At 44.2% G+C, this 72089-nt stretch overlaps 1 protein-coding gene and 1 long non-coding RNA gene across 2 annotated transcripts; one reads left to right on the plus strand and one right to left on the minus strand.

Moving 5' to 3' along the window:
- Positions 1 to 23302: 23302 nt before the first annotated feature.
- On the minus strand, positions 23303 to 25826 carry LOC146490415 (hydroxysteroid 11-beta-dehydrogenase 1-like protein). Its single transcript, XM_085153227.1, has 5 exons — positions 25279 to 25826; positions 24872 to 25075; positions 24696 to 24789; positions 24119 to 24284; positions 23303 to 24036 (listed from the first exon to the last, which is right to left on the minus strand). Exons 1-5 carry the CDS (start codon positions 25348 to 25350, stop codon positions 23853 to 23855), a joined length of 720 nt encoding a protein of 239 aa, XP_085009353.1. The 5' UTR covers positions 25351 to 25826; the 3' UTR covers positions 23303 to 23852.
- Positions 25827 to 27080: 1254 nt separating this feature from the next.
- LOC146490416 (uncharacterized) lies at positions 27081 to 28211 on the plus strand. The gene is made up of 2 exons (XR_014872760.1): positions 27081 to 27340; positions 27731 to 28211. It is a non-coding gene; the product is annotated as an uncharacterized LOC146490416 (long non-coding RNA).
- The last annotated feature ends 43878 nt before the right edge of the window (positions 28212 to 72089 follow it).

A 72089-nucleotide genomic window follows, 5' to 3' on the forward strand; every position in this document is an offset into this window, starting at 1 on the left:
ACTAACAATGGGGGTGGCACCAGCAGGAGTAATGAAAAACATATCAAGCAAAGCAAAAAAGTGATGCTGAGGTGACATCATGGCTTATTAAGGTGGGGGTGGGTCTAATAAGGGCCTGGTTTGGCCTTTCGGGTAGAAAGAGCAGGAAACTGAGGCACAAGCAATTTGAGAAGCTGAGGCCTCAGTCTGCAGCTGTGCACTCAGTTTTCCTCTCTCAGCTACACAGCTGCAGGACCGACAATGCTGCAAGTATTTACCCACGACCTCTCCTCTACTTCACAATCCAGTGCATATTTATTTGATGCACATGCTACAAAAGAGTAGAGATTTGAATATCCAATATTTCTTTGTGGCTGCATGCACGAGTATGTCAACTATTGCTTAGAGCCTACTTTTTGAGTTATGCTCGGCATCGTATTCCACAGAACTTGAGTCAGTGGAGTATCTTACCTCTTGTTCGTGTTGTGTTTTTCCGTGGAGACATTCTGCAGCAGCAGTGTTAACATGGAAAACATGCAGTCATCCTCGCAGATGCTGAGCAGAGTAGAGAGATTAGTAAAAGCTACAGCGGCACGCTGAGACGAGGCTTTCTGTGACGCATGCAACTGATATATTTGATGTAAAGAAAAAACTAAACGAACTCTGCTGATTGTTATGCACCACTATTGAACAGGAGGCATATGTGCTAAACAGTTCCAAACATGGATAATTTATCACGTCAGTACTTTTATTAGCTTTGTTTAAGTTCACACATTGTGAGCAGCTTTCCTTTTTGAAAATGCACGCTTGCAGCATCGCAGCGCTGCGTTCATCTCTGCAGATGCCTCAATTACAACCCACTGATACCCTTAAAGTCAGAGATGTGCTCAGGAATGCTCCGCCAGGACAACTGCCAAGCATCACCACACAACACCATCAGCTCCAAGTGCCCCACAGAAAAAGGAGTGGGCTGGGGGTGAAGATCATCAGTATGTGTGCAGGCCAAACCAGAAGAGAGGAGGAGGCGGAGAAGAGTGGGGATAATATGTGGCACCACTCTGAGAGCCGAGCCCTCCGCCGCAGCACTTTTGTTGCCAGATCACAACCAGATGTGCCAAGTGTGTCCAAACAGGAATGACTGCGTGAAGGCAATTTTCAGCAATTTGTCAGATTTTAGAGTAGCCCCCACCATCCCCCACTATCCCCCATGTCTCCTGAAAGACAAATGTTAGAGAGCACAACAATCACAGGCTCCCATGAATGCTTGCTGCACACTTTGCCTCCAGCACAGTCATGACGAGACATATACGATCTGAACACACAGGGGCAAGACCAGGCCTGTAGTATTAACAAATAATCACCCGCCTAACTTCCATGCATCAGCATTACTTAATCAAATTGGACAGCATATTGATTTACTCTTGTTTGTACAGTCAAATACAGTGACAACATCCCACATCCAGTAAATCCACGAATCTATCTCACTTTGGATCATTTAAAAAAAGGTGTTTAAATTTCTCTGTAAACTTCAGATTGCTGTCAGCTAATTTTCTTGCTGCTTACTCTCCTTCTTCATGCGTTTTCTACCCCGTTACGGCCTCTCTCACAGGAAATTGAGGGCAGTGTCTTTTCTTTACGGCAGCCGTGAAATGCGTCGGCTCAAGGGACAGGAAAACGGGGGTGGGGGTTCGGCTTGAGTGTTGTGAGACCAGGTACAAATATGAGCTTCACTCCACTCCCTTCTTCTACACAGCCTGGACAAACAACACAGTCTGGCCCTGAACTGTGAAGAGGATCACCTGAACCCAGCTGGTAGACCTCTGGGGTCCCGCCCTGTTGTTTTGCCCCTTTTAACATCATCAGATAAATCTGTTTTTTTGTTTGTTTGTTTTCTTGTTTTTTGTGTACCATTCTATGCAAATAGGCAGTCAGCTGACAGAGGTAAAGAGGTATGGCCTGATCACGCTATATTTTTTGCCTACTTTGCAAGTCGCAGTGATCTAGATGCACAAGCAGACAAGCAAACTTATTCTGTAGAGTGCAGCGACACATGAAACTCTTGGATGCAATTATGCAAACACATGGAGGTGGTTGGAAACTGGAATGCATGTGAGTTCTTAGTTGTTTTGGAGTTAAGATAGATTTTTAAATAAATCCCACCTTCCTGGTCCTCTCCCTCTACTTGAGTCACTCGTTTGGAAGTCAGAAAGTCTGTATCCTGGGATCGATGAAAGGGACAATTGTGGGAGAGTTTGCATAACGTTTCTGTCAGTCATGTGTCTTGTTACTCCCTAAGAGGGCTCATATTCACCACTAATGCCTGTTTTAATTTGTTGCCTCATTGCTCTGGAATCCAGGATAAATTGCCACTGTTGTTCCTCTTGTTTACAAAATGAGCAGGCCTTCTTGGAACCTTGGTGAGCATTTACCATATTTATTCAAGTTTGCAGGATTACATAACAGAATAATTCTGCTTATGGTTAAGGAAAACGGAATGCCAAATCAAATCACTACATTCAGCATTTAAACCACTGGAAATTTGTCTTTGTGCAAGAAATAAAAGCATAACATAAACAGTAAACAAATTTCAGCATATGAGGGCTTGACATTTAAAGAAAACTGAGGTGGCCATAGAGAAAGACATGTTGGCAGCGAACATTGTCATAAATCAAGAGTCAGTAAAAGTGTAAAGTTGTGGTTTTTCCCTTCTAAGGGTGTGTGTCTAGCATTACAGCTGAAAGATGGACAGCAACACTGGAGTTTTCTCTTAGGAATCTATGTGGGTGTGGGAATGGCTTTACATGAACATACGGTACCGTTCCTTTTTTTGGAGTGTGAGGTGCTTTTTTTTTTTTAACTTCCTGTCTTTTTCTTTCATTTGTGATTACGGCTGTGCAGGGCTAACGGTCCATCCGACTTATGTGTGGTGTTTGCATACGTTTGCGTGTTTATCGCATTGTGTCATGAGGGTGTAATTCTTTTTCTTTGGTTCTGAGCGACAGGCGGTCTTTGTGCTGGCATGTGGGATGTGTGCAGGCCAGATGCGAGGAGAATATTTAAAATAATAGCCTGGTGCAAGAGTGTCTGTATACAGTATGCATCATTTGGCTTAGCGATGGATTATTCTAGTGCAGGGAGTATCTGTGTGACTGCTTAGGCATGTTTATGAATGTGTGTATATATGTACAAACATGTCTCCATATCTTATAATCTATTTCTGTGGCCTTGCAGGTTGCTGCCATGCATTTATTTTTCTTTTGTGTCTTTCTTTGCTAATTACATTGGTATGCAGTACACTCATATATACGTACAGTTAGGCATATGTCAGATAGGGCATACTCAGGGAATGGGCATTAGTTTAGGCTATGTGTGTTTGGGTATACAAAGCCAAAGCAGCTGCTGGACACCACCTGTGGCCAAGCCCTCCTTTAGGCCTGTTGTGGCTCCAAGTATTCCCTCTGGGCTCACAGGCACAAAGATAGTGAGGCTAAAACAGAGCCCGCCCCCATCTGGATAGATCCATGTGTTATGTTTGGCCCAACAAACCAATCTTTTTGTTCTGTAATGCAAAAGAAACATTTTACTAAGCGATCAGAGGAGTGTTTATTCTCCTCCTTCTACACACTTTCCCTCCGTTTTTGGGCCATTTTTGCAGATTTGTTTCATTCACTTGAGGCTGGCTGACAGATGCCCATCAGCTCCACAGTTTGCTCTCACCCAACACAGCTCCAGGCCCCACAGTGAGACAAGAAACTGGCAATTACTGCTCTATGAAACATGGCTCTGTAAATGGACACCCCATATTCTTGCTGTAAAGATCTTTATGATGTTTATAAAGCCATTTTTTTCACGTACATTTGTTACCATAATTACGGGGATCTGAATAATGAACTCAGTTACCACAATCCTTCTAGCAACAGTTGGAAAATGTTATTGTCACAGTTTGTTCCACATGATTTCAAATTACTCCGCTCTCACTCAGTTTTATTTAGTTTTCAAACTACACAGTGTAAACAGAAACTTTTCACAACATTAATAGGTCTAATAATGACACGTGGCAGGTTTCTGTCCCTGACTGAGAAAAATCCACCGCTCAGGTTTCATTCTTTATCTCCCTAATTCAATTTCCTGCAGGATGGCAGATAGTTACAGCCCATAACCTTTAGGTTTGATTACTAATAACCTGTAATTAGTTTCAGAAGAGAAGAGAAGAGAAGAGAAAGAAGAAGAGAAAGAGAAGAGAGAAGAGAAGAGAAGAGAAGAGAAGAGAAGAAGAGAAGAGAAGAGAAGAAGAGAATGTGATGAATAAATTAAACAAATCACAAAGATTTGCCTCTCATGAAGAATTGTATTTGTCTGCCTCATCTTTTCTTTTATGCTGCAATAGTGTGTACTGTCTCTGTTTGGTAAAGGGATAAGACTAGGAGGAGACTGGTACACAATTAAAGCCTAAAGCCTAAAATCCAGCTTGTGTTATTTAGTCATCCAGTGATATTATCATAGGCAATCTCAGATAAGAAGGAAAATATGGTCATATGGAAATATGGTCATTTTACACTGAGGTTTATGGCTAATTAAGATCTAATGGAAACTACTAAATAAAATACGAAATAATCATGATTTGTAATATAACTTACTTGATTATAAACGTATTCTTGAACATGTACCGTTTTTATTTTCTCAGTACACACTTGTTCCATTATTGACATGCTTCTAGACATTACATATTGCCATTTCATTTTAACATTTGCCATTTTTCCACTGCTGAAACTGCAGACAGGTTTGAGAGTGTATGTGTTAGTAATTTGGAAAAAGTTGCAGGGGTTACCAGTGTCATATCCCACAATGCACCACTAAATTCCTTTAACATGTGGTGAGTCAGGAAAGGGGTGGTTGACCTATGCCTTCACATGAGCCCCTTGGGAACAACGTTGTGAGGTTGCACAAGAAATCTAGGATCACTGCACAAACTGCTGTGCTAGCTGTGACTGGAATTATAATCACCTTATTTGCCTTCTTCCTCTCCAAACTGAATACTCAATGTTCCTTCTTCTTCTGTTCTTTCGCCATATTGTATTTATGCCTCTTTTTTTCGGCACTATATCTGTTTAAGTCTTCTTGGAATTCAGCACAACACCAGCTCTGTACATGTAATCTATTAAGGTAGATAGAGGAGGGAGAGAGTACAGGAAACCAGGGGTGCAGAGTGTTGCTCTACTTTCTTCTTTCGCCACTTTCCTGGATGTGCACATCATTTCTGTGTCTTCCCAAAGTCTGACTGGACAATTTAACTATGATTTTTTTTTTTTTTTTATTAGGATCGCCACACTGTACAAAAAATATCTGGCAAGATAATTGTTAAAATTTCAACTTTTAAAATTTTGCACATCAATACCAAAATATATGTATAAAATGTGGTGAAAGTCCAAATTCTTAATTTAAGTTGAAGCACAGATTTGAAAAAATACTGTGTTTAAACTTGAAGTACAGATTCAATTTCTTTACTCTAGTAAAAGTGAAAGGTACTTGAAGTATAAGTACCTCTTCTAACAGGTGTTTTTGTGCATCGCTGCCTTATTAATACAGTAATAAAGCCATATTAATACAGGTGAATACAGTCTTTGTGTCAGATAAAATTTTCATCCTAAAAAATGAACTTGAACACTATTATGTACAACACAAGCAGAATGAAACAAAAAAGGTTATAGTGTACTTCAAACCTAAACAAATTTCACAAGTGTGGGAACCCCAATCACTTAGACATCCGGTTTGTGTACATGATGTGATTGTCTGAGCTGTGCTGCTCTTTGTAAATTCAGCAAGATGTACGCAGCTATTATACAAACTAAAGCTGATTTCCAGCCTCTAGTATAAATGTAGAATTCAGTGAGCATAAATAATATCACTAGCTTAAACAGATATCACTGTCTGCTACCTTTGATGCAACAAATCATTGACCATGAACAGCACAGCTGCTCTGCACCAGTCCAGTATCGTGCATCACTGCAAACATCACTGCAATGCTGCAAAATAACCAATGCTGAACTGCAACATATTTGTAGTTTGTTACATCTTGCCTCTGATTACATATAATCAGATATAAATAATCATATTTCCAGGATGTACAACAGAAATTGAACAGTGATGAAAAAATAACTTACTATATTTATTCAACTCTGAGTAAAAGCTGCTTGTTCCTTGAATATTTCATTCTTTGTGACCTTAACTATTATAGAGGTTCCTTGCATGACATCGTTTGCAAATGTTTGAAAATTGGCTGTCATGTTAAACAGGATACAGTCACTAGTCTCCAGGGGAAAATGTGTGTTGCCTGACTGGTTGGTGGCAGTTTGTAAGAGGTGGCGGTGTGTCACAGTGTGAAACTGGTTGCAAAGAGAGTGCTTTATCAAAAAACAGTCAGGTAATACACACTTTTAATCTATGTCCATTAGTTGTCAGTTTGCCCTCGTCACTGGGGCCTCATTCAGGATGTTATAATAGTTGCACATCCAGAATGGCTGACAATTAAATTTCCATTGGTTAATAGTCACATATCAGCAACACCTCAATACTTCATGAGAGAAAACGACTGGATCGAGTACCAGTTTGTATTTACAGAAAACTAAATTTATTCATTCAGTTCACTACTTTGGTCTGATGAAATTCATCAATCTCAGCTTTTTAATGGTCAGTACTATTTATTACACATGTGCTAAAATGCAAAATGCTAAATTTGGTGATAACTACGTTAATGTTGAGTGTATGCTAGCATGCCAACATTGGATTGTGGACCAAAGTACTGCTGTGCCTAATTACACTCTCAAATATCTGATTGTATTGTAGTAAACTGGCAGGTTTACTTGTATGTATGTACTTTTCTATTTCACATTCTAATATTATTTATTTCGCATTATCTGGAAATTCCTAATAGTAAAGTTAATTGCTTTGTTGGCACCAACCTGCTAATCTAAAGAGAAGATAACAATAGCACACGGAAATATAAACAGAAAATAAAAATGCAGTCACCTTTATAAAGTAGTAAATCTCACATATTTGTACTCTTGCAAAACAATAACAAAACATACATTTACATTTTCTTAATTAACAAAATATTCATCAGAAGCATTAATTAAACCCTTTGGATTCCCAAACTGGAACTTTTCTTTCTGTTTTTTTAATCATAGAGAACTCATAACAGTTTCAAAGGTCTTGGAGATGTCACTGAGCCCTGAGGGTATAAGGAGGCTAGAAAGGGGTTCTGGGTCAGGGTCATGAGAAGCCTGTGTCTCTGCGGGTTTACCGTGGCAGTGAAAGGGGTTGTGTTTTCGAAATGAGCAGTGCTTAAGCTCTTGCTTGGTGGGGAAATCGTTGGAGGGGATGCTACAAGTAGGGGAACGGAGACAGGAGAATGGAAAATAGACAGCTGTGTAGGGGTGAATAGAAGGTCCTTTTGTGACCTGCCAACAGAAATCTGTGACCAATTATCTATGTCTGACTCTAAAGGGGGAATTCTTGAATACTTTGGGTGGGTGTTTGGCGATGGAATAAGAGACAGTTGTTGGAGAGATGATGCATTTGTTTGTTTCAGCTCTCGTCTTTTGTCTGCGGCCTCAAATGTTTCAGAGAAACTGCATTGAACCAATAGCTGTTTACTATCTGCTTTAGCTTCCCAATTAACGGAAAATAGCGCACAAGAGTGAGGGGAATGCGTAACATTTCATTTACTGTATGCAGTTAAAGGTAGGCCCAGGATAAAATGTTATTTTGCATCTCGTGCGTGCCTATTTTAGGCACAGGAAAATAACAATTTGTCCCGCAATTGCTGAAATATGCCTGTCTGTGCCTCACCCCCACTCCACAGGGAGGGCTTCCTATTTGTGCGGTTAGATTTCCAGCTATGTGAAAAGTGTGTCCTACAGAGAGAAGGTGAAAGTGGTTGAGGGAAGGGAAGTTGGACCCATGGATGGCTTGTAAGCCATGTGTTAGACATTAAAGGGCTAATTACAGTTTTAAAAGCCCTCTGTTTACCGCTGAGAAAAGCCCTGTTAGGTATATTTTACTGTCTCCCCTGAAATTATTCATCCTTGACAAGCTCAATTGACATTATCATAATTAGAAATGTGATTGCTGCTTAATCACTCCAGTCTGCAGTGGAAGTCAGTAATGCTCAGCTGCTCCTCTCTGATCATTTCTGAGAAAACAGGATAAAATAGGGTAGCTGTTGTCTTCTAATGGCATGTGTGACAGGAAGTCTAACCCTAAGGCAATACAGGTATTAGAATTGATCACATTCAACACTTCCTGTTGACAGAGGAGATGTACCAACATAGGGAAAATGAGAGGCTGCTTCTCTTTTTGCCTTTGGAGTTCAATCTGAAATAGTTTTGCAGTTTCTTTGCAGGAAGAGAATAAAAGCATGTTGTGAACTCTGACCCAAGTGGGTGTGTCATTGCATGGGTATAAAATAACTCTGTTACCAATGACCCCATGACCGCCTCTTCTCTTCAGTCCCACATGGTTGAAAGTAGTGATGACTGCGGGTGATCTTCACCTGTCAAAGCAAAGCTCGGACTAAAGACTTGCAGCTTGAGGAAAGGAAGCAAAACAAGAGGAGAAGAACAAACAAGCCAACAACTGGCTCGATTGGCAGATTTTTTTAAAGGGTAAAAGAATAGGCAAAGATTTGCTTATCCAAAAATAAAAAACAGGCTCAAAGGGGTATATTTTAGATGCAAAAGAATATACACTCCAGGAAGCAGCGAAATGTCCTTATACACAGTAATACACTGTAAAGCTTGTTACCTAGCAGAGGAGTTGCGGCTGACTTCCCTGCAACCGCTCACTCTGGGTAATCTGTCTCATTACACTGACCCTTAGATTAAATTAGATTTAAAACAGTAAAGATCCTTCATGCCTCCCCCCAAGTAAGAAAATATACAGCACAGGCAATTAAATAATGCAAAACTATTAAAGATTGCATTCCGTAAAAAATGCATAGTTTAAACTGCTCAAAAGCATCTTTTGATTTTCTTTTTTCTCCTTCAGCAATTTGAAAACAAGAGAAATGTGACAAGTCCTAATCAATCAGTCAGCAGGCAGCAGGAGGTTAGCGTTGTTTTGCATTTCTTCAGCTTGTTTCTTCCTGGGATTTTTCTTCTCTTGACAGGAGGTACTGCAAGAAGAGCATACCAGCAGTTGAAAGAAGAATCGCATTCCTTCAACACCGATTCCCCCATACCTTCTTTGTTTGAAGTTAGTGTTTGTCTCAGGACTTTTCTTTCACTACATTTAACCAGCTTCAGGGTGAGCTTGGATAGGCTCACTGGCCTCTATGGAAAAAAAACATAACACTTGGGAGGTCACTTATTTTATCAGAGAAAGTGTCACTTTTGCAGAATCACTTGCTTTTAAATGGTTTGTGACATGTTGCTGGAGCTGTTTTTCCTTGTGATTTACAGCTTGATTCAGACATACAACACTCACTGAAAGAGCCACAGCATGCTGTGAGTTTTGTCATAAGTTTTGAAAGACTGTTTGTACTTCGTGAGTATTGACATCAGTCATTCAAGTGAAGCGATTCATTCTTTTGTGTGTGTGCACCCTGCAGCAAACAATTGCTGCTTCCACCATTTGCAAACAGGCTCCGGGGGAAGCTGTTTCTTGGATTTGGAATAAGGACGATGCCTCACACACTAACATCTTCACATGGCAACTTAAAAACACTGTTAGCTTTTTTTGTTTGTTTGTTTTTATGTTATTGCTCGCTTTTAAGGAAAGCTTTTTGATCATCATGGCAACTCAAGACATACTCAGAGGTCATTTTGTGTGCTTATCTATTACTGTGGGTCCAAGCATCTCCGTAAATCTTTCTTGTCCAGATCTAGTATGTTTGTCCTCATGACTGTAATGGAAAAGCGACCGTGTTGCTCATTCGGGCATGAAGCTAAAATGTTCAGATGCCATCAGATTAATGGAAAGAAGAGAATGGGGCTAAGAGTAAATGACACTAAATCTTTGGTCTTTGCCAGACTAGCGTCTGACCTTCCTCCCTCAGGTTTAGACAGAAGAAGTCAAACATTCCAGGCAGTGTACTCTACTTGGCGATCTTTTTCGAAAAGATTAAATGACAAATTTGGCCCCAGATCCCTTCTCGGGGAGTTCTATTTGTCTTGCATTAGGGTTAAGAAAACAAGCTTGTGTCTTTACCCCAGCATGGGTTAAGGTCAGGATGGTGTGGGGGCTGGGGTGGTAGGTGGTGCATTTATTGGCAGGTCATTGTTACAGTAAAAAGAGGTATGGCCACGGTCACAATGGTGGTGTAGGGGGAAGAAACTCTTCTCTGTTGGTCAGTTCACAGTAAGAGATCTGCAGAATTGCTTTTTTCTAAGCTGTGGGGGTGAATATGGAAATTGAGGCTACCTGTTGCTTGAAACAGCTCAGGCATTATGCATGCTGCTGGCCAGCCACCCTCAGGGGAAGGAGAGTGCAGGCTGTTGATGGAGAGTTGGCTGTGGAGCCTAAAAGCACATCTGGTACATGTAGTGTGGACTTACTTTTTCTTGAAAGCGCAGATGGTTTTGAATTCCTTTAAAAAAAAAAAAAACATCTCTCCCTTCGACAAAAAAATAATACAAAAAATGGAACCTAGGGGAATTTTGACTTTTCCCTGTGGGAATTTCTTTTGCAGGTTCAGTCCCTCAGCTGCTTCTCGGCACTTAGAACCTGTGTGGAAGTGAACACGGTTCCAGCTGCTGAGCTGAAGCAGGAGAATAAAACCCTGTAGAAGTAACCACTCTACACTAACCAATTGTTCTCTAAAGAGGTTATGTAATGAAATCTAAACAGGTGATGTATGAGTGAGCAGGAGCTGCAAGCCTTGGCCTCGCTTCTGTTGACATTGGCCATGTTTCCTTCAGGCCCAGTCGAGGAAAGGTTCAGGACATAGACTTTTCATCCCTTCCTTAGTTTTTCATATTTTCCCTCCCCGTTCCACACTTCTCAGCTCTCTCTTGCATACTTTTTACTCACATGCATAATGTGACAGGGTTGAAACAAACAACTGTGAAGAAATAGCAAATACGAGCTGTTAATTAAGATTTGGGAAAGGAATTTAATGACAAGACGCATAGCCCTGAGTCTAGGACAAACAGATTTACTTGTCTCTCCATTAGCCACACACCAAATAGTCCTTTTCTGGCAGCCGCTAGTTTCTGTTGACTCACTGAGGTGCACTTTGCCAGCTATTCATACCTTCCTCCCACTCTCATTTTACTTCTCAAGCAAGTCTGTCAGTTAGCCAGTTAAGAAAGCCATCAGCCAGCAGTCAAAACAAATGAGAAATCCAAGACTAAAGGCCCCAAAACTACAAACAAACTACAAAGAATTATAAAATGACTTCTATTGTCTGAAACTATTGTTTAGTCTTGTGGAACTGGACATCTTTTCCTTTTTTTATGGCAGAAAAGCAGTGTTCTCTCACGTGATGTCTGTTGTTTGGTTGTGGCGTCGCTTTCGCCGATGGTTCAGAGCGTTGCTGTTGCGGGAAACACAGCATCAGCTCCTTTGTTGAATGGCTCTTCAGATGTTTTGTGGTTGTGTGCGATCTTTGCCTATCCGCTGCACCTTAAGTCACATGGTTCTTGCAGTCATGACATTCAGAAAACACGTTGCTCCAATATTGCATCAACATCACGGCAATAAAGTCTAATTAGAAAAAAAAAAGACACATGAGCGCTCAGATATTGTAAACAAGCCAGAGTATCAAAGTCACTGTGAGATTAAACAAAAGTTAAGCACATCTGAAACTATGCTAGTCTGTAAACAGTGATGAACGCTTGTATTTGATAGTTTAGACAACATCTAACCCGAACTTGTATGTAGCTGAAAACCAAACACTGTCTCCATCTCCATGTCACCCATCTTCCATGGCATGAATAGTTCCACATCCAAAAAAGGAAATAAAAAAATAATAACCTGGAGTTTTGTGATCCAACACTTATCCATCTCTGCATGTACCTGATGAAAAAACAGTGCCAGAGTGGACAAACCGCCATGATGAAGATGGAGAGAGTCGATGCAGAGAAGAACTTTACAAAGTTGTTCCAATGTAGAACTACTAAAGAACAAAAGTGGGCTCTCCCCCACTGGTCTGGACCCGGGCTGAAGTTTTTGTCTGGAATGCAATCTGCCTGCCGTCTGCAGGCCTCTATTGCTCTGTTTGATATTCAAACAAACACCTGTCAAAAGTCCATGTCTCATCTCACACAGCTCTTGGAAATTGGCAAAAAAAAAAAAAAAAAAAAATTCAACTTATTCCTTCCACCAAAATAGAGGGGCGAATGTGGGTTTTTATTTCAACCATCTGTGCGTGTGTTAAATATAGATTTTTATGGAAGGCTCAACGGGCTAGTTCTGCTTTCCACTAAAATGTCAAGGAATAATAGGCTATTCAAGGTGCTGTGTTCAGCGAGGTGTTTGCACAATAAATTACTTCAAATTCCTTCTTTTTTTTTCTTCTAACTAACATCAGATCGCACAGCTGACCGGACTGTGTGTGTAGTCACGGTATAGTGGTGCCAAGAAGTTTGGCAGATGTTCTAAGATGGAGGAATAGCCTTTGTACCAAATCTATCCATGTCCCCCCTCAGCTCCTCCTACACCCTGCTGTTTTCCACATCTCTCCCTCTTTCCTTCTCTCCTTTTTTCTCACTCATATTGAGATGAAGGGTCTGCTGCATGATGACGGGTGCTGCTTGGCAGCGATCCAGGCAACACATCTGCCTGACTGCTGTTCCTCTTTTTCTTCCACCACCACCCCCAACAGTATTGGTTCAGTTGTCAGCCCATTTCAGGGTCTGTCTCAAGGTCTGCAGATGTGTTTCTTAGAGCAGCAATGATGGACTCTTGCAGAGATCTCTAGTGTGAGTGACTAATGGCGCGGAGACATCTCTGAGGGCATTGAAGAATGGATTTATCCAGTGTCATTCATCACACTGCCTGTCACTGCCAATATAAAATGCCTGATAGAAAGCATACATTCACCTTTGAGTGGAACTGACTCCAAACGCGCCACAAAACCTGAAGGGAAACTCTGCAGTGAGACACAAGATAAAGGACGACAACAAAATTTGAGAGAGAAAGATTTGTATTCTCTTTAATAATCAAGTTAACATTCTACCTACACATTAAAGCCAGTAAATCCTGCATTCCTGCTCAAGTTCTTACAAATAACCTGGTAGTTCACGGTACAAAATATGCACTGAAAATTCCTCTTTGGGCAAAATTCACACAGCAATTCAGAAATTTTAAGTCCACCTGTTTTTTCTGTGTCCTTTTTTCTGAAAAGGACTTTATGGGGTGCTTTTTGCATCAGCAATCGGTGAGGTTTAGAAAGCATTATTCTCCAGCGCGTCATCTACCGTGAGGATAACCTTGAAGGAAGAGGCTGAAATGTATTATAAAAGTAAAAGTCTCCCATGGTCTGAATTTGCCTGTTTCTGAAAGTCTGACAGGTGCAGCGTGTCCCCGGCTCTGGATCACAGAACGCTCAGATTGCAGATAGATTTCTCATGAATCTGTAACAAGCAAAATGATGCAAAATGAAGACTTCGACCAATCCGAAGAAGCAGAAAGGAACACAGCCGAGCCCATTTCAGGGACAATAAACAAAGTGCCAAGTTTTATGTAAATATGTTTTTACTGGTGAGAGGGAGGGAGACAGGAAGAGAGGGAGAGAAAGGTAAAAAGGAACCAGGAACTGACAATTAGGGACAACTAATCACCAAGTGTGTAGCCAAGCGCATCCCCCCACGCTGGTGCCAGCGCTTGCACTGTGCTTGAACCTGCGCTGAATGCCAACGGCAGATAATTATAAACCCGCAGGGCAGCCTCCTCTGTGCAGAGGGAGGAATGGAGCCTCAGCCAAGCCTGAACTCCTGACCTTCTTCACACACCAAGCGTCTGTTGTGGGCTTCAGGAGGTGCAAGATGGGTCACAGCAAGCCGTGAGGCAACTAGGAGAGAATGGGGAGAGGGGAGAGTGAGTGGTTGAAGGCGGGTGGTGAGCAGGGAGGGTACAGTGGGGGGTGGAGGGATATGGCGGAGGAGGGTCACTTTTTTGTTGGCATTCTTTGGTTGAAGCTCTTGACCAATCATGGAGAAGAGCGAAAACACTTGACAAATCAGAGTGAAACCAACAGTAAAAAATCCCCTTTGTTTGGTTATCTCCTCTCTCTTTATCAGCATTCATTAGCTGGGGAAACGTAGCCTGTTTCAAACCTTTGCATTGAAAGAAAAGCCTTTGTTTGAGCTGGATCATCTTTTAACTTATTATTACATTGTCCTGCATTGTTAACATTTAACTCTTTGATTCTTGATTGCTTAAAGGTCCTGTTCTTGCAAATTGTTGTTCCACTGGAAAAGGCATTGACGCAATAACAACAACAACAATAAAGCCTTTTCATTATACTGGGAAGAGATTTAAAATGGAATAAAGGCATCACCACAGACACAGTGTGAAGGCTCCAAGGACAAAGGTCCAGTCACCTTTGTTTACAAGCTGAGTTTCAAGAATAACTCCATCCACCGATCAAACTCGACTCCTTGCCATATAAGTAAATCCTTGATGTGATTCAGGTCCTGATACGTGATGTTTTAAAATTTCCATATGTATTTGCAGAATATTTTTGCTGCAGTGTTGGAAAAAGTTACTTTAATGTGCAAAAATGTAGTTAATTTAAAAGCTATTTCACCATTATTGCGTTAATATACTCTATTCATTTGTCTTTTTTTGCATTATTTGTATATCCTGTTAAGGGGGCTGGAGCCTGTACCAGCTGAAGCTGGTCAAGAGTGCGGTCCACACCCTGGACAGAGACTGACTCTCACAACTGATAATACTGCTCGTTACTTCACTTTCATTCCTTCAGCCTGGCTTTGTCAAATTAGGCTTCTGTTCATTTGCAGAATTAGACACATTACGATTTAAAAAACTCCCATCTGCGAGTGTGCGGTCTTTGTTGATCAGCACCCACTTGTTAATATTGGCCAAAGTGGCTGCACAAAGTCCCATCCCACCTCATTGTACTGTCAGTTAAGCCAAGTTATTGCCACATGTTTGTGCTGTTTTTTTTACCGCAGGCCAAGAGCACATAAAGAAAATGTAACAAACAACTGTCATAAGAGTTGAATTTCTCTTCTCTTTAGGTGGCATGCAATCAGCAGACTGTAACTAAAGCACAGAGGCCAGTATTAGAGCCTTTCAGTGTTACAGCGATTAGAAACTGCAATGCAAAAGCCAGGCAGTATTGCACTCATATTACGTCACTGCATGTCACATGCTAAAGTTTCTAATGTGGCACCGCAGGCAATTTATTTTTGTTTTTTCACTCCTCGCTTACAAGTGTAAATCTTGTATTCAAGTTTATTAAAAAAAAGGTTGTAATTAAAGTCACTGTGACCTCAACACACTCCAGAAACAAAAAAGCCATTATCTCCAGGATCCTGGCGTTAATTTTCCTATCTGCTCTGTCAAGTCAGAAATGTCGGCAGACCACCTCGGCTCATCTGGTCTCCTGTTCTCATCGTGAAGATCTCTCTCGCTTTGCACTTTGCCAATTTCCCATGATTGAATGTAATTGGGACCAGATAACCCCCTCTCCCTCTCTCCTCAGCAGTCTTTGATCACTTCTGACCTGGCTCCAGCTCAACTCTGACACACTGGCAACCATTTCTTGGGTGGTTTGTGATTGCTCACAGACAGACAGTGAGATATATTGAGTATTGATGTGTGAGCCACAAAACGCAGCTCACTGCAGTGAATATTACATCTGAGTTCTCAGGGACCGTTAGAGTTCGGGCGAGAACAGAAACCCCTATATGTGCACTGGGATAGTGTGAGGATGTTTTATTTATTTACTTACTGTTTTTTGTGGGGTTGTTTGCGTGTGTGTTCGTGCATTTCGGGAGTTATTGTCTTGAGAGAAGAGAACAAGATGTGCAAAAAGATTCCCGAATTTGATTCAGGAGATTTGTAAATCCTCTGCAAATTACTGTTGCCTATTTCTTTTCTCCCCGCCGTTCTCCTCTTTGAAACACGTCTTCTGAGGCAATCGCTCCCAGATGGAGAATATTAGATGTAATCACTTCCATTTGCTGGCTCTTTTACTCTCACTGCGAGGTGACACGCTGTCTCCGTCTGACATCTCCTCGCAATGGACAGTTACCGAGAATTCATCAATCACTTGAGACGAGGAACTTTGACACCCCGAATCTGGTAGAAATCTTGTTATTTGATAACTCGGAGGAATCTACAAATCTGCTTGTGTGACTGATAGGTGTATATTTTCTGCGCTGTGTGCGAGTGCCCCCGTCAGTGCCATTCTCTGTGGTGTTTCAAAAGTGTCAGGTGCACTCAATATAAATTTCATAAGCGCATATAGTGCACAGGGCACATACATACTGATGGAGGTTGCCGTTTGATTCTAATACTGTGTCGAGGGTATTGGCTCAGCTTTAAAGTTAGCCATGAGCCTTACAGCTATTCTGCCATCAGAAATTTTAACCTGCCATATGGAAGAGATGAAAATCAGAGATGAGCGAGCCCGACATGTGGAATTAATGGTGCCCACGTTTCTACCTTCAGACTTTATACATCTTTTGCTCCATCTTAATACAAGTGAAAGCCTCTTCTTATGTCCTCATTTTGAATTTGTTCCTCTTAATCTTTCTGTACTTCCTCTATCTTGCCCAACCACTGTTGTCTACGCTGACCTCCTACCATCGCTCACTCTCTTTCGCTCTCGCCTCTATTCTTCTTTCCCTCGGACAGACAATAAAGCAAGCTTTTCCATGGCTGACCTGCAATTCACCCCTCCCTGTGCACCATCCCATACCAGAGACAGCGAGGGTGAGTTACAGCTCAGGGTGTGGTGCTGTGCCGTTGCAGATTCTGGACCAGAATTTGGGTCCCACAGGACCAGTCTGCTGTGTACCGTTCAGCACTGATGGGGTCACGTAGACTCCTGACATGCGCGCACTACTGTTCTTTGGGGAGGGGGAGTGAGATTTAAAATGTAGGAAAGAGCCAGTTCTGGCAAAGACCTGCAGTTCCACTTAGGTCAAGGTGACTCCTCTCACGTGCACGCCTTCTTGAGACAAAACCAGAGCAAATTTTGACCTTCATCTTATCCCACGTATGCGCTTCTCTGGGCTTTTCTCACAACCCTCCTTTGACACAGACACATCGTCGACCTTTGCATCTGTCAAATTATTCTTCATGCGAATCAGATGTTGCAGAGACGGGAAAGAGAGTTCTCCTTTGCCGTCACTAGAGGAGGAGCACCTGTTTCCAAATAAATCTAAGATTTAAAAAAAATGATACACTGCAGCTCGATTGTGTGTCTGGAAATGTGGAAATCTGATTCCTTGTGCGCACACAGATATTCCCTCCCACGTGAAGTCTTCATTTATATCTCCTCAGGTTGCAAGTTTTTGCTTATCTTAAGTGCATTTAAGAATTCTACATTTGAAATCCCGGCTTAGAGTCACATGTTTTGCCAGCAGCTTTCCTCCCAGTGAGGCTCAGAGCATTTTGACCTCAGGGTCCCAGGGTTGAGGTAGAGGCGCAGTCAGCCCTCACTGGTGGAACCATGAACCATGTCAGGTCATGTCAGCTCTCTGCTCAGCTCCCCTTACTTGAATGTAAATAAAGCCAGTCTAGCTTGGTTCCACATCAACAATACTACTGACTCTCTTTTGTTCAGGCTAACGGATGACATTCTGACGGGAGGCTCTGTTATTTAAACCTCTTTTTTTTTGCCACTTTTGAAAGCTGGAGCCTCACATTAAATGGACAGACGCTTGAATGTTGATCCTCTCACCTATTTCTCTGCTGGACATTAAATAAACAAATTTATCGAAGATGCGAGACGTATTGTGACCTAAAAGGACTAATCAGATGTTTTCTTGGCACAAGTGAAATCCAATTCGAGCATTGCTCCATCGCCAAGAATAACCCATTTTAACTCAGGACCTCATCCCAAAGTAAAGAACGAGGAGAGCAGAGACCAGGTCCCAAGAGGTCATAAATTGTTGAGACAGACCCAGTTTAGGCAGGGAATTGAGCGCTAGCAGAAGCTCCCTTAAAGAGTCTAGTGGTCTCTGTTTCTCCCAGAGTTTAACCCTATCACCTCTTCTTACTGGCTGCTCCTTTATTCAGTAGGCTGATTTATTGAAGTTCACAAGGGAGAAAAACAAGCGTAGCATAACCATCAGCCCTGCCTGTGATAAATGACCCACACCGCTATCTTCATCTCAAGTGGGACCTACAGTTCCAGTGGGTGAGAATGAGTCTGTTGGCATGTAGCAGGATTATATTTTTATCTTTTTTTTTCTTTTTTTTTTACATAAGAGAGACACTTTTATGTTTGTTTTATGCTTATCCTTGTACAAAAGAATGAACAATACATGGATATAAATATTTCAAAGCAGCTCTTTTTGCTGTACTTCCACTACTACTTTGTAGTTTTCTCTATTGTCTTCCACTGTGTCGCCCAGTGTCCCCCTTATCCCTTGTCGTGCCCCTGGCTGTCCCAGTGCAACATAGCCCCTCTTCTCCCCAAATGAAATTCTTTGGAAAGTCATTTTATATCACCCTTTGACTGTGCATTGAACTGTAAAACCACCCCATTGGAAACAAAATAAAAGGATAGGAGAGGGAGAGAAGGGGGTGGGAGTGGTGGTGGGGGTGGGGGCGCAAGGAGGAGAATTATAATTCTTTGCAGGCCTTTGGTATTAACCCAAACACCAGAGCTGTCAGCAGTTCAGAGAGGGAGGTGCGAGGGGCAAACATTCAGTGTTAATTGGCACTTTGTAAGCTCTGAGTCTTCCTTTTGTGAGGGGAGTGGAAGAGAGAGTGAGCGTGCAAGAGGGGGGAGTAGGGTTGGAGGGGGGAGTGGTCAGCAGAGGAGGGGGGAGAGAGAGAGAGAGTGAGCTTGTTCTTGTAGGTTTGTTGGGCCTTGTTGAGGGTGTTTACGGTTCACTTCTTATCCTTTGTTAATTGGGCATTCTCTCCCCCAATGAAAAAAAAGAAAAAAAATTCATGTAACCCCTAGCCTGCCACCCATGCTCCCTGTGACTCACCCCACCACCCAGATCAGCAAGAGAGGGATAAATGACAGGAACATAACGAAGGGATTGTCCCGGGCATGTCATTTAAGTTTTACACGCTCTCAGTTTGACTAAAATCGCTCTGACATTGTCCTGTTTGTGGCAACTCCTACCAAACAATTGGGGAAAAAATAACATGGAATTATGTTATTTCTTAAATTTGCTCTGGGAAAATTTGGGCTTGTTTATTCTTATTTTCTCTTATCTCGTTTCTTCTTCATCTTTTCTTTTTCGCCTCCACAGATGCCAAAGAAGCAAACGTGAAATCCTCGACTTTATTTTTAAGATTTAAAATCTTATATTTCTCCTTAGGAGCAAGAAGACTCAGCTTTCTTCAGGCAAACTTCCATCTGATTCCCTGGATGTTAATGATGATAGAGCACAGCAGGGATAGAACAATGTTAGACCGTTTGGTACAGGATGTGAAAACACCCTGTTTGTCCTCTTTGTGGATCCGCTTCCTCCGGCAATGTGTTTGGAGTTATCTGAAATAATTAGACAGGAACAGACTGGCACACAAACACACACACACACACAAATAGAGAAGGAAAGATAGGAAGGCACCTGTGTTTGAAAAAGTTCGGGGCAGAAGAGGGGGGTGTTGTTGGCATGAGGCTGTTGCACTCGGCTTCACAGCACCTCTGGCCTCTATCTGTCTCTCTCCCACCGACTGATGTAAATAATAATAGAACCAGTACTGAAAAGACACAGGTGTCAACCATTGTGCTGCTCTGAATGGACCTGTGGGAAAGAGGTCAGGGGTCACAGGGCCACCTCAGCCACCTCGCACACACCCACAGTTTATATTCACACTGGCGCTCCCTTTCATAGGTTCTCATCTCGTTGCCCTGTCCTCCCCCGTCTCACTTGCTCACGTTCTCTTTTTGTTATCATAGCTGAATGTTTTGTAAAAACTTTTCAGAGGTCACGAACGAGCTCGGCGTTCAGGAAGATTAACGTTCTTTTCAAACCAAATCATCTCACACAGCTAAAAAAAATAAATAAATGCATGGAATATATAAAATCGAACACTTACACGAAAGAAAAAATGAGAATATTTATGGTGTTTGTTTTGCAGTACCATGCTGGTACCTGCAATTCACGCAAGCGGCTCAGAATTCACATAAATTTCAGACTTGACCTTACACTCACACTCTACAGCTTTAAAGATGTTTATATTTCTGAGATAACTTATAGAAGAAAAAGGAACTCTTTCAGTTTCACACTGGCATTGTAATGAAAATGTTGAACCATTGCTTTAATAACCCATTGCTTTTCTGGATCTCAGATTTTGAAGCATGTTATTTGCATTGTCTAATAATTTGTTTGTTGTCGCTGTTGTTGTCATTAACAAGCCCCATCTTAGTAATGGACAAATCAAATACTAGACTCTCAGAAGGACCTCACAGTAGACCATATTTATTAGAAATTTTGACATCCAATGACTGGATTTAGACGAGAGGAAGCTAAGCAGGCAGCTACTAGCTACTACTGCTGCTGCATTCCTGTCATAGTACATAGTATAGATCTGTGTGTTACCTTTGACCCTGCATAGATATTAACAGTACCTAATCATGAGACACCTATTTCCCATTCTCAGCATTTGGTCAATTATTTTCACTGCAGCAGTGACCGTGATTAATGTCAAGCACGAAGGCAACATACACAAGCCGGCACACACGCGCAGCATGCCAAGGCCCCATTTTCTGTTGAGCTCGACGAAATGATGGATGGAGCCGGACAGAATTTGTGGAGTAGTACCTTTGTGCTCAAAGAAGCAGGACAAGAAAGAGTTATAAACTGGGACTGGTGCATCAGATTATTTTCATGGATAGGTGACTATTTATGGTGTGAAACATGACATGTCTGCTGCATCAGCAAACTTTGTGTGCAAATGTAAAACTGAGGACACACTATATGATATGTGCAAAAAGGTAATAGACTTATTTTCCATTTAATTGATTTTACTACTGTAGCACACCTAAGGTCTGTCTGTAGATACAGAGATTAAATCATGCTGAATCGCCGAGAAAAAGCTGGATTCAAACTGCACTACAGGCCTCAGTAAGTAGGAGTCTGATTGGCTGATCAGTCGGCTACCTTCCAACTTTTATGTGCAGTCAGTAAAGCAGAGAGGATCTACTTTATTCCCGGCCTTTGCTGTTTGCGGTCACAATGAAAATGTTTGATCTTTATTTACAGCTTTGACTAGGGAAAAAAAAAACTTGATGATAGAAGAAATATATCTGTAGCATTTGCAGAGGTGGATAATAATGGAAAGAAACGTAAATAAAATAGTGGATGTTTTAAAGATTTAGTGTTTACTTTATCTTCTGTGTGTATTCTGCTGTCACTGTTGTGGGAGGATGCTCAGCATGTAAGAGCCATGCACAGCGCAGATAGAGATGCTGGAGAAGGGTGAGAGGATTTATTACCCGGCATTAGGAGCACTAATCTGTTGCAGGTGTTTCAGGCTGTTCTCCCAGGCCATGCCTGCTCCCCTCTCCAGGAGGCCCCACCATTGTGCGTGCATGTGTGACAGAAGAGAAGACAGAAGGAGGGAAAGGAACGGAAAGATTTTTCTCTTTCCGTGCTGTCTGCAGGGAGATTATACCATTTCCAAAATCCTCTCCAATCACCAGCAGTGTCGAGATAAAGACAAAGAGAACATGTATTCCAATGACTTCTTGTCATCAGTCATATCAGTCACAGAAAACTGCAGAGTGCAAGTCAACTGTGAAAACTCTTTTATTATATATCAAGGACGTTGTATTCTTCTTAGAGAATTTCCTGTAAATATATTCAAAAGGAACAGTTTGTTTCTCAACTTTTCAAACTACTTTTAGTGAGTCTTTTTTGTGACAAGGACAGCTCACTCCTGGTATACAGTAGAAAACTGCTTTGACAGCAGGGGACAACTTCTAGGTTGTGTTACAATAGAGAAAGACCACCAGGATGGATTGAACCAACAGCTTCACAGGAAGCCTGTGGTGCCTTTGGGGATGATGAACAAAGGCACAAAGGAAGCCACTGAGAAAGTCCTGCTCTATAGGAAGTCTGCACCTACTGTGGCCAGCTTTGGGAAGATGAAACTAAATGAAATGGAAAAGAAAGGAGAAGGAGGACAATCCAGGGTTTGGAACACAGAGGGTCACTATTGATATGTTGATGCGAGCTTAAAAATCTCAAAATTCAAATTCAACACAAGATAAAATATTTGACATTGATTTGTTTCATTGCCATCAAATAAATGTTGCTCTAATTTTTAGGCTTTTTTTTTTCTTAACTGTGAATGTGCTTGAAGCTAAGACACTTCAACAGTTTGGCACTACTGTCCTCATGTGGACATTCAAAGTACTGATCAGGTTTGCGTAAACCTTTTTGTTACCTTTAAGATGAAGTAGAACAAATATTTCACTTCTTTAATGCAAAATGGTTTTATTTTCACCTTTCTTTGCGTTTATGTGCATTTTATCTCCTTTTATCTTTGTTTGTGTGTGTGTGCGTGTGTGTGTGTGTGTGTGTGTGTGTGTGTGCGTGCGTGTGCGTGTGTGTGTTTTTGTGTGTGTGTGGGCTTAGATCCATTCCTTCACTTCACATATCTACTCAGCTATATTACTGTAGGATTTTAGGATTCAGCAGGGAAAACAAAGACTTAAGATTATTTATATTGTTTGTTGTCACTTGCTTTTGTCCTTTTGTCCTATCAAATAAAAAATGTAGAGTTACTTTAAAAAAGAACAACATTGAATTAATAAGAAGTGCTTCCGCTCCCTTAAGACCAAAACGGAGAGAACGAGGAGGAGCTTCTTCCCCCAGGCTATTTGGGCCCTGAATCAGGTGTAGGACTGGACTCTCTCACACACATCACATCACCACACGCACTGTGGTTTTTCTTTTGCACACTTCTTATAATTTATAATTTCTTTTTTTAAATAATTTCCTACGTAAACTGCTATTTGCACATTTTTACTGTAAATTTCTAAGTTAAAATCTGTAAATTTTTGTAGTAATCTGTAAATCTTTCTGTCAATTCTTACTGTCATTTAATGGTCAGGCATTGCACAGCAATAAGCATTTCACCTCATGTCATACTGTGTATGGTTGTGTGTGTGACAAATAAAATTTGAATTTAAAGTATGAGAGGAAAGAATATGTTTATTGCTTTTCATCTTTTAATAGTGAATAGCAGAAATGTGAAACTTTAATATACCATTCGTGGCTGAAAATCATGAAAGGAAAGCGTGTGAGAGAGACAGAGAGAGTTGTCTTATTTGTAGTAAATCAGGTGTCTTTCTGAATTTTCACTTAGTGGTGCAGTAACGGTTGGACAGCGGTGGCTGTGCTATGCAGATAGGAGCTAATCTCTTTGAGGGAGACGAAAATGAAACAATTTCAAGCCGTAAGCTTTTTTCCCCATAGACATTTCATAACTGGACAGCTCTCAAAAGCAAGGCGAGAAAAGTGGAAACTGGAAAAGTCAAAGATTATGCCATAAAACTGGGTGTATTAAAATATGAAGGCTAAGATTCAGAGGAATGGAAGTGACATATACCTGCTACAGACGAGCTGTCCATGGTATAGTCCTGCCCAGTGTGTACATCAACATTAAAAAAAATCAATGGCAAAGTTGTAAGCCAACATCCAAGCCAAAGTTCTGTGTTTTTAATTAAATAGGTGTAGAATTGTGCTTCAGATAAATGTTCTTCATGGGTTGTAGTTGTAGGAACGCTGGACCACATAGTCTGTAAAAGAAGGAATCCAATCTTTGGTGAGAGTCCAAATGTATGTGAACCAAGGGTAGTAAAGCTCTGGCTGTCTCGTAGCTCCCGTGATGATGATGTTCAGGGCGGCCTCTGTGGCGGGGTAGGCTGGCATGTTAACCTTTCCCCTAGGACACAAAAAATTCCTTGCAATTAACTCATGTAAACAGCACAAATGATTTGACGGCAAATCTTTTTATGCATACTAACTTGACTTTGCTCATAGCTGTTTCGGTATCAATGAGCCCCAGTGTGCACACAGAGATGGACACATTGCTCTTCTTCATAGCCAACTCATGACGAAGAGACCCAAAGAACCCATTCAAGGCACTTTTTGTTGAGACGTATGGAGCTGTTAAGGGACTGGGCATTTTACCTGTGAAGCATCAACAGCTGTTAGGGCTTTTCTGGAGTTTTCAAACTTAACATGTCTCGACTTTCCTCTGCTAATCGATTCTTGGAGCTACTTTTGGTTGCTCCCTTATGTGGTTCAATAACCAAGGAGTCACCACAGCGGGTCGCTCCGCATGCTTGACTAGGCAGCTTTTTCTTTCTTTACACTGGATCCCCTCAGGGAATGTGTCAGGAAAACTGGATGGTCCACTACAGGACATTAGGCAAAAACACATATGATGGCTAAGGTGATAAATATCACTAATGTGGCTAAATTAATTAAAACTTGAAATTTTGATTTTCTCCGAATTATTGCATGGTCTTTACTTTACGATGTAAAGTGGCTTAAGGTGCCTGTTTTTGTGCTTTGGTTGAACTATAAAAACAAACCTACCTGCAAGTGAGGAAACAATCACCAGCGATCCTTTATTTTTCTCAAGGGAGGGCAAAGCTTTCCAGGCCATCTGAATATAGCTGAAGAAATTGATCTTTGTACACAAACAAACATTCATGACTGAGGGCATTCCTTTCATTTTCTGTTTCTGATAGAGCATCAAAACGCTCCGTTACCTTCATCAGCCACTTGGCATGTTCGACGTCTCCATCCCACATGGCGACACGGGTCGAGCCGATGTGATTGAGAACCAGGTAATCCAAACCTCCCAGCTTCTTCAAGGCAAAATCTACCACTCGATCAAGGTCAGACTCATTGGACATGTCTGCTGCTATATAAAAAGCCTCCTGGGCTCCCAAACTCAGACACTTTTCTACTACCTGTTAGTCACAATCAATAAGAATGGCATGAGTCATATAGCTAAAACTGCTACTCCAAAGAACTAAAGAATATCCTCATGTACCTCATACTGCCTTCTGAGCTGCTTGATTTCTAAAATATCATCCCTGACATGACTTACATAAACACTAGAACTAAATGACAGCATCTTAGTAGAATTTGAGTAGTTTACGTATTAACTGACCTTCTGTAGCGTGTCCTTGCTTCTTGCTGTAATAACAATCTTGGCTCCAAAGCGGGCATAATGATATGCCATTTGTTCGCCGATGCCTTTACTGGACCCAGTCACCAATACCTTGGCACCTCTGAGAGATTCTGTGGCAAAAATTATATATACTATACTAATGGCATGTCATTATACTAATACACAAAACATGGTAAAGGTGTAAGTGAAGCATTTAATAGGAATAATGCAGATGTGATCAACGACCTTGAAACAATCCTTGCTGTTAATTGTCACTTTATAAATAAAATATAATACAAGCCAAAACTGTGTCCTCATATGCTGTTGGTGTTATGGTCTCGGGTTGGTGCTGAATTTGTGTTTTTTAGTAATATTGTTGACTTTTAGATTCTGTTTTGTATTTGTATTCGCTCTCTGTGTTCCACTCTGTTCACCTGTATTGATTATGTTCACTTCTCGTTGCCAACCTGTTCTCCATCCCCAGTCAGTCAGAGTATATACAGCCCTGCCTTGCCCTTGTCTTTGTTGAAGAGGCTGTTGTGGTTCTCGTTTCTTTTTTTTCTTTCTTTGTAATGCCTCGTCTTTTAGATCTGTCTGTTTTGACTTTTTGCAACCATCCAAATAAAAAGATTGCATTTTGTTATTTTTGCTTGCCCAAGTATTCCATTTGGAACCCCTACACCACACAACCTTAAACTTTCAGGTTGAAGGACACTTGGAAAAGTTTCGGCCTTGACAGTAATGTATGAGGTGGTTAAAAAGTCATATACTGTGCTTAATCAATAATCTGCCTTTTCGGGGACTTCTCTTTGTCCAAGAAACACCGTTTTGGTTTTGAAGTGATTCTGAGATCTTATCGTATCTTTTAATGTCATTGACATCCAGTTTTTTGTGTGTTCACCCCTCATGCTTGATAATAGTTAGTCTTGTTTCCACACATTAACAAAAATAAGAAATATACAGAACTGAAGTTTGGGACTATCAGATATCAGTATATCTGCAAATGTCTACAGATGGAAACAAATTAAATGCTAGTGTCTATTTGTGAAACATGCTTATTTAAAATGCCAGAGTGATATACAAGGTGTGGTAGGTCGTAAACTGGCTGGATGCAAAGTGTTGTAATTGTTGAATGGAGCACATGGCATGTGCAAGGGCATAACCAACAGTTCATTGACACAAATCAGATTCATTCAAATTCATTGCCTGTAGAAATCGATGTGCAAATCTCATAAACACATATTCTATTCATATAGAACACAGAAAACATATCAAATGTTTAAAGTGAGAGAACATACTATTTAAATAACATTGATCTTGCAGGGCGAGTGTGGAATTATTATTATTATTTTAATATATATAAATATAACCGTGACAATCAAATAGAATTAGAATGCAATGCTGCAGAGACGCCTGATCTCTTGCATGTAGAAACTTTTCCATATTCCTGGAATCTTTTGATGACATTATATAATGTCAGTGATACGATATTTCAAGTTTTGCTATTTTACATTTTCCTCCAGCTTTTTCTTTTTGTACCACTTACTCTTCTAGTCTTTCGTTTCCCCTGCCCCAACATTTTTGAGACATGTGGCTTCCATCAAGTTCAAGATGAGCTAATATTATTCTTAAAATGGTGAATTTTCCTGGCTTTTGTAAGTTCTCCATGTTCTATTGTGAATAAAATATGGGTTTTGGGAGTTTCAAATCATTCCACTCGGGTTTCATTTGCATTTTAAAGTCGTTAGATTGCTTACTGTTTTCATAAAATATAGTAAAAACAATAAACCTTTACTATCCTTGTTAAAGAGATATCTTTGGTCCATGTGTAACCCATGGTTATTTTATTGCCAATTGTATTCCATTTTTATTCTAATTTGAAGTGTTACTGTTTTGTTAAGTTCTGAGTTTTCCCATGTACCGTGAATGCACCATAGCGCGTGCGTGGTGACTTTCTTTCACTGCATCCGCCTGCACGGAGCTAGATGCGCAAAGCTGTGTGGAGATTCAGTCTGTAACGTGTTGCGCTACGGAATTAATGTTTTCTTTGAAGAATATCCTGGTGAGTCTCATGGTTGCAGTTTAAGTTGTGATTCACAGTCCAGTTCTGAGCATAAAACCAGTCAGGATACTATGCTTGTCAGAAATGTGATATTTGTCTTAGAACCTGCTAATGATTGCTTAGCTGTGTTAGCCTGTGGAAAGTATGCTAGCGTACCCACATGTGCTCCCTGGGCTAATGCGTTTATATGTGACGTTTTAGCTAACACACCACGGAGACACTTTTCATGCTTCATGATTTGCAGTGAAATGTATTTTTGTTGTTGATAAATTGTTATTGGCCAATAAGAACTGTATAGATGTGTGATGTGTGGGGAAAAAAAAGGGATAATATTAGAGGAAGACATGTTTTATTTTACAGTGAAGTGATTGGACTGCACGTTGTGTGCAGACTGGTTTTTTATGTGGTAGAAATCTGCTGCAAGGACCAAGCGGTGCCATCTAAGGACTGGATGCCACTGGAGGTGCCTAGAAAGGACGTTCTCAATCTGAAGGCCACCTGTTCCCTTGGAGGGTGGTAGGATACAACGGTTTGCAATTTTTTTTGGATTAACGTTTTTCTGAGATCTCAGGACGCTTTATGTTGTTACTTTTTTCCTTTTTTTGGGTCAGATCTGATTCCACTTAACAAAAAGAAACTGGTGAAAAAAACGAACCAGTGACTAAAGACAATTAACACTTACTAAGAACACTGAATACTAAGTGCACTGAACTGAAATGGACAGCCTACCTAAACCATTTATGGACACTTTAAGTGATATATTGTACATTGTTGAGATTTACATGTTTGAGATTATTTAAATGTTTTGTTCATGTCTATGTTTTGGACCATTTAAATGTTGAATACACTCAAATCACTTTTCTTCCTTTAAGTTGTCGTCAGTGTCTCATTCTGAGTGGAGGGATATTCCTTCTTTAAGTTGAGTTACCACTGCCAGTCTCCTTACGATCCTAACTGAACCCAATGAGTAGATTCTCAAATACTGTTTTTCCTTGACTTTGTATGACAGATTACTGCGGATTCGACTGATTTTGGACTACTCAGTTAAAAAGGGTGACAATTAGTGGCGAGCCAGCCAGGAGATTGGCATAGTGGTTTTACCTCCAACTCATATGACACACTGAGTAATACGTTTATTTTTGAAAATGGCACTTGACCTTTGTGAACGCTTTAGAGTTGATAGCCAGAAAACCCTGCTTATTACAGGTATTGAAAGACACCGTAGTGAACATGATATAACTAATGTTTTCGAAGTTAATGGTAAGATCTCTAACATTGTCAGGGTCCCTGATGAGCCACATCAGCCCGAAGGCAGAACACTTATAGCGTATGAGTCTGAACAGGCTATCTTAAAGATAGACCCTTCCACCTTAGGGGAAGTTGTCAGCCCTGTAGACCCTACAGTGAAATGGGTTTCCAAAACTGTCAGAGATATCACCCAAGAAGAAATGGGCAAGGAAGTGGCCCGTAGATACCTGAAGGAACTTGAGTTATGGGGGGCAGTGGGAGGGCAGGCTTCCTCAGTATTCTCCAAGACGAGTTGCAGGCCAGCCCTACCCCCCAGACTGAGACACGATCACCCGTTGACCATAACGTTAATACGACAGCTGACATCATTCCCAATACTGATTCAAGTGAACCCGTAGAACCCACAAGTGCTTTCAGCCCACATACTGACACTTTTGCTGGTCCAGTGCATGTAGACGAGAGCATCTACAACCCTTCGCATATTCAGAAAGTAGTGGTTGAACATGTTATTCGTAATGAGCCAGGTCACGCACCCCTTGCTCATGCTAAGATACGTACCTTCTCAGGCCGACTTCCACGGCCCAACGGTGAAGTCGACTATGAGACATGGCGTACCCAAGTCGATCTTCTACTCACTGACCCTTTTCTGACTGATGCCCTCAAAGTGAGGAAGATACTTGAGAGCTTACTTAGCCCTGCATCTGAAATTGTAAAGCCTCTGGGGGTCACTGCGACACCAAGCACTTATGTCACTCAGCTTGATTCAGCCTTTGGAGTTGTTGAGGACGGTGAAGAGCTTTACACTGTCTTTCTTGGCTCGAATCAAAACAGCGGAGAGAACCCATCTGCCTTCTTGAACCGTCTTCACAGCCTTCTCACACGAGTCATTTCTAGAGGGGGAGCCCCTCCTGCAAATGTAAATGAACTGCTTCTTAAGCAATTCATTAGAGGTTGCTGGGACCAAAGCTTGATAATAAGTCTCCAGCTTGAAGCAAAAAAGAGCTTTCCACCCTCATTTTCAGAGCTTCTCCTCATGTTAAGGACTGAGGAAGAGCGTCGCTTCACCAAGTTGGACCGCATGAAGAAACATTTGGGTGCAACAAAAGCTGCTGCACACGCACACTCAGTTTTTAGTATGCCCATTTTTGGCCAAGCGCCACTTGCGACTCCTACTCCAACCGACAGTGAAGCTGTGAAACTCGAACAAAAAGTTAGTGAGCTCACAAAGCAAGTTGAACAGTTAACTTTAACTCAAAGGCCAAGGAGCACCGCCCCAAGTACTGAACCTCTTGTAAGCACTAAATTCAGATCTGTGAACCCAAAACCGAATGAAACTGCCAAGCTTGAAGGTCAAATAGCTGAGTTGACCAAACAAGTCCAAATGCTTGTCCAAAGCCAAAGCCATTCAACCAAACCTGAGAGATATGAGCCCAAAAATTCTCTAGCTGTCAACACCAGAAACTCACAGGCATTTGCTAAAGTTCCTGGCACACCTAGGGCATGGTTTTGCTTTAAGTGTGGGGAAGACAATCATATTGCAGTAAGCTGCACAAATGACGCTAATCCCACACTTGTCCGAGAAAAGCACGCAGAGTTGAGAAAGAAACGGGCTGATTTTGCTGCACGTCAGGCCACAGCCCTGTTTGCTTTAAACTAGTGGCAGCTCCTGTCGTGGGACACCCAGGAGCTGAAACCCTTGATTCCCCCAGTCCCGAGACATTAGCTTGTGGTCCTGAAGTGCAAATCACAGAACCCATTCATCCCATACACAGCCTAGATCCTAACTTCCTCTTCCCTCAAGGTCTCATAGGCCCACGCTGTGCAGCCTCAGTAATTGTTGACGGGGTACCCTGTGAATCCATAATGGACTCAGGCTCACAGGTTACGACCATTTCTGAGTCTTTTCACAAGATGCACCTTTCCCATCTTCCCATCCAACCAATACATGCTCTTCTTGAAATTGAAGGAGCAGGAGGGCAAAACGTGCCATACTTGGGTTATGTTCAGACTTGCATTACATTTCCCGAAAACATTGCAGGCAAAGAACAACAATTAGCTGTCTTGGCCCTTGTTGTTCCTGAGTGTCACTTTAACAGTAGAATTCCGCTGTTGATAGGGACAAATGTGCTTTTACGGGTTTATGGACAGTTAGTACATCAAGATGGTCCCAAGTTCATTCGTAAGCTACACTCTAAGCAGTTTGCAACGATCCTTCAACACGTTGCCCAAGTACAAAGAAATGATACTCATTCCTGCCCTGTCATGTTGCATAGCAAAGGGGCAGTGACAATCCCTGCAAGACACAAACAATGCCTAATGGGAAATGTGAGGTTAAGAAAGAACAACCGGAACACAAGTTTTGTCCTTGAGCCGCATGAGCAATTCAAGTTACCAGGTGGATTGCTTCTTGAATCTGCTTTAGTGGACATTCCTTTTAATTCCAGCAGTAAAGTACCTGTCATTGTACACAATGTTAGTGAACATGCTATTACATTGCAGTCAAATAGCATTGTCGCTCAAGCTTGTGCAGCCCAACACGTTTCCCCACTAGCATCGAGTCAAACTCAGAATCCTCCAAGTCGAAATGAACCAGACAGCGACAACCTCACATTCAACCTTGATGATTCTCCCATCCCAGAGCAATGGAAAGAGCGAATTCTGGGAAAACTGAGATCCATCCCTGAAGTTTTTGCTCTCGATGACATGTCCCATGGCCACACCACAGCTGTGAAGCACCAAATCAAATTGAACAATGAAACACCTTTCAAAGAGCGGCCAAGGCCCATACACCCAAGTGACAGAGAAGCTGTCAAACAACATCTAAGGGAATTACTGGATGCAGGCATCATTCGAGAGTCACAAAGTCCTTTCGCCTCACCAATTGTATTGGTAAGGAAAAAGAATGGCTCGATAAGGCTATGCATAGATTACCGTAAACTAAATCTAAGAACTATTCGAGATGCATATGCCCTGCCAAATATTGAGGAGACATTCACAGCTCTGAGTGGAGCTAAATGGTTTTCAGTCATGGACCTTAAGTCCGGTTACTATCAGGTGGAGGTAGCCGAGGAGGACAAGCCTAAGACAGCCTTTGTGTGTCCTCTTGGGTTCTATGAATTTAATAGGATGCCACAGGGTGTTACAAATGCCCCAAGCACCTTCCAACGCCTGATGGAGAAGTGTGTGGGTGATCTCCACCTCACCGAAGTGCTTGTCTTTTTAGACGACCTGATTGTGTTCTCAGACACAATAGAAGAGCACGAATCCAGGCTAATGAAAGTTCTTACTCGCTTAAGAGACTACGGTCTTAAATTATCCCCAGAAAAATGCCACTTCTTCAAAACATCTGTGAAGTATTTAGGGCATGTTGTGGATGCTCACGGAGTCCACACCGATCCCGAAAAGATCTCTGCTCTGAAATGTTGGCCGCGCCCATCCAATTTCAAAGAGCTTAAATGTTTTTTAGGCTTCGCTGGATACTATAGGCGTTTCGTTGAAGGGTACTCCAAGATAGCCAAACCGCTGAATCGTCTCACTGCCGGTTACCGGCCACCGAAAAAGAGGGGCAAGATTTACAAGAGAGAACCGCTCAGACTTTCTTACAGTCCCACTCAGCCTCTCGGGGAACAATGGACTCATGAGTGTGAAACCTCCTTCCGAACAATAATCGAAAAGCTGACTTCTGCACCAATTCTTGCTTTTGCCAACCCACAACTCCCCTATGTATTGCACACGGATGCTTGTCGGGATGGGTTGGGAGCTGCGCTCTATCAGGAGCAAGAGGGGAGGCTGAGAGCAGTTGCTTACGCTAGCAGGGGGCTTTCTAAGAGTGAACAGAACTATCCCACACACAAACTTGAATTCTTAGCCCTCAAGTGGGCTGTGTGTGAAAAGTTCAATGACTACCTTTACGGTTCTAGCTTCACAGTCCTGACCGACAATAACCCGCTAACTTATGTTTTGACAACTGCGAAACTAGATGCGGCAGGACACAGGTGGCTGGCTGCCTTGTCTACTTACAATTTCAATATTAAGTACAGGGCAGGTCAAGCAAACAAAGATGCTGATGGGTTGTCACGGCGGCCCCAAGAGCCTCCTCATGAAGATGAGGCATTTGTCAAAGAAAAAGCTCGTATTGATGACATGAAAGAACGTCTCATTAACATGCCAAACAATCTTGACCATGAAACGTTTTCTGCCTTGTGTCAGCGTCACTCAGTGTCATGCCATTCAGAAACCCTCTCAGTCGCCGAGAGTCTCGCTATTGACCCCAGCTCAGTCACTGAGGCTTATGGAGAAGACATCTTACCCTCAATGACAGATGCTGATTGGTGCGCTGCACAAAAGGATGATCCTTCTCTCACTCGTGTTATAGCCCTGTTGGGAAGAGGCTTGAAACCCAGCCCCAAAGAAACAAATCTTGAATCGTCAGATGTTAAACTCCTTCTGAAACAATGGAACAAACTCGAGCTCAGTAATGGCGTGCTTTACAGGAAATTCAACGACAGAGATTCCCTTCTGTACCAGTTAGTACTGCCCCAAAAGTACCGCGACAGAGCCCTGAAAGGTGTACATGACGAGGTTGGTCACCTCGGGTTTGAGCGTGCCTTACATCTCGCACGGGCAAGGTTCTACTGGCCACGAATGGCTCAGTCCATTGAAGAGAAGTGTAAGAAATGCTCACGTTGTCTCATGAGGAAGGCCCTTCCCCAAAAGGCTGCTCCACTACAGAATATCCAGGCAACTTACCCTCTTGAGCTAGTGTGCATTGATTACTTGTGTATTGAGCCCGATAGTCGAGACACCAGAAATGTGTTAGTATTGACGGACCATTTCACAAAATTTGCAGTCGCGGTCCCGACAAAAGATCAAAAGGCTAAAACAATAGCCAGGGCTCTTTGGGATCACCTTATCATCCCCTATGGTATCCCTAGCCGTCTGCTTAGTGACCAAGGCAGAGATTTTGAATCTAAGCTTGTTAAAGAGCTCTGCACATTGATTGGGACAAGCAAAATTCGCACAACACCCTATCATCCACGAGGAAACCCGGTGGAAAGGTACAATAGGACTCTCTTAGACATGTTAGGCACACTGGAGGACAAAGACAAGTACCATTGGAGAGACTTTGTTAGGCCATTAACACATGCCTACAACTGTACACGAAATGACACAACAGGGTACTGTCCATACGAACTTATGTTCGGCAGACAGCCGAGGTTGCCTATTGATCTTGTCCTTGGTACTCACCCGGGCAAAACCAGTCCAAAGTCTTACTCTGACTATGTTAAAGGTCTTCGTCAAAACCTCCAAGAGAGTTACACCCTTGCCAGCGAACACGCACAAAAGATGGGTGCGAAGAATAAGATGAGGTTTGATAAGAAGATCAAAGCTGCAGAACTGTTTCCAGGTGACAGAGTTTTAGTAAGGAACGTGAATGTTAGAGGTAAGCACAAACTTGCTAACCGTTGGGAACAAAATATTCACGTTGTTGTCAACCGGGTCAAAGACAGCCCAGTGTATGTTGTCAGACCGGAAACCGGAGACGGCCCCCAGCGTACATTACACAGGGATTTGCTTCTCCCTTGCGGGTTCTTACCTGTTGGAGATCAGGTGGGATCGGACTCTCAAAATGGGAATCAAAGGAAAATGAGGACCAGGAGTAAACCAAACCGCACAAAAGGCAACGACAGGGATAATGGAGGACAGTACAGTGATGAGGATGAGATGAGTGATGAAGGGGATTTATGTATTGGCACATGGAATCCACAAATCATCATAAAAGGCCCTTACATTCAAACTGAGTCAGCTCATCCTAAAGCCCAACAGCAAATGAACAGTCATCCCCCTGTATCATCCCCTGATACTGCTGTACCGGAAACATCCTTACTTGATATTGGAAAGCCTACCTTCACACAACCTGAAGTCTCTAACACAAGTCATGTGGACTATGTTCCTTCCGATGCTAGGTCTTCAGACCATGTTGTGATTGACATTCCCGAACCCAACTTGACACCTACCATGACTGACGCAGATCTCATTCCACCAGAACCTGCAGTCATTAATGATGATGCTGTTAGTACTGATGCTGGTGCTACAGAACCAGTGAGGTTGAGGCGCTCTGACAGAGAAAGACGCCCACCTCAGAAGTTCACTTATGATGAGTTAGGAGAGCCGCTGACCTTGGCTGTTAGCTCCTTTTTCCAAACCTTAGGTGTTGCATTCTCCAAAACTGTCATGTCACCTTTACCAGGTCCCAGTTGGTCAACGATGCATGAAGGGACTCATGCCGTTTAGAGGGGGAGAGTGTAACCCATGGTTATTTTATTGCCAATTGTATTCCATTTTTATTCTAATTTGAAGTGTTACTGTTTTGTTAAGTTCTGAGTTTTCCCATGTACCGTGAATGCACCATAGCGCGTGCGTGGTGACTTTCTTTCACTGCATCCGCCTGCACGGAGCTAGATGCGCAAAGCTGTGTGGAGATTCAGTCTGTAACGTGTTGCGCTACGGAATTAATGTTTTCTTTGAAGAATATCCTGGTGAGTCTCATGGTTGCAGTTTAAGTTGTGATTCACAGTCCAGTTCTGAGCATAAAACCAGTCAGGATACTATGCTTGTCAGAAATGTGATATTTGTCTTAGAACCTGCTAATGATTGCTTAGCTGTGTTAGCCTGTGGAAAGTATGCTAGCGTACCCACATGTGCTCCCTGGGCTAATGCGTTTATATGTGACGTTTTAGCTAACACACCACGGAGACACTTTTCATGCTTCATGATTTGCAGTGAAATGTATTTTTGTTGTTGATAAATTGTTATTGGCCAATAAGAACTGTATAGATGTGTGATGTGTGGGGAAAAAAAAGGGATAATATTAGAGGAAGACATGTTTTATTTTACAAGTGAAGTGATTGGACTGCACGTTGTGTGCAGACTGGTTTTTTATGTGGTAGAAATCTGCTGCAAGGACCAAGCGGTGCCATCTAAGGACTGGATGCCACTGGAGGTGCCTAGAAAGGACGTTCTCAATCTGAAGGCCACCTGTTCCCTTGGAGGGTGGTAGGATACAACGGTTTGCAATTTTTTTTTGGATTAACGTTTTTCTGAGATCTCAGGACGCTTTATGTTGTTACTTTTTCCTTTTTTTGGGTCAGATCTGATTCCACTTAACAAAAAGAAAACTGGTGAAAAAAACGAACCAGTGACTAAAGACAATTAACACTTACTAAGAACACTGAATACTAAGTGCACTGAACTGAAATGGACAGCCTACCTAAACCATTTATGGACACTTTAAGTGATATATTGTACATTGTTGAGATTTACATGTTTGAGATTATTTAAATGTTTTGTTCATGTCTATGTTTTGGACCATTTAAATGTTGAATACACTCAAATCACTTTTCTTCCTTTAAGTTGTCGTCAGTGTCTCATTCTGAGTGGAGGGATATTCCTTCTTTAAGTTGAGTTACCACTGCCAGTCTCCTTACGATCCTAACTGAACCCAATGAGTAGATTCTCAAATACTGTTTTTTCCTTGACTTTGTATGACAGATTACTGCGGATTCGACTGATTTTGGACTACTCAGTTAAAAAGGGTGACAATTAGTGGCGAGCCAGCCAGGAGATTGGCATAGTGGTTTTACCTCCAACTCATATGACACACTGAGTAATACGTTTATTTTTGAAAATGGCACTTGACCTTTGTGAACGCTTTAGAGTTGATAGCCAGAAAACCCTGCTTATTACAGGTATTGAAAGACACCGTAGTGAACATGATATAACTAATGTTTTCGAAGTTAATGGTAAGATCTCTAACATTGTCAGGGTCCCTGATGAGCCACATCAGCCCGAAGGCAGAACACTTATAGCGTATGAGTCTGAACAGGCTATCTTAAAGATAGACCCTTCCACCTTAGGGGAAGTTGTCAGCCCTGTAGACCCTACAGTGAAATGGGTTTCCAAAACTGTCAGAGATATCACCCAAGAAGAAATGGGCAAGGAAGTGGCCCGTAGATACCTGAAGGAACTTGAGTTTATGGGGGGCAGTGGGAGGGCAGGCTTCCTCAGTATTCTCCAAGACGAGTTGCAGGCCAGCCCTACCCCCCAGACTGAGACACGATCACCCGTTGACCATAACGTTAATACGACAGCTGACATCATTCCCAATACTGATTCAAGTGAACCCGTAGAACCCACAAGTGCTTTCAGCCCACATACTGACACTTTTGCTGGTCCAGTGCATGTAGACGAGAGCATCTACAACCCTTCGCATATTCAGAAAGTAGTGGTTGAACATGTTATTCGTAATGAGCCAGGTCACGCACCCCTTGCTCATGCTAAGATACGTACCTTCTCAGGCCGACTTCCACGGCCCAACGGTGAAGTCGACTATGAGACATGGCGTACCCAAGTCGATCTTCTACTCACTGACCCTTTTCTGACTGATGCCCTCAAAGTGAGGAAGATACTTGAGAGCTTACTTAGCCCTGCATCTGAAATTGTAAAGCCTCTGGGGGTCACTGCGACACCAAGCACTTATGTCACTCAGCTTGATTCAGCCTTTGGAGTTGTTGAGGACGGTGAAGAGCTTTACACTGTCTTTCTTGGCTCGAATCAAAACAGCGGAGAGAACCCATCTGCCTTCTTGAACCGTCTTCACAGCCTTCTCACACGAGTCATTTCTAGAGGGGGAGCCCCTCCTGCAAATGTAAATGAACTGCTTCTTAAGCAATTCATTAGAGGTTGCTGGGACCAAAGCTTGATAATAAGTCTCCAGCTTGAAGCAAAAAAGAGCTTTCCACCCTCATTTTCAGAGCTTCTCCTCATGTTAAGGACTGAGGAAGAGCGTCGCTTCACCAAGTTGGACCGCATGAAGAAACATTTGGGTGCAACAAAAGCTGCTGCACACGCACACTCAGTTTTTAGTATGCCCATTTTTGGCCAAGCGCCACTTGCGACTCCTACTCCAACCGACAGTGAAGCTGTGAAACTCGAACAAAAAGTTAGTGAGCTCACAAAGCAAGTTGAACAGTTAACTTTAACTCAAAGGCCAAGGAGCACCGCCCCAAGTACTGAACCTCTTGTAAGCACTAAATTCAGATCTGTGAACCCAAAACCGAATGAAACTGCCAAGCTTGAAGGTCAAATAGCTGAGTTGACCAAACAAGTCCAAATGCTTGTCCAAAGCCAAAGCCATTCAACCAAACCTGAGAGATATGAGCCCAAAAATTCTCTAGCTGTCAACACCAGAAACTCACAGGCATTTGCTAAAGTTCCTGGCACACCTAGGGCATGGTTTTGCTTTAAGTGTGGGGAAGACAATCATATTGCAGTAAGCTGCACAAATGACGCTAATCCCACACTTGTCCGAGAAAAGCACGCAGAGTTGAGAAAGAAACGGGCTGATTTTGCTGCACGTCAGGCCACAGCCCTGTTTGCTTTAAACTAGTGGCAGCTCCTGTCGTGGGACACCCAGGAGCTGAAACCCTTGATTCCCCCAGTCCCGAGACATTAGCTTGTGGTCCTGAAGTGCAAATCACAGAACCCATTCATCCCATACACAGCCTAGATCCTAACTTCCTCTTCCCTCAAGGTCTCATAGGCCCACGCTGTGCAGCCTCAGTAATTGTTGACGGGGTACCCTGTGAATCCATAATGGACTCAGGCTCACAGGTTACGACCATTTCTGAGTCTTTTCACAAGATGCACCTTTCCCATCTTCCCATCCAACCAATACATGCTCTTCTTGAAATTGAAGGAGCAGGAGGGCAAAACGTGCCATACTTGGGTTATGTTCAGACTTGCATTACATTTCCCGAAAACATTGCAGGCAAAGAACAACAATTAGCTGTCTTGGCCCTTGTTGTTCCTGAGTGTCACTTTAACAGTAGAATTCCGCTGTTGATAGGGACAAATGTGCTTTTACGGGTTTATGGACAGTTAGTACATCAAGATGGTCCCAAGTTCATTCGTAAGCTACACTCTAAGCAGTTTGCAACGATCCTTCAACACGTTGCCCAAGTACAAAGAAATGATACTCATTCCTGCCCTGTCATGTTGCATAGCAAAGGGGCAGTGACAATCCCTGCAAGACACAAACAATGCCTAATGGGAAATGTGAGGTTAAGAAAGAACAACCGGAACACAAGTTTTGTCCTTGAGCCGCATGAGCAATACAAGTTACCAGGTGGATTGCTTCTTGAATCTGCTTTAGTGGACATTCCTTTTAATTCCAGCAGTAAAGTACCTGTCATTGTACACAATGTTAGTGAACATGCTATTACATTGCAGTCAAATAGCATTGTCGCTCAAGCTTGTGCAGCCCAACACGTTTCCCCACTAGCATCGAGTCAAACTCAGAATCCTCCAAGTCGAAATGAACCAGACAGCGACAACCTCACATTCAACCTTGATGATTCTCCCATCCCAGAGCAATGGAAAGAGCGAATTCTGGGAAAACTGAGATCCATCCCTGAAGTTTTTGCTCTCGATGACATGTCCCATGGCCACACCACAGCTGTGAAGCACCAAATCAAATTGAACAATGAAACACCTTTCAAAGAGCGGCCAAGGCCCATACACCCAAGTGACAGAGAAGCTGTCAAACAACATCTAAGGGAATTACTGGATGCAGGCATCATTCGAGAGTCACAAAGTCCTTTCGCCTCACCAATTGTATTGGTAAGGAAAAAGAATGGCTCGATAAGGCTATGCATAGATTACCGTAAACTAAATCTAAGAACTATTCGAGATGCATATGCCCTGCCAAATATTGAGGAGACATTCACAGCTCTGAGTGGAGCTAAATGGTTTTCAGTCATGGACCTTAAGTCCGGTTACTATCAGGTGGAGGTAGCCGAGGAGGACAAGCCTAAGACAGCCTTTGTGTGTCCTCTTGGGTTCTATGAATTTAATAGGATGCCACAGGGTGTTACAAATGCCCCAAGCACCTTCCAACGCCTGATGGAGAAGTGTGTGGGTGATCTCCACCTCACCGAAGTGCTTGTCTTTTTAGACGACCTGATTGTGTTCTCAGACACAATAGAAGAGCACGAATCCAGGCTAATGAAAGTTCTTACTCGCTTAAGAGACTACGGTCTTAAATTATCCCCAGAAAAATGCCACTTCTTCAAAACATCTGTGAAGTATTTAGGGCATGTTGTGGATGCTCACGGAGTCCACACCGATCCCGAAAAGATCTCTGCTCTGAAATGTTGGCCGCGCCCATCCAATTTCAAAGAGCTTAAATGTTTTTTAGGCTTCGCTGGATACTATAGGCGTTTCGTTGAAGGGTACTCCAAGATAGCCAAACCGCTGAATCGTCTCACTGCCGGTTACCGGCCACCGAAAAAGAGGGGCAAGATTTACAAGAGAGAACCGCTCAGACTTTCTTACAGTCCCACTCAGCCTCTCGGGGAACAATGGACTCATGAGTGTGAAACCTCCTTCCGAACAATAATCGAAAAGCTGACTTCTGCACCAATTCTTGCTTTTGCCAACCCACAACTCCCCTATGTATTGCACACGGATGCTTGTCGGGATGGGTTGGGAGCTGCGCTCTATCAGGAGCAAGAGGGGAGGCTGAGAGCAGTTGCTTACGCTAGCAGGGGGCTTTCTAAGAGTGAACAGAACTATCCCACACACAAACTTGAATTCTTAGCCCTCAAGTGGGCTGTGTGTGAAAAGTTCAATGACTACCTTTACGGTTCTAGCTTCACAGTCCTGACCGACAATAACCCGCTAACTTATGTTTTGACAACTGCGAAACTAGATGCGGCAGGACACAGGTGGCTGGCTGCCTTGTCTACTTACAATTTCAATATTAAGTACAGGGCAGGTCAAGCAAACAAAGATGCTGATGGGTTGTCACGGCGGCCCCAAGAGCCTCCTCATGAAGATGAGGCATTTGTCAAAGAAAAAGCTCGTATTGATGACATGAAAGAACGTCTCATTAACATGCCAAACAATCTTGACCATGAAACGTTTTCTGCCTTGTGTCAGCGTCACTCAGTGTCATGCCATTCAGAAACCCTCTCAGTCGCCGAGAGTCTCGCTATTGACCCCAGCTCAGTCACTGAGGCTTATGGAGAAGACATCTTACCCTCAATGACAGATGCTGATTGGTGCGCTGCACAAAAGGATGATCCTTCTCTCACTCGTGTTATAGCCCTGTTGGGAAGAGGCTTGAAACCCAGCCCCAAAGAAACAAATCTTGAATCGTCAGATGTTAAACTCCTTCTGAAACAATGGAACAAACTCGAGCTCAGTAATGGCGTGCTTTACAGGAAATTCAACGACAGAGATTCCCTTCTGTACCAGTTAGTACTGCCCCAAAAGTACCGCGACAGAGCCCTGAAAGGTGTACATGACGAGGTTGGTCACCTCGGGTTTGAGCGTGCCTTACATCTCGCACGGGCAAGGTTCTACTGGCCACGAATGGCTCAGTCCATTGAAGAGAAGTGTAAGAAATGCTCACGTTGTCTCATGAGGAAGGCCCTTCCCCAAAAGGCTGCTCCACTACAGAATATCCAGGCAACTTACCCTCTTGAGCTAGTGTGCATTGATTACTTGTGTATTGAGCCCGATAGTCGAGACACCAGAAATGTGTTAGTATTGACGGACCATTTCACAAAATTTGCAGTCGCGGTCCCGACAAAAGATCAAAAGGCTAAAACAATAGCCAGGGCTCTTTGGGATCACCTTATCATCCCCTATGGTATCCCTAGCCGTCTGCTTAGTGACCAAGGCAGAGATTTTGAATCTAAGCTTGTTAAAGAGCTCTGCACATTGATTGGGACAAGCAAAATTCGCACAACACCCTATCATCCACGAGGAAACCCGGTGGAAAGGTACAATAGGACTCTCTTAGACATGTTAGGCACACTGGAGGACAAAGACAAGTACCATTGGAGAGACTTTGTTAGGCCATTAACACATGCCTACAACTGTACACGAAATGACACAACAGGGTACTGTCCATACGAACTTATGTTCGGCAGACAGCCGAGGTTGCCTATTGATCTTGTCCTTGGTACTCACCCGGGCAAAACCAGTCCAAAGTCTTACTCTGACTATGTTAAAGGTCTTCGTCAAAACCTCCAAGAGAGTTACACCCTTGCCAGCGAACACGCACAAAAGATGGGTGCGAAGAATAAGATGAGGTTTGATAAGAAGATCAAAGCTGCAGAACTGTTTCCAGGTGACAGAGTTTTAGTAAGGAACGTGAATGTTAGAGGTAAGCACAAACTTGCTAACCGTTGGGAACAAAATATTCACGTTGTTGTCAACCGGGTCAAAGACAGCCCAGTGTATGTTGTCAGACCGGAAACCGGAGACGGCCCCCAGCGTACATTACACAGGGATTTGCTTCTCCCTTGCGGGTTCTTACCTGTTGGAGATCAGGTGGGATCGGACTCTCAAAATGGGAATCAAAGGAAAATGAGGACCAGGAGTAAACCAAACCGCACAAAAGGCAACGACAGGGATAATGGAGGACAGTACAGTGATGAGGATGAGATGAGTGATGAAGGGGATTTATGTATTGGCACATGGAATCCACAAATCATCATAAAAGGCCCTTACATTCAAACTGAGTCAGCTCATCCTAAAGCCCAACAGCAAATGAACAGTCATCCCCCTGTATCATCCCCTGATACTGCTGTACCGGAAACATCCTTACTTGATATTGGAAAGCCTACCTTCACACAACCTGAAGTCTCTAACACAAGTCATGTGGACTATGTTCCTTCCGATGCTAGGTCTTCAGACCATGTTGTGATTGACATTCCCGAACCCAACTTGACACCTACCATGACTGACGCAGATCTCATTCCACCAGAACCTGCAGTCATTAATGATGATGCTGTTAGTACTGATGCTGGTGCTACAGAACCAGTGAGGTTGAGGCGCTCTGACAGAGAAAGACGCCCACCTCAGAAGTTCACTTATGATGAGTTAGGAGAGCCGCTGACCTTGGCTGTTAGCTCCTTTTTCCAAACCTTAGGTGTTGCATTCTCCAAAACTGTCATGTCACCTTTACCAGGTCCCAGTTGGTCAACGATGCATGAAGGGACTCATGCCGTTTAGAGGGGGAGAGTGTAACCCATGGTTATTTTATTGCCAATTGTATTCCATTTTTATTCTAATTTGAAGTGTTACTGTTTTGTTAAGTTCTGAGTTTTCCCATGTACCGTGAATGCACCATAGCGCGTGCGTGGTGACTTTCTTTCACTGCATCCGCCTGCACGGAGCTAGATGCGCAAAGCTGTGTGGAGATTCAGTCTGTAACGTGTTGCGCTACGGAATTAATGTTTTCTTTGAAGAATATCCTGGTGAGTCTCATGGTTGCAGTTTAAGTTGTGATTCACAGTCCAGTTCTGAGCATAAAACCAGTCAGGATACTATGCTTGTCAGAAATGTGATATTTGTCTTAGAACCTGCTAATGATTGCTTAGCTGTGTTAGCCTGTGGAAAGTATGCTAGCGTACCCACATGTGCTCCCTGGGCTAATGCGTTTATATGTGACGTTTTAGCTAACACACCACGGAGACACTTTTCATGCTTCATGATTTGCAGTGAAATGTATTTTTGTTGTTGATAAATTGTTATTGGCCAATAAGAACTGTATAGATGTGTGATGTGTGGGGAAAAAAAAGGGATAATATTAGAGGAAGACATGTTTTATTTTACAAGTGAAGTGATTGGACTGCACGTTGTGTGCAGACTGGTTTTTTATGTGGTAGAAATCTGCTGCAAGGACCAAGCGGTGCCATCTAAGGACTGGATGCCACTGGAGGTGCCTAGAAAGGACGTTCTCAATCTGAAGGCCACCTGTTCCCTTGGAGGGTGGTAGGATACAACGGTTTGCAATTTTTTTTTGGATTAACGTTTTTCTGAGATCTCAGGACGCTTTATGTTGTTACTTTTTCCTTTTTTTGGGTCAGATCTGATTCCACTTAACAAAAAGAAACTGGTGAAAAAAACGAACCAGTGACTAAAGACAATTAACACTTACTAAGAACACTGAATACTAAGTGCACTGAACTGAAATGGACAGCCTACCTAAACCATTTATGGACACTTTAAGTGATATATTGTACATTGTTGAGATTTACATGTTTGAGATTATTTAAATGTTTTGTTCATGTCTATGTTTTGGACCATTTAAATGTTGAATACACTCAAATCACTTTTCTTCCTTTAAGTTGTCGTCAGTGTCTCATTCTGAGTGGAGGGATATTCCTTCTTTAAGTTGAGTTACCACTGCCAGTCTCCTTACGATCCTAACTGAACCCAATGAGTAGATTCTCAAATACTGTTTTTTCCTTGACTTTGTATGACAGATTACTGCGGATTCGACTGATTTTGGACTACTCAGTTAAAAAGGGTGACACACGCAACATGCAGATAGCCAAAGAAATAGCACAAGCAATAACATTAAATTACCCAATAACATTCTTGTCTTACCATACATGGAAACAAAGAAACAACATTTTAAAACCACTTTTTGAACCTTAAATGGTTAACTGAAATGGAAAATATTATTATTAATTTACCACTCAGCTAACATACTGTATGCCTATATGACATCATACTGAATGCCTATATGACATCATACTGAATGATGCCATATATACTGAAATGCGATTCTCCGTGTCAGAGATCCGTTGAGAATTTAATTCCAGTTGTGCTGATATATTTTTTAGTGATAATGAGAGCTCATCGAATTTATTCTCCATCATAGTAGATATTTTGTCTACGACTGTCTTTGATATTTCCGCAGCGAGCGCGTCGGCGTCCACAGGTGTACTTGGCGTGGTAGCTGTGGTCGTCGACATACCCTCTTTCGCTTGTGACTCTTCAGGAGATTTGTTGGATGCAGATTTTGCAGCTCTTGTAGGAGGCATTTTAACAGACTCTTGTTTAAAGTTTTTATCCCTCAAGGTTGTGCAGAACGTATCGATAATAAAGCAAGATATGCTCAGTGGCGGCGGGAGCTCAGTGTTAACCATTCCTCGCCGTCAGTCCCCTGACCGTGGTCGGGAGACGCGAGGGGAGATGCTTCCTCCAGGGCCAAAGTTTGTCCTCCTTCGGGGTTAACTCCCTTCACTTTTGTGGAGTAGTGAGGCAGACAGAAATCAGCCGGGACACCGGAGAGTACTGAAGAGATGAGGCTTTAATAACAGTACTGCACACTTTGAAAACACACTGCATAGGCTGTAGCCCGTTAGAACGCTGCTCCCGGTCGCCCTCTCTACCCAGGACACACTCTCTCTCTCTCTTTTTTTCTCTTCCGCTCCCCGCGTTTCCTTCACGCGCATGCTCACACACACATCACATACACTTCTTACTGCACCCAGCCACACACAAGACGGCAATTCCCGCAACACTACCCCCACTCTGGATGGCAATTAAACAATAATTCCACTCCAGCATTGTAATGCATAAAACTGGTACACAATCCCCTTTACCACTTGGAGCCCACAGGAGATAAAAGTGTTAGCCATTACCGCATATAAGGTGAGGTATAGTATCAACTAGTGCACTTCAGTGACAAAGACGTTGACTCAAGTAAGGTGTACATACATGTGCAAAATAAAGCTTTTCAAGTGCTGTAAAGTAGAAAAGAAATTACACAATTGTAACTATTACATGGCGACCGGGAATAACTAACTTATCCTAGCATCTAGGAAGGCACAAATACAAATGGATAAGTGCATGTAGATAACTCCGTAGGTCCTTCAGATACTTTACTCCCCTTTTTTTTCAAATGTAAACACTGGAACAATGAAAAATATAGCTCTCTTAAACCATTGTAGCTAACAGTGTAGGAGGCTGAAACGATTTAAACTTGAACTGAATCTTCAGTCCTACTTGGAACTGTCCATGGTAGGTAAACCAAGCTAAGTGATCCACACTCCATACCGGTCTGGAGCACTGCGCTGACGAGTTGGTCGCTGAAACTGCTGGCCCAGGTGGTCTGGCTCACCCACCACACCCCCCACCATTCTCATGGTCTACATGGGAAGGGGACGATGGGATAACCACAACTGGAGCGGGATCAGCTGCAACTGAAACACATGGCTGAGAGGAGCTGGGGCCATTGCCAGTTGCAGTAGAGAACAGACTGTGCAGACCCAGATCACGGTCTGCTGGGTCATCCTCTAAAGCTGGTGGTGGGACCTCTGTAGGGGACCACTGATGAGCTTGATCAAGGACCCAGGTATTGTCCAGGGGCTCGCAGCAGCGATAATGCTTTAGCTGGTTGTGGTGGACAACTTTCACTTTAGACCTTGGGTTCTTCTGGATCCGATAAACTAGGTCATCCAATTGCACCAGGACAAAGAATGGTCCTTCATACGATGGGAGGAGCTTTCTAACCTTGTTCTTGATGTGACACGTTCCTTTGATGAGATACCACACAGGATCTCCAGTCTTATACTGTGTGTGGCAACAGTTCTTGTGATATTGCCTTTTTGCGCACGTGACTGACTCACACAGGGCTTCCCTGGCGATGAGGTGGGCCAGCTCCAGCCGCTCACGCATTTGCTGCACATACTCTGGAGCTGAGGGTTGGTTGTCTGGATCAGGAGGTAGACCTGCGACAAGGTCCACTGGCTCACTCAGTTCTCGGCCAAACATCATGAAGTTTGGGGTGAAACCTGTAGCACTGTGTTTGGTCGCCCTGTAGGCCATAACAGCGTATGGGATCATCAGGTCCCAGTCCCAATGGCAACGCTCTGCTGTGGAGGCCAGGATCTTCTGGAGAGTGGCATTGAAACGTTCAACCTGGCCATCTGACTGGGGTCGGAATGGCATTGTATGAGTCTTGTCTATGCCAAACAAACTGCACACCCCCTGGAACACATCAGATTCAAAATTGCGTCCTTGGTCACTGTGCAGTGCTTGAGGTATCCTGTAGCGGCACACCCACTCAGATGCAACGACCTTGGCAATGGTTGCAGCCCGTTCATCTGGGATAGGAAAGGCTTCAGTCCACTTTGTAAAGTAGTCTTGTATCACAAGCACATATCGGTTTCTGCGCTCCGTCTCATTCAGTGGTCCCATAATGTCCAGCGCAACGTGCTCCATTGGGGCTCCTACCCGGACAGTTCCCGTCGGAGCTTGCGGTGTCTTCTGGGGTCGGGCCCTGGATGCACAGCTGGTACAAGTACGGCACCAAAGAGCGATGTCTTCCCTCATGTGATACCAATAGAATTGGTTCGTAGTCTGGCCACAGTCCTCTCGACACCAAAATGTCCACCCACTGGCCCTTCGTGCATCTGGCCCATCACTTCTGGTTGTAGCTTGCATGGCTGTACGATTTGGGGATAGAACTGGGTCTCGTCAGGGCAGTAGAAGCGACGGACCAGAACTCCATCTCTGAAGTAGAGCCGTTTCCATTGAGCCCAGTATGTCCTAGTGGCCGGCCTGCATGGTGAGACAATAGTCCATGGGGGGCGCTCACTGCTGGCCTTCAGCCAGGCGCATATGGGTGCAACGTCTGCATCAGCGTCCTGGGCTTGGCTCAGCTCCCCCATGGTCCAGCCGTGAAACAGAGAAGCAGTATCAAGGGTTTTAGCCACATATACTTTCTCAGACAGCTTTACAGTGTGATATGTATGTTCCAGTGTGAATTATCTGTTCTGAGATGTCTGTGTTAGTAGGACTGTTTTGACATAAAATGTCTGAAATAGTAAGAGCAGTTTGATCTAAAGTCTTTGTTTCTGGTGTAGTGGACCTGGACGGTGGATGAAAGTTGAAACTCAGCAAGCTTCTCGAGCTATCGAGCTAACTGTCCCTCTGGCTCTTTCATTTTTGTTAGCCAGCGCAGGCTGCTGTGGTCTGTGTGCACTTTGAAAGGCCGTCCAAGGAGGTACTGGCGAAAATGAGACGTGAAATCCACGACGGCTAGTAGTTCACGTCGTGTGTTGCAGTAGTTTTGTTCAGTTTTTGATAGCTTATGACTGCCATATGCCAGCACATGTTCCACGCCCTGTTGCATCTGTTACAGCACCGCACCGATGCCAGTGTCGCTGGGCCACATCTGAACTTTTTGAACTTTGCTGGGGTCGGTAGCCACACCATACTCGGATACCACATGGCCAAGATAAGCAACTTCGCGGTGAAAGAGGCAGCATTTGGCAGGTTTCAGTTTCAAGTTAGCTTGTTGAAGTCTATAGAATACCTGGCCAAGCCGTTGCAGCATCCCCGACACGTCCTTAGCCAGCACGATGATGTCGTCCAAGTAGACCAGGCAGGTCTCCCACTGCATGCCAGCCAGGACGCGGTCCATCAGCCGCTGGAACGTCGCCGGGGCATTGCATAGTCCAAATGGCATGACGTTCCACTCAAAGAGGCCTGTCCTAGTGCAGAAAGCGTGCTCTAGGCGTCAGCTCAACCTGCCAGTAGCCTGATGCGAGGTCTAATGTGCTGAACCATCTGGCAGTTGAGAGTGTGTCCAGTGTGTCCTGGATGCGGGGCAGCGGGTAGGCGTCTGTTATGGTGCGGTCGTTGAGAGCCCTGTAGTCAATGCAGAGACGGTATGTCCCATCTTTCTTCTGCACCATAACGATGGGCGAGGGCCCAGCTGCTGCAGCTGCATTGGGTGAGACCGCTCTGTAGGCTGTCGTAGATCTGCTGATCGGCATCTTGCTGCTTTTCCCCTGCCATTCTTCGTGGATGTTGTTTGACTGGGGCACCAGGACGGGTTATGATGTCATGCTGCACAAGGCTGGTTCGGCCCAGGTCAGCAGGCCCTGTAGAAAACACATGTCCATAAGTGAAATGGTAAATGGCCTGTATTTGTATAGCGCTTTACTAGTTCCTAAGGACCCCAAAGCGCTTTACACAACCAGTCATCCACCCATTCACACACACATTCACACACTGGTGATGGCAAGCTACATTGTAGCCACAGCCACCCTGGGGCGCACTGACAGAGGCGAGGCTGCCGGACACTGGCGCCACCGGGCCCTCTGACCACCACCAGTAGGAAACAAGTGAAGTGTCTTGACCAAGGACACAACGATCGAGACTGTCCAAGCCGGGGCTCGAACCTGCAACCTTCCGATTACAAGGCGAACTCCCAACTCTTGAGCCACGATCGCCCCCGCCCCCTAAGTGCTAAGCAAGCGTTTCAGTTGGAGCTGTTCATAGTCATTGAGGTCTGTGGAGCTCTGGGCATAGAGCTCCTGCAGGTGCAGCGGAACCACAGGAGGGCTGGTCAGTGAGTCTGCAGCTGGAGAGACCATGGAGGGCTCCACCGCCTCAGCTGGCTGGAGGAGCCCGGCAATGGATCCTTCTGTAATTGTTACTGCTTTATTGCCGAGGTTAAAAAGGCAAAGTGGGACAGCTTTAGAAGGCTGCACTTTGACTAGGACTCTGGCGATAAGTACTTTGTGCTTCTCAACAAAACCTTTGGTGGGACTAAGCATCATGTCACCTTGAGCTGCTGCACCAGGATGCACATTGCCTTTCACCATATACTCTTGCCCCGGTTCCACCACCACAGTTCTAGCTATTCTCACTGCGTGTGACTTTGTACTGGCTTCGGTTTGGTAGTAGAGCACCTCTTCACCGAACAGGATGATGCGGCGTTTGCCAAAATCAAGACGTGCTTCAGCTTGAGTGAGAAAGGGATGCCCAAGCAGCACCTCATTTTCTGCTATATCTGCCACCAGGAAATCAACATCCACCTGTCGATTGTTGATATTGACAGATATCTGGGCTTCACCTAGCACCGGCACGTACCCAGGTCCCACACCAAGCAAGGTCTCAACAACTGAGGGCTGTAGTGGTGGCCTCACGTCTGGGTGGATGGAGTTGTAGTAGGGCAGCGGCAGCACGCTCCTCCGGGCCCCACTGTCCAAAACAGCACATGCCTCCACTTCGTAGAGGCGCATGGGGATACTCATTTCTTGGCTTTGGCACTTAAGGTGGAGCACGGTGGGTTTTGGGCTGTCCCAAGGGCTACTGTTCAATGTTAAGGCCTTGGTGGTTTTGTGAGGGGAAGGGCACTGCTTTTGGACATGGCCCCAACCTTGACAGTTATGGCAGCGAACCCCACTCCTTTTAAAGTTTCTGTGATTGTTCGGTGTTGTCGAGGGTGTGTGTGGGACAAAATGATTCGGTGAGGGGCTAGCTGCAGGTGCATGCTCAGCAACAGGCTCCTCTTTGTCTTTTTCTCTGACAACGGCAGCTCGGGGCCGGCGTTCAGCTGCGTTACGGACTCCTTGCTGCATGGCACTGGTTACATAAGATGCAGCCCTTTTAGTGGTTTTGTGTCGGTGGGCTATTTCGTATGCACAGGCAAGTGTGGCTGGGTGCCTCTCTAGCAACTTCTGTACTATTTCTGCATCACCCAGCCTATTGGTGAAAACTTCAACAGCTATAAAGTCTTGTTCAATCTCTGCTCTATCACCATATGCAACAGCCACTTTCCCATAAATGTCATCTCTGAAAACATGCAGGGCCTCACCAGGTTTACGCACTCGCTGCCTCAGTTCTACAGCAACAGCAGCTGCATGGTCAGAAGAAGGGCCATATGCAGTTTCCAGTTCGTCCACCAGGCGGCGGTAATCCCATTTGGATCAGCGGGATTTCTGTGGATAATGGCCCCTGCTGCTCCAACTAGGCAGAATTTAAGCTGAGTTGTCATTGTTTTTTCTGACCTATAGTTGGCTTCAGCGCAGCTCTCAAACCTGTGCAGAAATTCCTTCCACGGTGTGGTGCCGTCATATTGGCCCAGACGTAGGGTGGGGACTCTCTCTCTAGATTCTAGAGTCTGGATAGTGGATTTTCATTTGGGGAGTAGGAGCTGGATAGTAGTTCATGCTGCTGCCTGTGTTTCTCTCACGGCCGTAGCTGCGGCATTCAGCATCAAGGAAGGGATTCATGCGGGAAAACTGCGGCTGGGCAGGACCATCGGGCGGCGCGAATACACCCTCTCCATTAGTGTGTGTGTTAGCACAACTTTCAGCACACAGGAATGTGTTCATATGTTCGTATTCAGTCACAGCTCTGTCTCTGTTAGCTTCCCTAACGCTCGCGGCACCGTCGGAGACACTGGTCAGTGATATGAACGGGTTGGAGTAATTGGTCTCAAGTCCGTAGTTTTCACGAGAATGGCGAGCAGCGGCCATCGCGAGTTAGCTTAGCTACGGGCCAATACACTTGTAATTACGGTCACTCGGCTTAATCGTTAGCCACTTTAGCCTGTCGGTTTTTCTCAGTGCTCACCACTCCTTTAACAACGTGAGAGGGTCCCTTCGTGGTCGCCAGTGTTAACCATTCCTCGCCGTCAGTCCCCTGACCGTGGTCGGGAGACGCGAGGGGAGATGCTTCCTCCAGGGCCGAAGTTTGTCCTCCTTCGGGGTTAACTCCCTTCACTTTTGTGGAGTAGTGAGGCAGACAGAAATCAGCCGGGACACCGGAGAGTACTGAAGAGATGAGGCTTTAATAACAGTACTGCACACTTCGAAAACACACTGCATAGGCTGTAGCCCGTTAGAACGCTGATCCCGGTCGCCCTCTCTACCCAGGACACACTCTCTCTCTCTTTTTTTCCTCTTCCGCTCCCCACGTTTCCTTCACGCGCATGCTCACACACACATCACATACACTCCTTACTGCACCCAGCCACACACAAGACGGCAATTCCCGCAACATCAGGAAAGACCTCCGCTCACTCTGACACCATCACGTGACCAGCAGTAAGAAAACTTACCTTAAAAATCTTGTTGTTTTCTCTGAGACATGTTGGAATCTGTAAACAGTTACTCCGAAAAGGATCCAGATGTTTCAAAATACTTCTCTGGCGAACGTTTCAATTCTGCGAACATAAATGCTGTGATTAATGGACTAAAAGTCATCGCTTCTCACCCCTATTTATGGATTCAAGGATCAAAGGATCAAATTGGTGGTAAGATTCTAAATATATGTGATGTCATAATCCTGTTAAATAGCCCCAATTTCACACCTCATGTGAGTGCAAAAACTACAAGAACAACATAAAAAAGGAGAAAACGTACCTTAGAAATATGCCGGGATGCAGGAGACGGCAGCACTGCAGAGATGAGGACACGAATCAGTTTGGAATACACAAAACAATAAGCACAGTTGTACAAACAAATACACACACACATGCTCCCAAAAACTAGCCAGCCCTCATGAGGAGGTGGCGACGCCCTCCAGGTGCGGGAAAGAAAGCAGGAAAAACCGGGAGCGGGCCGCCTCACCGCTCTTTACATTAATGGACCGCCCCAAAGAAATCCAAACACGGAAATGCTTTCACACACTTGTGATTTTGCACAGAGGTCCATCCTAGCAGCCAACCTCAGATCTCCATGCAGGCACATATGAATGCACATACATTTACACACATCCAGAGATAAACTCCCCCAAAGAAATCCGAACATGGAAACTTTTGCGCACACTGCACACACATTCAGAGTTCATAATGTACTGGTGAGGCTCCACCTGTTACAGGTGGATGCAACCTGGACCGTCTCAAGACAGACGAGACCAGATCCACCAAAGAAACTGCAGATGTGAGGACATGCGTCTTTTTGAAATATATAAAACAATAAACACGGTCGTGCAGACACATACACTCACACAGGCTGCGAAAGCCTAGCCAGCCCTCGTGATGGGGTGGACCTCCTCCAGGCCTCACTGCCTTCCCCTCCTGAGAGAAACCCTTTATAGAAGAGTTGAGAAAGACACAATTTGTGAGGTCTGAATGTCCTGGTGAGTCTCCACCTGTTGCAGGTGAGTGCAGCCTGGACTGTCTCAAGACAGACCAGATCAGCTGCACCACAGACACTTCATACCTCATCTCAGGAGAAAAACTGAAAGAACAACATAAAAAAGGAGAATATGAATTATGAGAGTATGAGAATTCAGTGTGTCTCGCTAGATTTCTCTCTCTTCTGTTAATTGAGCCTTTTTGTTTGTTTTGTGCAGTTCTGGTTAATAAGTGAAATTAATAAAAGCCGCAGAAATCAAAGATTAATAAAACAAAACAGAAAACACTGAGCCAGCAACCCAGGATCGTGACATTCAGTTTCTCAAGGAGTAATCAAAGCAAACATTTGTTTCTTTTTATGAATAAGAGATTTCCTTTATGGGTTTCGTGATGGTGTAAGTTCCAGCACAGCTCATTTAGTGTGCAGAAGTGCTCCGAGGCCCCTATGAAACACATGATTGAAAGAATCTAATAAATTAGAGGGTGCAGTAGCTGTAGTATGACTTTTTGTTCTCCTGCTGCATGACGACTTTACTTTTTTCTTTCTTTTGGTGGGAGGAAGTCGACATCTCAGTCCATTGTGACGTGCAGATCTTTGACTGGCTTATGAACTCCGTCAGGAGGAACTCAGCAGGAGAGGGAAACAAGGACCAACAAACCCGGCTTGGTAAAAAGGAACAAGAACAGAAAAAATCAACATCATTACACATCCCTGAGCTGTCATTTACACCACCTGTGGCGCTTGATTTATTGGTCACTAAACGTGGTGTGTGTTTGGTGCGTCACTGGCTGCGTGTTCTGTGTTATTTGTCGGTCGTGGGGTTTGGGCATTGATATTTGACATCACAGCAGAGAGACTGGATGTGATGTCAGACCCCTCTAAATCGTGTAATTTACAGATATTTAATTCCAATGATTTGACTGCATCATTTTGTCTTTGAGTTATGACCCAAACTCTCTTTCAACTTTGTGAATAAATTCACGTCCCCCTGTGACCTCATAATTACACCACAGTTCAGATGGGATGAATGAGTCATGAGGTCACACCAACAGTGACAACATCAGCATGTAACATCAAACATGTAACATACACCCTAAGACTGATCCTGCTTTTTACTCCTTTGCTATGATTTAATTTGATATTATGTAGCCATGGAGACAGTTTGCATAGATTAGAATGTTAGATTCCTGTGATGTCATCAATGCCCGATGTTTTGTTTTAATGTCTTGTGATAGTTCTAAGTGCAGACAAAGTCAGAGTTCAAGTGAGTTTAGTCCAATTTTGATCCAGTTTCTGACATGTGGTCAAAATCTTGGCCGACCTTTACCACACCACGTGCTGTGGGTGTGCGTAAATATCTAGGTGAGTAAAGTCTCCTTTACCTGTTAAATTCAATTTGTTTTGTCTCTCTGTAGAGGACTTTGAAGAAAAATACGAAGAGCAGGATAAGCTGGGTGAAGGAGGCTTTGGGACTGTCTTCTTTGGAAAACGCAGAGAAGACAATTTCCCAGTATGGCTTCTTATGTGTGCACTTTACAATTCTTCTAGTTCCTCCTGTTCTCTTTTTCTAAAACACATTTTCTCTGTAATGCAGGTGGTGATTAAGCATGTTGCTCAGTTTTTAGTCAGCTACTTACCAGTGGTAAGAAATGTTTGTCTTTTTCTGTTGTTTTCCCCCAACGTGTACCTCAAACAGCCTAAATTCATCGATTTTGGTATTGGAGTCCCTTTTAGACCAGAAGCAGTCACACGAAGAAATGGTAGGTCGTCAGCCTCACTGTTTAAATGTCCTTGCCTGCCCACAGGCTTAGAGTCCACATGAATTCCTTACCATGAATAATTACTCTCTGGATTTTAGGGACCAAATCAGCAACTGATGTTAGTTCTTTTTTAACTTGTAGTTCTAAATTAGAAGATTATTGTGATATTGAAATATAAAAATAAAAGTATGGTAAGTATGACTGCACAGGGGCTTTGTGGCCTGGCTGCAGAAGTCACTGGATAGAAAGCTGCTGACGTTTCACTACATCCTGCACCAAGAGGCATTGTGTGCGCAAACCTTTCCTCTAGAATGCACAGAGGTCATAAATGTTGTCATTCAGATCACCAATAAAATAATGGCAAAAGGTTTAAATGCTCTCCACCTCATTACTGGATGAGGTGGAGAGCATTTACCATGATCTCCTGCTGTATGACAGAGTCCTCCTGTCCAGAGGAGAGGTGCTGAAACGCTTTGCTGCATGTAAGATAAGATAAGATAACTCTTTATTGTCATTGCACAGTCATACATAGTACAGTAGTACAATGAAATTGGAAAATGTCTGGGAGAGGTGAAAGTTTTCATGAGCAGCAAAGGGCTCGCCTTTTCTGCGCTGGAACAGCCAGAGTGGCTGAAAAAGCTGCACTTTGTGGACATTACAGCGAACCAGAAGAAGCTGAATACAACTCTTCAGGGGAGAGGAGGCACAGCGTTACACATGCTGGAGGAGGTGTTAGCGTTTGAGTGCAAACTGACAGTTAATAAATTCAGAGCATTTGCAGTCTGCAATCACCACAGTTATTTGGGAAATAATTCCACGAGTTCAGAGAGGAAAAACCCACATTATCCTTCCCCATCACTGCCCTGACCATCGATCCATCCCTGTTAAATGTGACTGGATTTTCAGGTGATACTGAGAACCTTGTTTGAAACATGGAATGCCATCCCGACACATAAACATGAAGAAATATGCATTTGGAGTCCTGACGATCTTCAGATCCACATACGTATGTGAGCAGCTGTTCTCCACCATGAACTGTGTTACAAACAAACACAGCTGACGCCTCACAGACGACAGCTTACAGTCCTGCGTAGATGAAAGTGACTTTGTAACTTGTAACTGTAAATTAAATGTGTAAGTGATATTTATATAGGTGTAAACTTATCCACAGCTTTATGCCTTGTTGCTGTTTTAGAAAGAGTTAAAAAATGAATGTCCACTATTTAAACCTTTTGAATGCAGGATATTTTATTAAAGCAATTTAGCAGGAGGGGGGAAAGCCAGCTCACATACTATGATCACATAATGAAATCACTTAATACTCATCTAATTAACCCACTCTTAGCTAATGTTGATCTTTTGAGGAGAGAGATTGAGGAGAGAACGGGCACATCCATGCCTGAAGAGGCCCTTATCTCTGTTTTGCATCCCTGCAACTTCAACACTCCAGGGATTCAGTTGAAATCCAAATCCTCTCAAAGTTATAATTCAAAATAAAACAAAATAAAATAAAATGGAAACTCTTGGAAGTTGTAATCCTGCAGGAAATCGACAGAAATCCAAACCCTCTTGAATTTATAATTCAAAAAAGAGCAGAGAAAAAGCCAAAAAATACAAAACCCAAGTGTAAGTGTGCAGTTCAGACAGCAGCTGATCTCTGGGCTCTAGAGTCTGACCAATTTGGTCACATTTGCGGCCAAATTTCTCACTGGTGCGACTAATAAAATCCTAGATCGCACCAGCGACCAGCCGTTCAGTACATTAAAAAAAAGTCTCCGCAACTCTGAAAGTGTCCGTGTGGTCAACAACTGACACACATTATGCCCCTATCGTGGTCTAAACCAATCAGAGATAGTCAGGGGCGGGACCTCTCTGAATGGCCGTGGTCCAGATATTCCCGTAGTCCTTCGTGTGTGCGTTTGAAAGTGCAGGTGGATAGAGAGAGGCGAGTAGCTTGAATGAAGCGATATTGATTCATTAAATCCTGAATCGACTTTTAAATATAAATGTATTTTGCCAGAAACGCCAGAATCTCAGGTTAAGGCTCACAAAACGATTTCAACAACCACCAACCAGTAAATGAGAGCAGGTACACGGACTCCACACAAAGACGTAAACACAGACCCGAAGCATCACAATCAGCTTTCTCTTCCTCGGCTTTCTTACCCGACGGCCCGTACACGGACACGCCGTCGGGTGAGAAAGCCGACAGCTCACTGACCGCGTCGGCGGTTTCCGTCTTTTTTGCGCTCGATTCTGAGCTGCAGGTTTTATCTCTCTCTAACCAAAATTCACTGAAGCAGCAGCAAAAGAAGATCCAAACTACGCTCCACATTTGATAAATCTCGTCATTAATCCCCTCTGACTTTTGCTGTTTTGCTTCCACCGCCTGCACAGCTCTCTCTCTCTCAGTGTACTTCAAGAACAGTTTCCCATCTCAAATCTCTGTTTCCTGCATTATTCATTCGCTTTATTATGCACAAGTCATATACAGTGCTGTTGGTCGCTGTTTTTCCCACCAGAAAATGACCTTGAAAAGAATCATTTCTGCTGTTTTATAACGAAGAAATTGAAACTTTTTAAAATGATGCCAAATTGCAAAACTTTTGCTGTGTCTCTAATCAAACCTCTGTAACTTTGCTCTGCTTCACTTCAGCAGCATCAGGTAATGGTCAGATGTTGATTCATGGTTTTCTTCACTTTTTGTTCTACTGCAGAATATTTTAAAGTGTATCTGCTACAGAAAACAGGGCAGGAAAATCTCCTTCATGTTTTTCTGTTTTATCCTCAGTTACTTTGACACAAAGGCCTCTGCTGTGATGCTCACACCTCTGATGAAGTCTCACATGTGTCAGCGCTGATAAATCATCAGAATTATAATATTTCTGACTGTCTGAGGCAAAATCAAATTGAATGGAATCAGGACCTCGTGAATCGAATGGATTACAGAAATCAGTGATGATACCCAGCCGTAGTGAGCAGCCTAGGCCCGACAGAAGTGGATGTAGCTGTGGGTAAAAAGGTGGAAAGAACTACTGATAACTTTTTTGTTAAGGCCTGATCCTTCTGAAATTCATAGCCAGCTCTGACACGCAGCCATCAATCTCTGGGCGCTGAAAAAGCAGCAGTGTATCCAGAAAACACATTATATGCTGCGATAAATGCCCAAGTGTCCCTCTAACACTGCCTTTCAGTGGCAAACAGGTCATCAGAGGACACAGGATGACATCATACTGTATGCCTATATGACATCATACTGTATGCCTTATATGACATCAATATGAATGCATATACGATATCAAGCTGTCTCATTCATGGACTTCAAGGTGGGACAGCTGTGGCAGTGGGGAGGTGGAAGCTGGGCTGGGAAAAATACTGTGAAGAGACCAGGGCATTGGTTTCAGGTGAAGGGGACAGGTGGGGGGCAAGGCCCAGATGAGGTCGAGGTGCGGGGAGGCAGGCAGGTGAGTTTCAGGCTAGTTGGCAATGCTGTACCAGCAGCTGGTGGCCCAGGTCCAGAAAAGCGGGGATGACTGAGGCGAGAACCCCACTCCAGGAGCCGACTCTGAAGACAGGAAAAAGCAGGTAAGTTTTCACACAGGATCTGGACTGAGCAATAAAACATCACTGACTAACCCAGACGTTCCCAAAGTGTGGGGCCCACCCCCTAGGGGGGGCGCAGAGCCATTGCAGGGGGGGCGCAGCATGATAAGGGAAAAAAACCCAAAAAAACAATGCTGCTAGCATGGGGCGCCTACACAAACGCAAAGCAGGAGATGAAGCATCGCTGAATATGTTTCCAAACCAACTTCATTCTAAGCCAAAGACTAGAAAATATAGCGAAGCATATCTTCCCTTTAGTTTCACATGCACAAGTGCCGAGGTAGGTCTCCCCTGCAGAATTGGTTTTCCCTTTGTCGGGAGCAGCGCTGGGCTGTTCAAATCACGGACAAACAGTATCCCACATTCTTGATTTTTAGTTCACAAACACTTGTTGTAATGACTAACTACTCCTGACATTTTGGAGATGTTAGCTCTTTATACAGTAAAGTTACAGTGGGATACAAATAACATCAGGCTGATCCTGCCAGGATTTGTTCCCCCTGTCTAAATCACGGACAAACAGTATCCCACAGTTGTTCATGTTTTTAAACCCATTTTGCACAGAGAGGCTTTTTTTTTTGAAAAATGTATTGATAGCAATGTTGAATATTATTACACAGGAAAAAAACAACTACATGTAAAATAATCACACCGTGACGCCTCTGCCTTTCTAAATAGACAGTAACTGCGTGTTTATATGTAAGCGTGTAAAACCTGAAGATAGAGACAAAATACTGTTAATCTGACTAACTGCCATTCTGCAATTCCTCTCATGTAAACAATAACGTGGCGCACAGCTGACGTGAAAAAAGGCACATGAACTCTATTCCTCGTCCACACGTAAACGCAAAAAATTAGTTTTAAAAAATCTCCATTTTCGCCGTTTATGTGTGGACGAAACAGCTGCATTTTCAAACATACCCGTGTAGGTGTGGACGTAGTGTAAATTAGTTAGCAGTTTATTTTCTTAGATTACTTGTTTTTGCTTAATTGTTTACTAAATGTTTGAGGTGTGAAATAAACCGCAATTGAGCAAAATATGGGTGTGTGTGGTTGGAGGATGTGTCAGTGAGTGCGTGTGTGTGTGCGCGCGTGCAAGGGGGGGGGGGGGGGGCGAACATTTTTCTGTAAAACAAAGGGGGGCCCAGCGAAAAAAGTTTGGGAACCACTGGACTAACCTCATACTCAGGCCATGACTGATTGAGTGCACAGATCTTATATGCTGCTGGAATAATTGCCCACAGGTGCTCAGCCAGGGAGGAGCAACCGATCTCCACCCAAAGGAAGAGGACCGCTGTTGGAAACCTACAGGTACGCACCCAGACCATGACAACATCAATCTGTATGCAGACATGACATCAAGCTGTCTCGATCCAGGACTTCAAGCTGAGGGCATACATGAGATCAGGCTGTATGACACAAATGACATCAACCTGTAAGACTTATAAGACATGAAGCTTGTCAGGGTTATATTGTTGATTGTCATTTATGCTTAGAAATATCTACTCATATATGCTTAGAGTTTTATAGTCAATGTCATGTTGGTGGAGGGTTGATCCTTAGGAGTCTGCAGAGACTTTGTGTGCATTCCAGAGTGTTCTGGCATTCACACCCACATCCTGGGAGCATGGGAGAGGTCGTACCTGCTCTTATTGTTTTGTGGTAGGATGAACGTATCTATATCTGTTTTAGTCTAAGTGCCTTTTGTTTAGATGAACTGCTGGACTTCCAGACCAGCAGGTTTAGGGAAGTCTTTATGGGGTCACACTCTGACCCCACACACACACACACACACACACACACACACACACACACTTACACAACGCACAGGCAAGGTACTCTTTGTTTGTATGTATACGTCATATGTTAATGAACCTATGTATATTCATGTAACCTCAATAAACATTGACATCAACCTGTATTCCTTTATATGACATCATACGTATGCATCGATGACATCAATCTGTAAGACTTAGATGACATCAAGCTCTTTGCCATGAATGACATCATACTGTATGCCTATATGACATCATACTGTAGCCTTGGAAATGGTTAGCCACACAGGACACAATTACTGGGTTCTTAATGTGCAGTTTTATTGTCAATGCCGACTGAATAAACAAAAAAATGTCCTTTGACCTTTACTTTTGTCAAACAGCGGCCATATGGACTTGTACTGAACATCGACAGCACGAGAGGTAACGTGGCAAAGTAACAGAATAACCGACTAAACAAAGATGCGCCAATACAATACGAGGAATAAAGGAAATGAAATACAAAACACAAAAATACGGCAGTGACCTCTGTGTGCAGAACAAAATACAAAGAGCTAAATCACACAAGGCTCCTTTAAAAAACTGTGGAAGTGTTACATACATTTTTATAAACACTTACATTCCACAGAAATCTCAGCTCACTCGGATACTGGAGCACACAGACGATCTCGCAACTTATCCCTTGCATGGAGAAAATGGCCGCTCCACGCTGCACATACAGGTCCTTTGCATCATACATTTCAGAAATACATCATCTTGTTAAAATACTGACGTCTTGCCACTGCACTACAATTATACCAATATGTTTCAATGAGTTATGTGCGTATTTAACAATTCCTTACCAACAATTTAACTCCTTCACAGCATTTCCGTTCCACATCCACAACAAGAAGAAAAGTCCCGAAATGCAGTTCTTGTCAAGTCTTATTTTGGAAAACTAAAAAAAGTTTAAAAAAAGTCACACACCCCCCCGTGACCACAATATGCAACTACACAAACCTATAAAATTAACAGCTTCAAGTGCACGCAACATGCAGATAGCCAAAGAAATAGCACAAGCAATAACATTAAATTACCCAATAACATTCTTGTCTTACCATACATGGAAACAAAGAAACAACATTTTAAGACCACTTTTTGAACCTTAAATGGTTAACTGAAATGGAAAATATTATTATTAATTTACCACTCAGCTAACATACTGTATGCCTATATGACATCATACTGAATGCCTATATGACATCATACTGAATGATGCCATATATACTGAAATGCGATTCTCCGTGTCAGAGATCCGTTGAGAATTTAATTCCAGTTGTGCTGATATATTTTTTAGTGATAATGAGAGCTCATCGAATTTATTCTCCATCATAGTAGATATTTTGTCCACGACTGTCTTTGATATTTCCGCAGCGAGCGCGTCGGCGTCCACAGGTGTACTTGGCGTGGTAGCTGTGGTCGTCGACATACCCTCTTTCGCTTGTGACTCTTCAGGAGATTTGTTGGATGCAGATTTTGCAGCTCTTGTAGGAGGCATTTTAACAGACTCTTGTTTAAAGTTTTTATCCCTCAAGGTTGTGCAGAACGTATCGATAATAAAGCAAGATATGCTCAGTGGCGGCGGGAGCTCAGTGTTAACCATTCCTCGCCGTCAGTCCCCTGACCGTGGTCGGGAGACGCGAGGGGAGATGCTTCCTCCAGGGCCAAAGTTTGTCCTCCTTCGGGGTTAACTCCCTTCACTTTTGTGGAGTAGTGAGGCAGACAGAAATCAGCCGGGACACCGGAGAGTACTGAAGAGATGAGGCTTTAATAACAGTACTGCACACTTTGAAAACACACTGCATAGGCTGTAGCCCGTTAGAACGCTGCTCCCGGTCGCCCTCTCTACCCAGGACACACTCTCTCTCTCTCTTTTTTTCTCTTCCGCTCCCCGCGTTTCCTTCACGCGCATGCTCACACACACATCACATACACTTCTTACTGCACCCAGCCACACACAAGACGGCAATTCCCGCAACACTACCCCCACTCTGGATGGCAATTAAACAATAATTCCACTCCAGCATTGTAATGCATAAAACTGGTACACAATCCCCTTTACCACTTGGAGCCCACAGGAGATAAAAGTGTTAGCCATTACCGCATATAAGGTGAGGTATAGTATCAACTAGTGCACTTCAGTGACAAAGACGTTGACTCAAGTAAGGTGTACATACATGTGCAAAATAAAGCTTTTCAAGTGCTGTAAAGTAGAAAAGAAATTACACAATTGTAACTATTACATGGCGACCGGGAATAACTAACTTATCCTAGCATCTAGGAAGGCACAAATACAAATGGATAAGTGCATGTAGATAACTCCGTAGGTCCTTCAGATACTTTACTCCCCTTTTTTTTCAAATGTAAACACTGGAACAATGAAAAATATAGCTCTCTTAAACCATTGTAGCTAACAGTGTAGGAGGCTGAAACGGTTTAAACTTGAACTGAATCTTCAGTCCTACTTGGAACTGTCCATGGTAGGTAAACCAAGCTAAGTGATCCACACTCCATACCGGTCTGGAGCACTGCGCTGACGAGTTGGTCGCTGAAACTGCTGGCCCAGGTGGTCTGGCTCACCCACCACACCCCCCACCATTCTCATGGTCTACATGGGAAGGGGACGATGGGATAACCACAACTGGAGCGGGATCAGCTGCAACTGAAACACATGGCTGAGAGGAGCTGGGGCCATTGCCAGTTGCAGTAGAGAACAGACTGTGCAGACCCAGATCACGGTCTGCTGGGTCATCCTCTAAAGCTGGTGGTGGGACCTCTGTAGGGGACCACTGATGAGCTTGATCAAGGACCCAGGTATTGTCCAGGGGCTCGCAGCAGCGATAATGCTTTAGCTGGTTGTGGTGGACAACTTTCACTTTAGACCTTGGGTTCTTCTGGATCCGATAAACTAGGTCATCCAATTGCACCAGGACAAAGAATGGTCCTTCATACGATGGGAGGAGCTTTCTAACCTTGTTCTTGATGTGACACGTTCCTTTGATGAGATACCACACAGGATCTCCAGTCTTATACTGTGTGTGGCAACAGTTCTTGTGATATTGCCTTTTTGCGCACGTGACTGACTCACACAGGGCTTCCCTGGCGATGAGGTGGGCCAGCTCCAGCCGCTCACTGCATTTGCTGCACATACTCTGGAGCTGAGGGTTGGTTGTCTGGATCAGGAGGTAGACCTGCGACAAGGTCCACTGGCTCACTCAGTTCTCGGCCAAACATCATGAAGTTTGGGGTGAAACCTGTAGCACTGTGTTTGGTCGCCCTGTAGGCCATAACAGCGTATGGGATCATCAGGTCCCAGTCCCAATGGCAACGCTCTGCTGTGGAGGCCAGGATCTTCTGGAGAGTGGCATTGAAACGTTCAACCTGGCCATCTGACTGGGGTCGGAATGGCATTGTATGAGTCTTGTCTATGCCAAACAAACTGCACACCCCCTGGAACACATCAGATTCAAAATTGCGTCCTTGGTCACTGTGCAGTGCTTGAGGTATCCTGTAGCAGCACACCCACTCAGATGCAACGACCTTGGCAATGGTTGCAGCCCGTTCATCTGGGATAGGAAAGGCTTCAGTCCACTTTGTAAAGTAGTCTTGTATCACAAGCACATATCGGTTTCTGCGCTCCGTCTCATTCAGTGGTCCCATAATGTCCAGCGCAACGTGCTCCATTGGGGCTCCTACCCGGACAGTTCCCGTCGGAGCTTGCGGTGTCTTCTGGGGTCGGGCCCTGGATGCACAGCTGGTACAAGTACGGCACCAAAGAGCGATGTCTTCCCTCATGTGATACCAATAGAATTGGTTCGTAGTCTGGCCACAGTCCTCTCGACACCAAAATGTCCACCCACTGGCCCTTCGTGCATCTGGCCCATCACTTCTGGTTGTAGCGTGCGTGGCTGTACGATTTGGGGATAGAACTGGGTCTCGTCAGGGCAGTAGAAGCGACGGACCAGAACTCCATCTCTGAAGTAGAGCCGTTTCCATTGAGCCCAGTATGTCCTAGTGGCCGGCCTGCATGGTGAGACAATAGTCCATGGGGGGCGCTCACTGCTGGCCTTCAGCCAGGCGCATATGGGTGCAACGTCTGCATCAGCGTCCTGGGCTTGGCTCAGCTCCCCCATGGTCCAGCCGTGAAACAGAGAAGCAGTATCAAGGGTTTTAGCCACATATACTTTCTCAGACAGCTTTACAGTGTGATATGTATGTTCCAGTGTGAATTATCTGTTCTGAGATGTCTGTGTTAGTAGGACTGTTTTGACATAAAATGTCTGAAATAGTAAGAGCAGTTTGATCTAAAGTCTTTGTTTCTGGTGTAGTGGACCTGGACGGTGGATGAAAGTTGAAACTCAGCAAGCTTCTCGAGCTATCGAGCTAACTGTCCCTCTGGCTCTTTCATTTTTGTTAGCCAGCGCAGGCTGCTGTGGTCTGTGTGCACTTTGAAAGGCCGTCCAAGGAGGTACTGGCGAAAATGAGACGTGAAATCCACGACGGCTAGTAGTTCACGTCGTGTGGTGCAGTAGTTTTGTTCAGTTTTTGATAGCTTATGACTGCCATATGCCAGCACATGTTCCACGCCCTGTTGCATCTGTTACAGCACCGCACCGATGCCAGTGTCGCTGGGCCACATCTGAACTTTTTGAACTTTGCTGGGGTCGGTAGCCACACCATACTCGGATACCACATGGCCAAGATAAGCAACTTCGCGGTGAAAGAGGCAGCATTTGGCAGGTTTCAGTTTCAAGTTAGCTTGTTGAAGTCTATAGAATACCTGGCCAAGCCGTTGCAGCATCCCCGACACGTCCTTAGCCAGCACGATGATGTCGTCCAAGTAGACCAGGCAGGTCTCCCACTGCATGCCAGCCAGGACGCGGTCCATCAGCCGCTGGAACGTCGCCGGGGCATTGCATAGTCCAAATGGCATGACGTTCCACTCAAAGAGGCCTGTCCTAGTGCAGAAAGCGTGCTCTAGGCGTCAGCTCAACCTGCCAGTAGCCTGATGCGAGGTCTAATGTGCTGAACCATCTGGCAATTGAGAGTGTGTCCAGCGTGTCCTGGATGCGGGGCAGCGGGTAGGCGTCTGTTATGGTGCGGTCGTTGAGAGCCCTGTAGTCAAAGCAGAGACGGTATGTCCCATCTTTCTTCTGCACCATAACGATGGGCGAGGGCCCAGCTGCTGCAGCTGCATTGGGTGAGACCGCTCTGTAGGCTGTCGTAGATCTGCTGATCGGCATCTTGCTGCTTTTCCCCTGCCATTCTTCGTGGATGTTGTTTGACTGGGGCACCAGGACGGGTTATGATGTCATGCTGCACAAGGCTGGTTCGGCCCAGGTCAGCAGGCCCTGTAGAAAACACATGTCCATAAGTGAAATGGTAAATGGCCTGTATTTGTATAGCGCTTTACTAGTTCCTAAGGACCCCAAAGCGCTTTACACAACCAGTCATCCACCCATTCACACACACATTCACACACTGGTGATGGCAAGCTACATTGTAGCCACAGCCACCCTGGGGCGCACTGACAGAGGCGAGGCTGCCGGACACTGGCGCCACCGGGCCCTCTGACCACCACCAGTAGGAAACAAGTGAAGTGTCTTGACCAAGGACACAACGACCGAGACTGTCCAAGCCGGGGCTCGAACCTGCAACCTTCCGATTACAAGGCGAACTCCCAACTCTTGAGCCACGATCGCCCCCCCCCCCCCCTAAGTGCTAAGCAAGCGTTTCAGTTGGAGCTGTTCATAGTCATTGAGGTCTGTGGAGCTCTGGGCATAGAGCTCCTGCAGGTGCAGCGGAACCACAGGAGGGCTGGTCAGTGAGTCTGCAGCTGGAGAGACCATGGAGGGTTCCACCGCCTCAGCTGGCTGGAGGAGCCCGGCAATGGATCCTTCTGTAATTGTTACTGCTTTATTGCCGAGGTTAAAAAGGCAAAGTGGGACAGCTTTAGAAGGCTGCACTTTGACTAGGACTCTGGCGATAAGTACTTTGTGCTTCTCAACAAAACCTTTGGTGGGACTAAGCATCATGTCACCTTGAGCTGCTGCACCAGGATGCACATTGCCTTTCACCATATACTCTTGCCCCGGTTCCACCACCACAGTTCTAGCTATTCTCACTGCGTGTGACTTTGTACTGGCTTCGGTTTGGTAGTAGAGCACCTCTTCACCGAACAGGATGATGCGGCGTTTGCCAAAATCAAGACGTGCTTCAGCTTGAGTGAGAAAGGGATGCCCAAGCAGCACCTCATTTTCTGCTATATCTGCCACCAGGAAATCAACATCCACCTGTCGATTGTTGATATTGACAGATATCTGGGCTTCACCTAGCACCGGCACGTCCCCAGGTCCCACACCAAGCAAGGTCTCAACAACTGAGGGCTGTAGTGGTGGCCTCACGTCTGGGTGGATGGAGTTGTAGTAGGGCAGCGGCAGCACGCTCCTCCGGGCCCCACTGTCCAAAACAGCACATGCCTCCACTTCGTAGAGGCGCATGGGGATACTCATTTCTTGGCTTTGGCACTTAAGGTGGAGCACGGTGGGTTTTGGGCTGTCCCAAGGGCTACTGTTCAATGTTAAGGCCTTGGTGGTTTTGTGAGGGGAAGGGCACTGCTTTTGGACATGGCCCCAACCTTGACAGTTATGGCAGCGAACCCCACTCCTTTTAAAGTTTCTGTGATTGTTCGGTGTTGTCGAGGGTGTGTGTGGGACAAAATGATTCGTTGAGGGGCTAGCTGCAGGTGCATGCTCAGCAACAGGCTCCTCTTTGTCTTTTTCTCTGACAACGGCAGCTCGGGGCCGGCGTTCAGCTGCGTTACGGACTCCTTGCTGCATGGCACTGGTTACATAAGATGCAGCCCTTTTAGTGGTTTTGTGTCGGTGGGCTATTTCGTATGCACAGGCAAGTGTGGCTGGGTGCCTCTCTAGCAACTTCTGTACTATTTCTGCATCACCCAGCCTATTGGTGAAAACTTCAACAGCTATAAAGTCTTGTTCAATCTCTGCTCTATCACCATATGCAACAGCCACTTTCCCATAAATGTCATCTCTGAAAACATGCAGGGCCTCACCAGGTTTACGCACTCGCTGCCTCAGTTCTACAGCAACAGCAGCTGCATGGTCAGAAGAAGGGCCATATGCAGTTTCCAGTTCGTCCACCAGGCGGCGGTAATCCCATTTGGATCAGCGGGATTTCTGTGGATAATGGCCCCTGCTGCTCCAACTAGGCAGAATTTAAGCTGAGTTGTCATTGTTTTTTCTGACCTATAGTTGGCTTCAGCGCAGCTCTCAAACCTGTGCAGAAATTCCTTCCACGGTGTGGTGCCGTCATATTGGCCCAGACGTAGGGTGGGGACTCTCTCTCTAGATTCTAGAGTCTGGATAGTGGATTTTCATTTGGGGAGTAGGAGCTGGATAGTAGTTCATGCTGCTGCCTGTGTTTCTCTCACGGCCGTAGCTGCGGCATTCAGCATCAAGGAAGGGATTCATGCGGGAAAACTGCGGCTGGGCAGGACCATCGGGCGGCGCGAATACACCCTCTCCATTAGTGTGTGTGTTAGCACAACTTTCAGCACACAGGAATGTGTTCATATGTTCGTATTCAGTCACAGCTCTGTCTCTGTTAGCTTCCCTAACGCTCGCGGCACCGTCGGAGACACTGGTCAGTGATATGAACGGGTTGGAGTAATTGGTCTCAAGTCCGTAGTTTTCACGAGAATGGCGAGCAGCGGCCATCGCGAGTTAGCTTAGCTACGGGCCAATACACTTGTAATTACGGTCACTCGGCTTAATCGTTAGCCACTTTAGCCTGTCGGTTTTTCTCAGTGCTCACCACTCCTTTAACAACGTGAGAGGGTCCCTTCGTGGTCGCCAGTGTTAACCATTCCTCGCCGTCAGTCCCCTGACCGTGGTCGGGAGACGCGAGGGGAGATGCTTTCTCCAGGGCCGAAGTTTGTCCTCCTTCGGGGTTAACTCCCTTCACTTTTGTGGAGTAGTGAGGCAGACAGAAATCAGCCGGGACACCGGAGAGTACTGAAGAGATGAGGCTTTAATAATAGTACTGCACACTTCGAAAACACACTGCATAGGCTGTAGCCCGTTAGAACGCTGATCCCGGTCGCCCTCTCTACCCAGGACACACTCTCTCTCTCTTTTTTTCCTCTTCCGCTCCCCACGTTTCCTTCACGCGCATGCTCACACACACATCACATACACTCCTTACTGCACCCAGCCACACACAAGACGGCAATTCCCGCAACATCAGGAAAGACCTCCGCTCACTCTGACACCATCACGTGACCAGCAGTAAGAAAACTTACCTTAAAAATCTTGTTGTTTTCTCTGAGACATGTTGGAATCTGTAAACAGTTACTCCGAAAAGGATCCAGATGTTTCAAAATACTTCTCTGGCGAACGTTTCAATTCTGCGAACATAAATGCTGTGATTAATGGACTAAAAGTCATCGCTTCTCACCCCTATTTATGGATTCAAGGATCAAAGGATCAAATTGGTGGTAAGATTCTAAATATATGTGATGTCATAATCCTGTTAAATAGCCCCAATTTCACACCTCATGTGAGTGCAAAAACTACAAGAACAACATAAAAAAGGAGAAAACGTACCTTAGAAATATGCCGGGATGCAGGAGACGGCAGCACTGCAGAGATGAGGACACGAATCAGTTTGGAATACACAAAACAATAAGCACAGTTGTACAAACAAATACACACACACATGCTCCCAAAAACTAGCCAGCCCTCATGAGGAGGTGGCGACGCCCTCCAGGTGCGGGAAAGAAAGCAGGAAAAACCGGGAGCGGGCCGCCTCACCGCTCTTTACATTAATGGACCGCCCCAAAGAAATCCAAACACGGAAATGCTTTCACACACTTGTGATTTTGCACAGAGGTCCATCCTAGCAGCCAACCTCAGATCTCCATGCAGGCACATATGAATGCACATACATTTACACACATCCAGAGATAAACTCCCCCAAAGAAATCCGAACATGGAAACTTTTGCGCACACTGCACACACATTCAGAGTTCATAATGTACTGGTGAGGCTCCACCTGTTACAGGTGGATGCAACCTGGACCGTCTCAAGACAGACGAGACCAGATCCACCAAAGAAACTGCAGATGTGAGGACATGCGTCTTTTTGAAATATATAAAACAATAAACACGGTCGTGCAGACACATACACTCACACAGGCTGCGAAAGCCTAGCCAGCCCTCGTGATGGGGTGGACCTCCTCCAGGCCTCACTGCCTTCCCCTCCTGAGAGAAACCCTTTATAGAAGAGTTGAGAAAGACACAATTTGTGAGGTCTGAATCTCCTGGTGAGTCTCCACCTGTTGCAGGTGAGTGCAGCCTGGACTGTCTCAAGACAGACCAGATCAGCTGCACCACAGACACTTCATACCTCATCTCAGGAGAAAAACTGAAAGAACAACATAAAAAAGGAGAATATGAATTATGAGAGTATGAGAATTCAGTGTGTCTCGCTAGATTTCTCTCTCTTCTGTTAATTGAGCCTTTTTGTTTGTTTTGTGCAGTTCTGGTTAATAAGTGAAATTAATAAAAGCCGCAGAAATCAAAGATTAATAAAACAAAACAGAAAACACTGAGCCAGCGACCCAGGATCGTGACATTCAGTTTCTCAAGGAGTAATCAAAGCAAACATTTGTTTCTTTTTATGAATAAGAGATTTCCTTTATGGGTTACGTGATGGTGTAAGTTCCAGCACAGCTCATTTAGTGTGCAGAAGTGCTCCGAGGCCCCTATGAAACACATGATTGAAAGAATCTAATAAATTAGAGGGTGCAGTAGCTGTAGTATGACTTTTTGTTCTCCTGCTGCATGACGACTTTACTTTTTTCTTTCTTTTGGTGGGAGGAAGTCGACATCTCAGTCCATTGTGACGTGCAGATCTTTGACTGGCTTATGAACTCCGTCAGGAGGAACTCAGCAGGAGAGGGAAACAAGGACCAACAAACCCGGCTTGGTAAAAAGGAACAAGAACAGAAAAAATCAACATCATTACACATCCCTGAGCTGTCATTTACACCACCTGTGGCGCTTGATTTATTGGTCACTAAACGTGGTGTGTGTTTGGTGCGTCACTGGCTGCGTGTTCTGTGTTATTTGTCGGTCGTGGGGTTTGGGCATTGATATTTGACATCACAGCAGAGAGACTGGATGTGATGTCAGACCCCTCTAAATCGTGTAATTTACAGATATTTAATTCCAATGATTTGACTGCATCATTTTGTCTTTGAGTTATGACCCAAACTCTCTTTCAACTTTGTGAATAAATTCACGTCCCCCTGTGACCTCATAATTACACCACAGTTCAGATGGGATGAATGAGTCATGAGGTCACACCAACAGTGACAACATCAGCATGTAACATCAAACATGTAACATACACCCTAAGACTGATCCTGCTTTTTACTCCTTTGCTATGATTTAATTTGATATTATGTAGCCATGGAGACAGTTTGCATAGATTAGAATGTTAGATTCCTGTGATGTCATCAATGCCCGATGTTTTGTTTTAATGTCTTGTGATAGTTCTAAGTGCAGACAAAGTCAGAGTTCAAGTGAGTTTAGTCCAATTTTGATCCAGTTTCTGACATGTGGTCAAAATCTTGGCCGACCTTTACCACACCACGTGCTGTGGGTGTGCGTAAATATCTAGGTGAGTAAAGTCTTCTTTACCTGTTAAATTCAATTTGTTTTGTCTCTCTGTAGAGGACTTTGAAGAAAAATACGAAGAGCAGGATAAGCTGGGTGAAGGAGGCTTTGGGACTGTCTTCTTTGGAAAACGCAGAGAAGACAATTTCCCAGTATGGCTTCTTATGTGTGCACTTTACAATTCTTCTAGTTCCTCCTGTTCTCTTTTTCTAAAACACATTTTCTCTGTAATGCAGGTGGTGATTAAGCATGTTGCTCAGTTTTTAGTCAGCTACCTACCAGTGGTAAGAAATGTTTGTCTTTTTCTGTTGTTTTCCCCCAACGTGTACCTCAAACAGCCTAATGTTTGAACACTGACCTTGATGTTCTGTTTCTCAAGCTTCTTAATGGTAAAATGACCGAGATTCCCAAGGAGGTGGCATTGCTAATAAAAGTGGGGGCAGGACCAGAGGCTACGAGCAGCAATGTGACGCCCGCTTAAAACGACTGGTATGACTTGGAAGATGAACTCATTATGGTCTTTGAAAGGCCAAAAAAACATAGACTTGGAAGCCTACCTGGCAAACAGAAGAACCTTTGTGCACGAGAGGGAGGTTAAGGTCAGTGAGTGGCAAGATAACATGTATGGCAAACTTTAATGGATAATGTAAATCTGATTATTTGAACGGATTTTTCATTTGTCTGTCTGGTCATAATGAGACAGCTGGTACATGCAGCCGCTGAAATGCAATCCAAGGGTGTCTACCATCGAGACATTAAGCCAGACAACATTGTGTTTGACACATCGCCTGATCATCCAGCATTTCTATGTGTCAAATTCATCGATTTTGGTATTGGAGTCCCTTTTAGACCAGAAGCAGTCAAACGAAGAAATGGTAGGTCATCAGCCTCACTGTTTAAATGTCCTTGCCTGCCCACAGGCTCAGTGTCCACATGAATTCCTTACCATGAATAATTACTCTCTGGATTTTAGGGACCAAATCAGCCGCTGTAAACTGGCAGGACTTTAATGCCACCACAGCAGATTGCGTCACAGTTTTGCAGCTACCTGGCAAGTAATCACTTGCCTTAAAAGTGTCGCCAGTCCCCTAGGCAACATGTGAAAGTGTTCCAGTGTGTACATCTGATCCGGGACCGCTGCAATCTTCGACTGCGCCTCCAGCTAACCCGATGTCCACATCATGGGGGAGGTAAGCGTTGGAGGTGGCGTTGGATAGGGAGGGTGATGCGTCAGTGAGTGCTTATCAGTATCAGTATATGTATGTGTGTGCGTGTCCAGAGTTCAGGTGAGACAGTGTCCTTCGCCCCGCCAGGCTAAGTAAACAGTCTTCCAGCCAACCCAGGTGGCCTTGTAGGGAATGGGAAGGAACAGACTCAACACAGTCGTTATCAGGGAGTTTTTGTTCGGCTCCAGCCTTGAGCCCACAGCTGGCGCCGAAGGGGTAGCCGCATTATGATGGTTTTCTTTTGCAAACAACTCATGAGAATTTCAAGCTGTTTTTAACACTCCGACACTGGTCTCTCAATCTCCCGTTAATAGCTGCGAGTTTCTCCATGATGTTATTAGCCGTCGATTCCGTGGTCTTGTCACTCTTTTGCTCACATAGCAGATTCTGAGACCTCACGACCGCAGCCAACTGATCCGAGATGTAATCCAGCTTCCGCCCAGAGATGTTGTTCTGAGTTGATTCTTTCCTGATGTAATCCAACATACATACGCTCAGAGGTGTTATTCTGAGCATTCACTGCAGTCGTAAGCGCCTCCAAGCTCTTAACCATGCTGCCTTCAGTGAGCCCTTTCTGAGAAGTCGCACCTGTCGTTGCAATCCCAGCGGGCAGCCTTGTGGGGGTTTGAACAGCCGGTTCCGCTCTCTT

This window comes from Neolamprologus multifasciatus, unplaced genomic scaffold (genome assembly GCF_963576455.1).
Source record: "Neolamprologus multifasciatus unplaced genomic scaffold, fNeoMul1.2 chr13_unloc_2, whole genome shotgun sequence".
NCBI lineage: Eukaryota > Metazoa > Chordata > Actinopteri > Cichliformes > Cichlidae > Neolamprologus > Neolamprologus multifasciatus.

What these genes read in the sequence shown, in the direction of transcription:
- LOC146490415 (XM_085153227.1), bottom strand. Translation starts at nt 25,350, where the DNA reads ATGGCATATCATTATGCCCGCTTTGGAGCCAAGATTGTTATTACAGCA. An exon ending in ATGCCAAGTGGCTGATGAAG is followed by an intron (nt 24,790 to 24,871) that starts GTAACGGAGCGT and finishes TTGTGTACAAAG; the next exon opens with ATCAATTTCTTCAGCTATAT. An exon ending in ACAGCTATGAGCAAAGTCAA is followed by an intron (nt 24,037 to 24,118) that starts GTTAGTATGCAT and finishes TTTGTGTCCTAG; the next exon opens with GGGAAAGGTTAACATGCCAG.